At 26.7% G+C, this 72,089-nt stretch overlaps 1 protein-coding gene across 1 annotated transcript; it reads left to right on the top strand.

Moving 5' to 3' along the window:
- Positions 1 to 23,207: 23,207 nt before the first annotated feature.
- On the top strand, positions 23,208 to 44,117 carry LOC129961740 (uncharacterized). The gene is made up of 4 exons (XM_056075290.1): positions 23,208 to 23,317; positions 27,176 to 27,434; positions 32,381 to 32,568; positions 43,208 to 44,117. The coding sequence occupies exons 2-4, from the start codon at positions 27,184 to 27,186 to the stop codon at positions 44,101 to 44,103; spliced, it is 1,335 nt and encodes a 444-aa protein (XP_055931265.1). The 5' UTR covers positions 23,208 to 23,317; positions 27,176 to 27,183; the 3' UTR covers positions 44,104 to 44,117.
- Positions 44,118 to 72,089: the final 27,972 nt, after the last annotated feature.

Here is a 72,089-nt window from a genome sequence, read left to right as displayed (position 1 = left end):
AAAATTTATTAAATGTATTTGAAATATAGCATAAAAAGCGCGTTTGTGTGTGTGTGTGTGTGTGTGTGTGTGTGTGTGTGTGTGTGTGTGTGTGTGTGTGTGTGTGTGTGTGTGTGTGTGTGTGTGTGTGTGTGTGTGTGTGTGTGTGTGTGTGTGTGTGTGTGTGTGTGTGTGTGTGTGTGTGTGTGTGTTAGTACTGTACAAGCCAGATCATTTGATCTATAGCTATCAAATTTGGCACATGTATACCTTGGAAGTAGGGAATGTGAATCATGGAATGATTTATTTTTAAATTTTATTTAGAATTTTAATTAAATAAAAATCAAATCTGAACTTCCGGGATAACTTATAAAAATAAATTTTAAAAATTTGCAAAAATAAATTTACAGTTTTTTTTAATTGCTCTTTTAATGACATTCAATTAAAAGTCGTGTAAATTTTCGTTCATTTTTGGCAAAATTTTAAAAATAATTTTTACCTGATTTCCGACAGCAGATTGCAGTAAATTTTTAATCGTTTGATTGTTTTCTATTGGTGAAAACTAATGAAGGTTTCTGTTTAGTATCTGTGTAATTCATAAAAAGAATTTTTAAAAAGTTAAGTTACAATATCGCACAATTTAGAAGATAAATAAACCTGATATTTGTATTTTTAAAAGCATTATGATATTATAGAATTATCTCCATTAGAAAGGTTCATCTACTACACAATAAACAGAACCTAAACGAGACATATAAAATAATATGATTTTAATGATAGAGAATTTGGTGGAATCATGAGCATGAGGTTATACCTAGACAATTCATCTGAAATCAAATATAACCAATATTCACGTGGACCAACTGGTCGCCTGTGGGATTATTAATAAATATAATTATAAGCATAAAATTTGTAATTAAATTTTTCAAGGAACAATAAATACTATAACTAGAAAAAAATCTATTGACTAAAATAATATAAATTTAAAATTAAACATGGATTTTCGCCTAAATGTCAGCTGAAATCCTTGATATAAATTAAATGAAATGAAACTTCACAATAAGGAACTAACAATCAACTGATTGTAGGGATGACGAATATTTTACCAGCGGTTATTATATAACCAATATCAAAAGGTCCCAAATATCAGTGATCAATACTTTTCAAACAGGGGTGTGATTCAAATCTTTGATACGATCTTACTGGTTGATATTTCGATTATAGGTCTTGGATCACAATAGAAAGTAACAATCGATACGATCTGTCCAATGGAAGCTCACAAATAAGAGTTCAATCATGCATAGGGAAAGTCCCTTACGCATGGATGCACGTTCCTGAAACAGACCTCCCACAAATAGTTGTGGCGGCGGCAGAACCTATGGATCACATGCTTAGAGTTTCTCATTTCACAAAGAGTCAGGTCCCAACCCTCCCTATCCTATCACAAGATAATGACCATCGCGCGGCTTGTCTCATTGCATGAAAACAAGATTTCTTTAGAACTCAAGTCTCCACAGAAAAATATTTATTGGTTTTTTTTAAACAATTTTCTGAAGGATATTCACTACTCCAAACAAATTTCAAATGTGACATCCTTAAATGGATATAAACACCATAATTACTATTTTTCCATGATTGATACGATTTGATATTCGCATAATTAAATTTTTTGTGCCTGGTTAGCATGAGAATTCCCCTGCTCTGAATGATTGCCCAATTTTTTAAAAAACAGATTTATGGCTTTTTTTTCGATTTTTTTGAAAAAATAAAAGGGATATTTTAAATAAATTGCCAATGATAAATTTCTCTTCGTGGATTTTTAAAATCTCTTGGGTAATGCACAGAAATTCATCCAAATTTAAATATTTTTTTAAATGTATAATAAAAAAATCTAAATGCTGGCATTACATATACCAATACTTTTGTTTACGTGTCATCAATATTATGGTTGGCAATGTGGTAAAGAAAAATGCCTCGTTTATTAAAATTTCGTGGATTTCGGAATTTAACGGGAAAAATTATAATGTTCGCATTAAAAATACTTATTTATTCTTTTTGCAATAAACTGATTTTCTTTAGAATATTTTTAATTTTAATGAAGTTAAATAAATTACCAATTTAACATAAAATTTCTTCTGCTTTTTTTCCTCCTTCTACAAAATGTTCTAGAAGTATATAAAAGAGAACTGAAATCATTAGACTTGAAAATATAATCTCATAAATTTGCAAAAAAAAAAAAAAAAAAAATCATTTCAAGAAAGTACCAGTAATGTTTACTAAGTCTCAATCAAAGATTAAAAAAATCGAATTAAAATTTCTGAAAGTAAAGGAAGATAAATTGCTGAAAAAGAGCTGCAACTAGCCTTTCGATTGTCAGTCATGTGTATTCTAGATTATATTGTCTACACATTATTTTTACTGAAATTTTATTTTATTTTATCAGAGAAAGTTTTAAGAAAAGAAACGCACGTAAACTATATTAAAAAATTATAAAATATTAATTATAAATTATTTATTATCAAAACTATAATACCTTCATATTAACATTCTTATATATTAAAATAAATTTTACATTTTTTTAAAAAATGTTTATTGTAAAATGTTTAGCCATGTTTCATAGAAAACATTTAAAAAAGCGGTATCATATAGGACATAGCTAAATACGGTGTTTGTGTCTCGCAATACTATATACTTTTAGGAATTAAAAAAAAATAACAGTAAAACTAATACATTATTTAGCTAATATAAATATTATAATTGTAAAGGTTTAAAAGATAGCAATTTATAAAAGTCACCTCTTTTTTTGTGTGTGCATTTTAGCCTTTGACAGAGTAATCCAATTGAAAGTAATCCCCATGAATCTCAGGGTATCTACATAATTTTAAAAAAAAAGAAACAAAAAAACCTGTCTTTTGCAGGATTTTTTTCCCCGATTCAAACACAATTTTATAGCGGAATTCGTAAAAATTACACTATTTATGGTTTATATTTTTCATTAAGAGTGTAAAAAGCGAGCCGAGCCTGTAAGATACTCTTGTATGATTTGCATAGGACATAAAATTACCCTATTTTAATATATAAATTAAATAATATAAGAATTTCCCAGATTTGGTTCTTGTATAGTATTAAGAAAACTTTAAAAAATCCGATGAGTTAAATTCGCTAATATTGTCTATACTATTTGTTGTTCCTATGAGGATTACTAAACATTGAAAGCTATTCAAATAAAAATATTAAATATGTCAATAATGTAATTTAATTTAACAACAAAAAAAGTACCATCTAAAATATTCCTACCCCTCAAATATCCAATTTAGTCAGTGTCAATAAATGATTAATAAAAAAATTAAGAGGAAAAAAGGTTGGGGTTTTGTTGTTTTTTTTTTTATACAAAAAGCAATTTTTTTTAAATCTTAAGCACAAAATAAATTAAATCATTTTTGATGACTATCATAAAAAGCACAAAACATCGAGTTATTTTTTTTTTAATTCTTTTTACTGGCAAATGTTTTATCTGATCGGCTGAACGTTTTCCAACGAATTCAATCCTTCTGAGAAAATTAGTTAACGAAACGTCATATCAATGATTAATAACCAATTACTGTGAAAAGACTAGGAATCCAGCAGGGAACATCTGTTGAAAATCTGGAATCGTTTCAGACCAATGATATAAGTAAAGACACTATTGTTGCAATAAAATTTACGTGTTCTTTCATTTTTGGTTTCGCTTATAAATTTAAACGGAGATTTGAATTTTCAAGCATATGAATTATTTCTATTACTTCATACTGTTTATAAAGAAATTCGAAAGAAATCTGAAATGGAAAAAAAATTATTTTATACATTATTAAAAATTACATTAGGATTTTGCATATTAATTTATAAAAATTTTGAGAGGTTAAAAACAAAAACCGTGGCTTTGAAATTCTTCTATGATAAATCAGATTCATAAGACATTTGGAAATTATTTTGTGCAAATGGAATGCTTTGGAATGTTATATTCTAAACTTATAGCCGATAAAAATATTTTACAAATATTTCATAATGAAAATAAATTTATAATGTAATGATTTAAAATAAGACAATTCCGTACCGATTAAAAAAAACTGTATACCTAAAACATAATTACTGAGTCAAATATCAAATTTTCTGAAATTTTTTATTAAGAATTGAGTTTCTGAAAAGAAGAGAAGGGGAAAAAATTCGCCCGAAAATTGACAAATATCTTCTCAACATGAAATTAATATTAATGGACACAGCTACTTTTAAAAGAATAAAAGTAATCGATTTTCTTTGATCCCAAGTCAATTCTTTAACTATTATAGATTCTAGACTTTAACTGTTATCAATTCTTTAATTATCACAGATAAGGCTATTTCATTCTGAAAATTTATTATTCATTGAGAGCACTTGAAAAAGTTCAGATTAAGTGCAAAAATTTCATTTTTCTCGAATATTACAAAAGTGTATGTATATATATATTTTTAATATATATATATATATATATATATATATATATATATATATATATATATATATATATATATATATATATATATATATATATATATATATATGAATGAATGAATATACATATGAATCAAAAATACTAATTTAAATATGACAACCCTTTTGTTCGCGTACTAATGTATGCGTGTGTAATTCTTAGCTTCTTTATATGTACAAACATTTGCGCACTAAATTATTGTTTACACATAAGATTGTTTTGAAGAAAAATTGAAATTAATTTTTAAATAAAATGAATTTTATATTTGGAGAATCGATGCCTTCTTAAATAATATTAAAAAAAAACTTTTTTAAATGAAGTTTCTTCAAAACGTTAATTTTTCTATAAGAATTAAGATTTAAAATGTGAAATCAGTAGAAAAGTATTACTTCAAATGAAATTTCGTCCGGCTATTTTCCCCTCTTTTTTTCGAAGTGTGTTAAATATGAAGCAACGCAACGTTCAAAATGCCTGCTAATTGAAATCGGCGCGTGGATAGAAGGTTTACTGAAAGTCAGATGTTTTGAACTTGGGAGGTCCGTTATTTCCCTGAGTTCACTCTGCTCATTACCACCTTTTATGACTCGACTTCCGAGAAAAAACGCTGTCTGAAAAAGAGAATCAATATCTTTCGTTTAAATAGGCAATTACTGAACACACGTGGAGTTGTGTGGAATATGTTTTTTACACACAACTCTTCCTGATATTTGCAGTTTTATTTTGTTTTTGGCTTTTTACATCTTTTCAAGCTTTTGTTTTAAATAAAAAATTGTAACCAGAATAATTTTATTTTATTGTTCAACACATTTAAAATTGCTAATTTTTTAAGAATTTCTTTTTAAAACCGCTGGCGGATATATTTGATTCACTAATCTTGATTGTGATTATTGAAGATTTAAATTTAAAATGTTCTTAAAATATATCTTAGCTAACTTAATGTAAAAATATAAAGCCAAAATGCAAGATTCCTAGAGACTATATTATATATATTATCTATATTATAAAAATTGTCAAAAATATTTCTGATATAAATAGGAGCATAATCTGGATACAAGTGAATAATGAATAAATTTAATTAATTCATCTAGAGAACTGAATAATATTAAATGCTGAAAGAAATTCTTATTCTTTTCAACTTTTTTTGCTAATAAATAATAATGTAAGCAAGAGTGAAATGGAATGCAAAATTCGGTAGTTTTTTTTTTTTTTTCTTTTTTTTTTTTTTTTACAAATGTTCTAAATGAATTATATATATGTATATTTGTGTGTGTGTGTGTTATTATATATGTTACATTACATGTTAAACATGTTATTATATATACATGTTATTACTATATATATATATGTATATAGTATTAATTATATATATATAGTACATGTAGTTAGTATTAAGCATATTACATCTAATAGATCTTTAGATCTTTCACCCAATGCATCGTATTTAATAAAACATTCTTGAGACACTAACATTTTAAATAAAAAGGGAAGTCTGTTCTCTTGCGACTAAAACTGAGAGAATCATAAAAATTTACCACTGCCTTATGAAGAGCTCGATTTTAGCCTCCTCCATTGACCATCTCAAAAAAGATACGCCAATCAGTGTTTGAAGATTCTCCAAAACTGATTAGTTTAAAAATTGGAAATTATTGATTGCCATGAAATAATAATGTTCAAAGCTTCATAACCTGTTCAGATTTGATCAAAGAAGATTGAAACTTTTTCGATTTAAAAGTTAAGAATGTCAAGAACATTTTACTAAATATGATTTATAGAATAATATGACTACAAATTAAGACTTCATAGTTTTTTGGAAGTACTTTTATTAATGAAATAAAAAAAAATACTATTTATGTCATTTAAATCCATTTGAAAGCAAAACTGAATTTTATGATGAATCAGAGAATTTTCTATTGAATAATTCTTTGAGAAATTGTATAAATTCTATATAAAAAACAGTTTGTAGTGCAAGATAGACTTCAATACTGAATCACTCTGGTTACTATGCTCTTATTTCTTTTCACTGATGTTTAATTGCTTCCACTTTAAGAACTTCAGATTTAATTGGAACTGCCAGAAGATTAGGGAGATACGCAATGCAGTGCAAGGATCTTGTGATGGCATGAGCAGTATAACATTATTTTTTTTGTGTTTAAAAATATTTTGCTGCAGAAGCTATTAAGAAACCAAGTTACACAAAATATTTAACAGAAAATATTAGCGAATATTAATCCCGGCGAAACAGCTGGTCGCCAAAGACGGCTAGTCTAGTAATTTATATTTAACATCTTTTAAAATTATTGCATATTTTTTAGCTGTTTGGCAAATTTTTGTTTCATATTTTGGCATTTTTAAAATTTTAATGTAACTAGTTGACTGTCATATAACTTTTTTTCCCTGTTTCTTTTTTTCCGTTTGTACTCGTTGAATAACATTTTATTTCACTTGATAAATTTGACATTATTATATAATTTATCACATAATATCAAAATCATGATTTCTAATATGTACCAATGCACATTTTTGAAAATAACCATCTGGTCCAATCAGGGTGTATATCGGTTCTTAATGGACGGATCGTTAAAATTCTCGAAGTTTCCTGCATTATCTATTTTATCGCCACATTCGTCTCCAAGCTCTAGGATCACTTCCTCGGCAACCGAGCAGCATCCAATACAGATGATTGTAAATCAGTCTCTCCGGTGATCGAACTAACCGTGTTGGGAAGTAAATTTACAGGCTTGCAACAATATATATATATATATATATATATATATATATATATATATATATATATATATATATATTGTATATATATCCTTATATATATGTACCGATCCTTATATATATATATATAAGGATCGGAATCTGACTTATTTGATTTGTAACAACTAGACCCTTATTAAAGCAAAAATTATAAACATGTTTGTTTGTTTGTTTTTTTTTACTTAAGTTTTATGCAGTGCTATATGAACACACGATTGCCAGTTCATACTCAGATTTGCTGCGTTTTGAAACTATAAGGCGATTTCAATTTTTTCTCACAAACAGAAAAACAAATCTGTTCTCACAAAGCGAAAATTCTACATGATAAGCAAACAGTGTCCTGACACTGCTTTCGAGTAGCTGGGAATTAATTAGCATTCCTACTGAGTGGAAAATCTGAAGAAGGGGAAAGCTGCATCCTTGCTTAACTTGTGACACTTAAAAGTAGTAAACAGTGTAGCAAATGTTGAACAAAGCAGGAAATTGAGAAATTCTATTTTTAAAAAATCGCATTTCAGAGCAATGCGTAAGTATATTACGTCATCCATCCTTAAAAATTTGATTTAAAACAGACATTTTTTACTAAACAAATTATGCCTTTTCTAAATATTTTTTTAAGAATGCAAAAAGCCTTTAAAAAAGAATATAAAATTAGTTATGCTTAGAATAATCCGCTCATCTAATGATTCTTTCTAATTGTATAGAAGAAATGAATGGTTCCTTTTGCAGTGATTTATGAAATCACATCTATAAAAGTATGAGAAATATTTGCACGATAACCTTTTTTTTTCCTTATTTTCATAATATATTTAACAAAGGAAAATATAAGACCTCTTTGTTGTATAATACGTCGAAAATAATCAACTTTTTTTTTTAAAAAAGAAATTTTCTTTTCACTTTATTAATATAAAAGTGATAATTCTCAGGTAAATGTACCATGAAACCTCATGATAAATACTAGATAATGCTTCGTTATCAAAAACTGCAGAAATGAGATAGATTTATAAAAAACTGCAACTACAATCTCAAGTAAAATGTATCTCAAGTTTCCTCATAATTGATATTTTTACCTTGAAATACCGAAAAATGTATTGAAAAATAATAAAAATGGTAATTCATAATGCTTAAAAATTAATACATTATCGATCATTCTTAGGTGAATATGCCAAAAAGATATGGAAGGGATCAGTCGATTTCAATTTTATGTAAGATATTAACGTAAAATCTTAAAGTCTGTAATAGGCAAATATGTTGAAAGTCGAAAAAGAATAAAAAGAATCGTGGACTTCCTTCAACCTAAAACTGCAAAGGAACAATTTCCCGTATTGACATTAGAGGTACATGATCCACGATTTTTTGAATAACAAATAATATTGCTATTGTTATTTTTAAATATGCGTTCCAAATATCTGTTATTTCAATCATATTATTAATTAAAAATTATTACTTAATATTAAATATAAAATTTATATATTGTAATTAATACTTAATTTACTAATTTAATTAACGAGTGATTGAATTAATTTATCTGTTTCAGCTTACTTCTTAAATTTTTTTTTCTCAAAACTATTTATTTAATTTATTTATTAGAGTAAACCATTTTCTGGAAAAGATGAGTTAAAAATATATGTCATTTCTTTAAAATGTTTACTTTAGTCCTTTATTCTACTAATAGATGGCGCCAGCAGTAAACAGAGTACATGTAATCAAAGTCAATCATGTCACGAGCAATTAAAAATGATCTGTATGGAATAGCGCATCATCAAATACGAATATCGGTCACTCCCGTAAAGTGGAACAGTGACTTCGCACTTTCCAGTGAAGCCTCGCACTTTCCAGTGAAATCACCTCTCCGATAAATTTCAGTGATATGCAATTCAATGATACGATACGATAATTCCAATAATCGGTCCGTTCACTTTTCAATCCAATCACAGATTTCTTTCGAGAGCTTCCATTGGACAGATCGTATCGATTCTTACTTTCCAGTAAAGTCACCGCTCCGGCAAATTTCAGTGATATCGTATCGATTGTTACTTTATGTCGTGATCCAAAACCTGTAATCGAAATATCATCAGTAAGATCGTATCAAGGATTTGAATCACACCCCTCATTGAAAAGTATTGACACTTGTATTTGTGACTTTTTGATATTGGTTACGTAATAACCGCTCTGAAAATATTCGTCATCCCTACCGTATTATTGAATCGTATATCACTGAAATTGAAGTATTCACAAGAAAGTGCCCGTGAGTGTGAAGTTGTGGTGAATAGCATATAAGCCAGTAACAGCGCTTCTACCCTGACAGCTGTTTTGGTAAAATCGGTTAGTTACTGGACTGCTAACCAAAAGGTCCCAGGTTCTATCCGGCCTCGTCTCATACCTAGGGATGACGAATATTTTCAGAGCGGTTATTACGTAACCAATATCAAAAAGTCACAAATACAAGTGATCAATACTTTTCAAAGAGGGGTGTGATTCAAATCCTTCATACGATCTTACTGATAATATTTCGATTGCAAGTTTTGGATCACGATAGAAACTAATCGTGGAATCAAAAAATCGTGGATTATGCATCTCTACTCATACCTCTAAAAAGTCACCACTCCGTTTAATGATGCAGTGACTTGACAACGCTGTATCCCATAAAGATTATTTCTACTTGCGTGTGACATGACCTAATGGTATTCATTCTGCAGGCGCCATCTATTGGGTGAATATAGAACTAAAGTGACAATTTTAAAGAAATGACATTTTTCTTAAGTGCAGCTTTTTTCAGAAAATGCTTTACTCCAATAAATAAATAGATTTGAAAAAAAGTTAAAAAGTAAGCTGAAATAGATAAATTAAGTCAATCACACGTTACCTAAATGTGCAAATTAAGTATTAGTTACAATTAATACATTATATATTTAATACTAATTATAATTTTTTAATTAACAGTATGATTAAAAAAACTGATATTTGGAACAAATATTTAAAAATAACAATAGCAAAATTATTTGTGATTCAAAAAATCGTGTGCAAATTTTATACATTTTTCTTGAGTGGGTATTTAGAGTATCTCTAATTATAGTCTGCATAATTTAGCTGTTTTTTTAATCCATGATATTGAATCTAACTGATAATTATGGGAAAATCAGGTCTGAATGCATTTATTTTCACTATTATTTTTCACCTTCCTTTAACCCTCTGAGCGTTTTCATTCTACGTCTGAAACCTCTAAAAAGGGAACTAAACTTGACTAGTATTCTCTCTCACAATCGTTTCGGTTTTCCTAAAGAAATGTACAGCAAGCGCGAGCACTTTTTGCTTTCCCCTCTTCTTCTTCACGGGTGGTCTACAAACCCTGGGGTATGCGCAAATTACCGCTCATTCATGTCAGATTTTATAGCTTTCGTTTATGGCTAGAAAAGTCAGATGGTTTCTAGGAATAGTGTATGGGGATCCAGTTTTGTTGCTTTTTAACCCCGATAGTAGATAATATCGCTCTGTAAAAAGTTGTACAGAGCAAATATAAACAGAAGGGTTTTCTCTTAATTTTTGCTAGGTATTTTAAGCACAGAAACTCTCATCGGTCTCACTATATATATATATATATATATATATATATATATATATATATATATATATAATATAAAATAAGTAATTAATGAGGATTCAAATTCCATTCATATTCCTTTATTATTCTTTCAAATAAATCATTGTAATATTTTTTACTGAGTTATCAATATTTGAATAGCATTTGTCTAAAATTAGGACTAATCACAAATAGTTATGTCAATCAGATGTGTATAAATAACAATATATAACCGATTTATCATTAAAATAGCATTATCTTCTATTATAATAAAATATGCAAATCAGCAAATTGATTGAGTAGCTTAAAAAATATACAAATCTAGAGCCATATGATTTGCTACTTATGTATTAATGACCCAGGCTCTAAAATATATCACATCAATTTTTTTAAAGTTCAATACTTTTTTTAATCATTTTTTATTGAAAAATAATGGCATATTCGCTTTTAAATGTTTCAAAATAATGAAAATTTCAATTAAAACCTCATCAAATATACCAGGGTAAAGGCAGATTAAATGACCTTATTTAAAATTTATTTTTGAAATTATAGACTGTTCTATTGATTTTAAAATGTTTTAGAAATTTATTAAAATTATCGACTTTTTTTTGCTATTTTTTTCCCACCTTTTTTCACTATTTTGTGTGCATATTCAAAGAAATTGCTATCTTCAAAAATATTCAAAGGAACAAACAAATGATTCTTTTAAAATATTATACAGGAGTATTTCATTCCTCGTAAATTTCGATACATTTATGATGTTCTTTAAAAAAATACAATGTACGTAATAATTTTCTAATTTTCGTGCATTCTAAAAAAGAAAACATTATTTATTCATTGCTATTTCTGCTAGTTTTATCAAAAAAAAAATTAAATGACAAAAGTTTCACTTGTGCTTACATATTTTTATAAAATTTACTGTGGAAAAGTAATTGATGATTTAAATATGTAAAATTAAACTTGTAAAGCATATGTTGCATTAACGTATCTTTGCAACATTCCATTTTCTTTCTCTTTCTAATGATCGCTAGGAGTGAAGATAACAATCACCGAAAACATTTTTTTTAACAATAATTCATGACGATGGATTCAATAAAAGAATAAGCGTCTTGCTTTGGTAGGAACCGCAGCAATTCCACAATTGAATTAAGAAATTTTATGTCTTAGAACTGTATTTGAAACAAAGTTTGGAAGTTTTAATTGCTTACTAGAAAAGTTTTTACTTTTGTTGATTACCTCCATAGACATTGTAAAAATATCAAACTATATAAGTAAATGGATTTAGTGAAGAAATAGTGATATTCGTATTTCAGTGAAATTGGGATGTATAAATTTTACAAATATTTGACAGCATAGTGTGAAAACTCTCGAAAACCAGCGTAAGAGGTAACTGGTTCCTTATTTAGAAGTAATTACCGGTGTAAGCAATTACTTTCATTTATGAAAGTAGCCTTGTTGTATCCAGAATCATTGACATTAGCCTTGAATCGGTTTTGAAATACACAAAAATAAAGTTTTTTTCTTTTCTTTCTTTTTTTTAATTAGTAAAAAAAGGTTTAGTAGTTACGCGTAGGACGTAAACACTTCTTATTTTGATTATAACTTAATAAACCGTATTCTAAATTATATTACAACAATTAACATACCTGGAAATCATAAATAACATTTACATCTCCTGTTATTTCCTCTAAATAAATCAATATTATGATGTTTGTTTTGAAATCTGTTTTATGATGATTTATGTCATGAGTGCTATGGTGATTTATGATATGATTATTCAGAGCAATTCAAAATAAATCTGAAGATCGCATTTAGTAAATAAACACATTCAATATTAGAAGGAATATATTAATCGCATACCTTAGTTCATTAAGTATGAAGCTATCTTTTACCATAACTAAATAATCACTCTTTGTATTTCGTTATTGAAAAGAATAATTCACAGATTCTCGAAATTTGATACTTACAAAATATGCCCAGTCTTAGAACATCACGTCATATTATTATCAAAAGTTGATTTTAGTTTTTAATCATATTTTTTGTCGAAAATTAATAATAGTGTTTAAACGATTACATTTACTGACTTAATTTCACAAACTTATCAAATTAAATCTTGATTAAAAAAAAGCCTTTATAAAGCAGTTACTTTCTAATTTGTAAGCTATTCCATTGATTTATGGATCCCCCCCCCCTTTAAATCAGAAAGACCATCTCGCGATTAACCATCCGTGTGGCCCTAACGCTCGTCTCACACTATACGGATTCAAATGCCACCCGTGTCGCTATGAGTTTGGGCCGCCGTTTTTCTACAGACCGAACATTTTACTCAACTCAACATTTTACTCAACAGAACATTTTACTTACAGTACTTCTTGATAACTTCCAAAAGAACTAACCAAAAATTGAAATCTTTTTCACAGTTGTGTAGGATGTTGGATTTAATACAGGAAAACGCATTTTACTTTATAAAAACTTTATATAATTGAATAACAGCCATTTCAATAAAAAAAAGTTGATATACTTTTTAAATATTTTCAATGTGTTGCTTATTCTTGCGTTGTTTCTATATCCTCACAATAAGGACAATTATGAACAGAATTCAACAGCAAAATCCATTAAAAAAGTAATAGAATGAAAATATTTTAAAAGGAAATACTTCACGTGACAACAAGAATAATAAACGCATTACTAAAATACACAAATTCAGTAATTTTAATTTTTTTAAGAGGAAATACATATATAGAAACCAATACTAAAAAGGAGCCAAGCAAAAGGAACAAAAGTATAAATTCATGGCCGCAGTATAAGCTCATAGAGGAATCATGAAGAGAAATCCATTTCAACCTCAAAACTCAACTTCAAATTCCTGTCGCTTTCTTTTGTCACTTTATAATATATATTATATAAAGAACAGAAATTTTTTAATATATAAATTATTAGAATAATTAAAATATTATGCAGTATAGTTATACCGAATTATAATATTCATTTAACTAGTTTTAAGCATTACAATGCATATCTGCTTCAGTAAAATATTTATAAACTTCAAGTATCACAGAACTGATTTTCGTAAAATTTATTATACAAAGTTATTCGCATGTTTCGCAGAAATTCTGTATTCACGTTCCCCAGCGCGCAGAGAAACATGGTTACAAAAAAAAAAATGTTTGAAACAAATTGTACCCATCCACAACGCTTGATACTTTATTTTTATAATTTATCAAATATATCTCCAAGCGGTAGAAAAAATTAATAAACTTGATTGAATTGTTGATGAATCATGCAGCCAAATAGTGGAAAGAAAGAATTTATTTCAAAATGAAAATACATTAAAAAAAGGCGTTTTTTTCTTCTTTCGAAATTGAAAAATTATATAGAGCAGACGATCATTGATGATATATCTAATGGCCAATGGTTTTATTATGAAATATAAATTGACAGATTTGGTCGAATGACTGGGGCAAGTAGAATACCAAAAGCTTTTGGAAGTAATTCCGCCATAGACGTATCAACTGAATATACTGAGAAGATATTATATATATATATATATATATATATATATATATATATATATATATATATATATATATATATATATGTGTGTGTGTGTGTGTGTGTGTGATAGGTGATCATTGATGATATATCAATAGTCATTAGCCCTCATATAAAAGGAAAATTAATATATGATTGACAATATTATTTATATAATTGGTTTAAAAAATAAACAATTGTTTCTCAAATTTCAGTTTAATATAGCATACTGGATATGGCTTAATCCCTTTTTTCAACCCTTTAAAACCCTTTATTAACTTTTTTTTAACCTCCCCATTCAATAGCTTGGGTTAAAAAGGCTGAGCATTCACTAGGAATCATTCCAGTCAAAGAATTTGAGAAACGATTTCTTTCTTTATCGTAAATCAACTTATAGCAACCTTTCTATAATTAATTGTAATTAATTTATATGTAATCTTATCTTCAAATATTAGATAAACTGACTGATGAGAAATCTGTATTAAAAGTCATGTATGCATGTACATGAAATCCCAAAACGGAAGCATCGAGATAAATTAAATGTATCATGCAATTTTATCAAAATGTAGATTTGTATAAATTTTTTTAAATGTATTCTGACAAGGGATTTATTACACATGAGTGTTTAAATAATTATTTGAAATCACACGCACGCATACAAAATAGATAAATGAAGTTTGTGAGTTGGTTTGATATCGTTATTGCGAATGTGTAGAATTTTTGCTCCAGTCTGAAAGGGTAGGAAGACGCACCAAATTCATACTTGATTCTATTCAAAATGTGCTAAGAAATATGGATAGCGCTACACTGCATAAGCAGATGAATAGGAAAAAGTAAGAATGCTGATGCTACCATTGATCTTTACCTTGATTGTAAACCTTGGATTGCTTTTAATAATAATAATTGTTTTCCTGTTTGGGCCCAACAACCTTTAAGGTCGATCCTGCATTAGTGTGCAGTTTATGAAGTTTTCTTCCATAAGTAACACCAGCATCAGTGACAAAATCTGAATAAAGTAATGCAAAGTCATTTATTTGATAGGAGAAAATAGCAGGTTGTGATTTCAAGGCATAACTATGAATGCTAAGCTTTTGAATATTCAAAAATAATTTATTATCCATGCATCATTCAGGAATTTATCTGCACCATTTTGTATTAGAACATCCTTAAAAACGTATAGTTAAAACTCATTCTGTACTTAGAACAAGATTCACCAAAAGTTATCTCATTTATCCACTCAGATTTTATTCTATATTGAAGAATGCTCATTAACTTATCTACAAAAAAAAAAAAAAAAAAAAAAAAATACTGCTTCAAAGACTCATAAAATAAGAACAGAATTTTTGAACTACCTACTTATTTTTTTAGAAGTGTTTTAGAGATCTATAATTTTATCTAAGAAATATATCTTCTTTGATAAACTGTTGAAAAAATATCTTCAGATAGTTTACAATGTTAAGACTTTTACAATGCGATTCGTTTCTTAATATTCCTAACAAAATAAATCAAACCCTGAATTAAATTTATTTTACTATTTGTTTTCATCTACATCAAGGTATATTAAGACTAAATATTAATAATTTTCTGAATAGACATAATTCTTAAAAAAATGTTTTTGTTTCTTTTATGAATTTGAATGAAATTATTCTATTCAGTTCTTTAAAAAAAAACTTTGAAAAGGAGTCGCATTATAAAAAATGGCACATTATTCCAAATTTTTACAAGATAAGAGAAACAATATAATAATATATTTTATTATATTCTGTGAAATTTAGACTGCTTAAAAACGCAAAATTCATTTGCATCTGTTTACTTCGTGAAAAATAATTGGAGGTATAGATTAGCATAAAAATATAAATTTGAACCATAATAACAGTTGAACTAAGAATGAAAAATATATTTAATATTTTAACTATATATTGATGGCAATTTTTCAAATATATCCCTTTCGAGTTGCTAGTACTTCAATGTGATGTTTAATCACAAGTAAGCATAAAACTGCATTAAGAAAAAAATAACTCAATGGAACTTTGAGGCAACGCTTAGAACAAAGAAATCCTATCCCTATCGATATCAAACAAAAACTATTGAAACAAAATGCAATTTAAATTTAAGTCCACATAGAGCCATTATGGGAGACACAATTGGGGAAAAATTCCTGTTCCTCTTTTCTTGGGCGAGCCCTTTCCTTTTTCACCCCTCATTCCTCCATAACGCCGGCACCATCACAATGCCCTATGCCTAAAGGAATCTTCGGGCTCTCAGATCCTGTGACTTCCTTAAATGGCCGTAAAACTTCATTGTGTTGTCTCCCCTCCAATTCATCAAGATGTCGAAACTGGTAGGGGGAAAGAAATACGTTAAAATACGTAGACACCATCTGCAGTGCAGTAACACCCCTACGTGATTTTCAGTGCAAAACGAATTTGCATCGTTCGTTTCCCTACGTTAAAATCCGTGCAGTGCACTTACTTTAAAGACATCTATGGGGCTACGTCGAAATACGTGTGGAACCCTTAGAGGGTTAAAAGCTCTAGCATAACATAAATTCTATATATTCCATTCCTTGCTAATCAGGATAGAATCTGAAATCTGGCAACAAGTAATTCAGAAATTTTAATCAACAATCGGGAACGAAACACAATCTAGCGTGTCAACCTTTTCGAATCCAATCATATGCTCTCTTTCTCCGTCTGTGTAGTTTGGTGCTTCCTGGATTGTGATTGGTTAGAGGATTACGAGTTTATTTACATCACAGAGAAAGAGATCCTTCTCTGTGATTTACATTATAGATGGAAAGTAAAGAGGGGAATTTGTATTATTAAATTACTGTTTACCTATATAAGTTTGAGATGAGACATGAGAATGTTTTTTTCCCTCAAATTTTCACATTTTTAATGCCGTTAAAAATTATTTTCATATTGTCTATAAGAATTTTAGAAATCTTTTAATGAATATAAACAATAGTATGTTCAGAATAAGTTATGAATGCTACTGTATTCCTAGCTTTCAAAAAGGTTTTAAGGAAACAATTACAATTATTTATTAAGTAATAATTAATATTGTGTAGTAATTAAAAAAATTCCCATTAAATTTGTGTCAGTTTTTGTTTTAAAAATGTTATTTTTTACGAACAATTCACTCAAATTATCTTAACTTTCTTTTGACCAACACTCATGGTCTTATGTATTTTTTATTTTATTTCAATTAATGTTCCTTGAATTTTAGCATTGAATTAATATTAGTTTAATTTACATACAATACATAATTTTAACTAATGCTGATAAAAAGAAATATTAAATTTTTGTTTTTAATAATTTTTAAAGGATTTTTAATTTTAAAATTATTAAAACAGAAAAGAAATTCAGTGAACAAAAAGAGAAAATAATTGCTGTAACTTCTAAATATTCAAAATTCTCATGAAATAAATATTGGCCAGTAGAATATAGAAATAGTAGTTCCTGTTTCATTAACAGAATTAACTAAAATTTACATTAAAATTAACTAAAAAAACATCCTGCACTGTTTAACAGATTTACTACTTTTCAATTTTGCTTCATAATGGAATTATTGTGTGCACTATAGGACATAATTATTATCAAACTGAATTTTTAAAAAAGGGGATCTTTTTTCATAACATTCACTTGAGAGTGCATTCATATATTGAGTGTTTAGTTTTTCCTCAATATTTTGAAAATTTTCTTAACAATGATTTTCTGAGAGAAGAAATTCATTTCTGAATATTACATTTATTTTTAGTATTTTTATATAATAATATTTTATGAAAGCTACTGAAATATATCAGTTGTATTAAAAATAATGATTTTATAAGTTATCTTGTTAAATAATCCTTTGAAAAATTATCAAAGAAAAAATTACATACTATCCATAAAAGAAAATTACTACCTGTATATATATTTGAAAATAACATCATAATAATTATGGTTTGTGTAGAATACTGCTAGTAGTATTAAATCAAAATAGAAATAAATTTTGCACTTTCTTTTTGTTTCTTTTATTATTTCCTATATGTAGATTAATAAAATTAATGCATAAAATTTATTTTTTTATCAGCTCAAATGCAGTGTTTGTACTATACTAATTCATAGTATTCTATATAGATATCCTTTTCTTTCTATAGTGACTAATTTTCTATAGAATTCTTTCTTTTGGTGACTAATTTTTAAAATACTGTAGAATTCATTTTTTGTTTGTAGTTAAATTGGCTGATGATCTATATTGTCTTGAAACAAACATTCTATATTGATATAAATTTTTTATATTTATGTTCATTTTATAAATAATTAATATGTGTATGTGAAAAAAGATTTGTATTATAAATTACACTAATGAACTCACCTGGCCTTTTCAAATATCCAGATAATGTTCTGGGCAAATTTTAAACAAATAATATTTTCAAGTGAATTTCTTATAGAAATCCTTAACCATTCTATATTGGTATAATTTTAAACAGAATCATTGGTCCTCTTAATTGAAATAAAGCTCTTCCTTGAGGTTACAGCTTATGTATTAAAATCATTTTTAATAAAATTATAAATATATAATAACTTTTCCTTATATAAAATATATAATTTCAATAAATCACATCAAAGCCATTTCTCAAAAGAATCAGTGGTATTCCTAAATCAGATATTATAGTATTTTCACTTTGGTACTCAAGAAATAATCATATTATGACAAAGAAATCAATAACTTCTTTCAGAATATGTGGAATTCTAAAATATGATAGTGTTTGTGAAAATGATTGTCAATGATTTTGCAAAAGTGTTGATACAAAAATATTTTATACAAATGGGATTTTTTCCATCTTTTTTTTCTCATGGGTGTATATAAGAAGTTGTATATGGCAGTCTATAGTAAATTTTAGACTTATTATTTGATAGACTTAGTTTAGATCTGTAGTGGTGTGTTGTGGTTTTCTAAGGAACTGCCTGGTTTTAAATACACTATTTTTAATCTTCACAAACACAGCTACACTACAAAATTCACTAACACTTATTACTACAGACACATATTGAAAATTAGGTTAAAGAACAGTATGGTGGAGAGATTCCACGATTTCCAGCCTAAAGCATTCAGCGTTAGCGTAAGGATTGCACATTGGAAAAAATCGACCTCAGTGTGCAGGTCTGCCATTCAACAGATTGTCTTCTGCAAAATGCCATAAGGGGGGAAATAGGTACTATAGATCTATTTTATTGCATTCAAAAAGATGAGAAATTACATGACTAGGAAACATTTAACTGAGGGTAAAATTTCCAGTTCCCTAACTTTAAAAAGCTGTTGATATTTCAGTTTATCATTTTACATTATTCTTTTAAGGAGAATTGTAGAAAGCAAAACATTACATAGATATAACATGTATAATTGTTTTATAACTTTAAAAATCTTGATAAAAATATTTATGTATTTAAATGTTGAAACTTTTTTTTAAATATTTTTTATTATAGGAAATACTTTCTTTGAATAGTAATAAAATAACTGAAACTTATATGTTAATAATATAGCTTTATAAATACCCCCCCCCCCCTTCTTCTGTGCCAGGGAGTTTATAAAACAATGAAAATAGTTTGAACTTCAGGACAACAATGTAATCTATTGCTGGAAATTATACAAAATTTCAAAGCTTGGAGTCTAATAAATTTACAGATTTAGCCAAAATATTGTGCATACTTGAAATTTCTTAAATTAGTTTCTAAGAAATCAAATAATTGCATTAAGTCTTCTCTTGCAAATAAAATAGACTATATAGATAAAAATGTCAATAATTGATACTAAAAAAAAAAAAAAAAAAAAATTATTTGTGTGGAGGAGTATTAACAGCCTAAATTCAAAATCAAGAGCAATATTACACTAAGATGCATTTGAATAATTTACTGGCAGATCCATTCAAGAAGATCTATCACAACTATCTATCACAGATGAACAGATCATCTACTCTGCCACAGCTCTGGTTGGATTTTCTTTTGTCTTTATAACAACAAATCTTCTAGTTTCTTATCCAGTATTCCCAAGTTGAACAGTATTAAACATAAATACATGTATTCATTTTTGCAGAAAACACAAGATATTTAGAAAATATTTATACAATCTCAGGAAAAACACAAATAAAATGATATAATAATAGAAAACATGAAAATTAAATATGTGGCTTAAAATCTAAAGACAGTAAAAAAAATTTTAATATAATTATTATAAATCAAGTAATGATTATATATTATATTTTGTTGAATTCAAAAGAGTTTTGCATAGTAAATTTATTATAAAAGATTGAAGAAAAAAAACTATAAATATTGGTCTTTATAAATATTACACCATATTATATATAAATATCGCAGGGGAAAAAATGCATAAATACTGCTGAAGTAAATACAAATAGAAAATCAAAACATAACAATAGAATTTTTTTTTATTAAAATCAATAGAAAATAAGCTGATTACAATACATTATGCTTGATAAAGCAAGAGCAAATAATACATAGTAAAAATCTTTTTTCAAAAAGGGACTAAAATAAAAAGAAAAATGATAAATATTGTTTTTTACGTCTTGCAATGTTATGCAAAAGTAAAATTAGGATTTATTAAAAAGTAAGACATAATTACTATTTAAATTAATGTAGAAACAGAATATATTCATCAAAAGTTTTAATTGGAACTATTTGAAAGATTCATAGATAACTTAGTTAACAAATATAGTTGATTGGTAATACCGATTCTAAAATGTACTTATGTAAAATAAACAGCAGTAAACTAGATGTTTCCTATTGTGCTTACTTTGAGTTCCCAATAACTTACTTAGAAATTTATTCATTTCAGAAAATTTAGCAACAATTTGTTATAAAAAATCATGCCATGTACATTAAACAGAAAAAAAATGTTAAATAGTCATATTTAACATACATTTGTCATAAATCTTTCTTCTTGAAAACTGTTGCAAATTTTCATATACCTTACTTTGCTTTTATCCAATTCACAAGATATTACTTTATATACATTACAACTTTTACAATATGGAATATGGATACTTGCAATTTTCATTATATATGTGTTTGCTTCAATCATACTTCTTTCAGGCATTTTTCTGTGCGGCAGATAATGTTAACATGAACTCATGTTTAACAAAATAGTTTTTTTTTTTTCAAAATGAAATTTTTTAAGTTTTGCATTCACAATTTTTATTATAACACACAGACCTATATATGTCATAAACAATCTTTCTGATTGACTTACATTTATCATCAAAATATAAGATGTACTGGTTTTTTAAGTAAGTAACAAACAATTTTATGATGAAATATAATTACAGCATAAAACTGCATATTATATGAACATTTACCTATTATTGTGTAAACTTTACATATAATATACAGTATTTGCATATTAACTGGCAAATAAAATCGTTTTATTTAAGAAAGAACTTATTAGGTGTTCTTTGGTTAGCATGCAGTTGATACACAAATACCTAATATCTAATTAAAAACCAAATCTTTCTTGAGAAATTATTTTTTGAAATACCTACTTATTAATTAAATTAAAGAAGATGATAGATTTGTTTAGTTATCATTGCTAAGCACTGAGAAAATATCCATTTAGAATTGAGTAAGAAAATGTTCATGGCAATTATAGTTTGAAAATGACACTTGGTTCAATAGATTTTCAACATTACCTAAACATGGGGGATATACATGTTCGGGTTATTGAGTTGATTTAAAAAGTAAAATAAGTAGAACATAAAAAAATAAATAATAAAAAAAAACTTGAATATAATTTTTTTTGTATATCTTTTTGCATATACTTCATAACAAAGAATTACAATGATAGTAGATCTTGTCTTTCATTGCTTTTGAATCGTTATTACACTGACGTATGCATAACAATTTTATATTTTCAAAGTCCTTACCTGTTTAAAAAAAAAAAAAAAAAAAAAAAAATCAGTCTACTTATTTTGAGCTAAGTATGCAAATTGTTTTGTTAATTTAACAAAAAGTTGATTTGTCACATACCAATTATGTAAAATTAATAAATGACAAATGCAAATGGTTACTTTTTTCTAATGAAAGTAAGCATAAAAGCGAATTTAAAAGAATAAAGAATTTCAAGCTAAAGAAAGACAGTCACGATTAGCAAATCCGGATATCTGCACTGTCTGACTGAGTAAAAAAAAAGTAAATGAAACTATGAAATTTACACAATTAAAATGATTATTAAAGAAATATAGTGATTGATGAAAATGGCAAACATTTCTGAAGATAGAAGCTTGTAAGAGAACGTTCTTTGCAGCCTCTGAAAGTAAATTCGGTCCTGACTACAGATATATCAAGAGAATCTATCATTATTTAATAAAAAGATAAAATTTTCAATAAGTTTTAACTTTTCAAACAATAAGTTTTCACTTTAGAATAAAAAAGCAATATTTTGATAGTATTTAATATAAAGAATCTGTTATCATGAGTAAACAAGAAAATAAAATGCATGTAATAAATATTCGCCTAACATTTTTTTTTATATCCACTCATTATCCTGAATGTATAACCATTTATTCAAAAAGTATATCAAGAGTAATTATAAATTCACCCGAAAGTTTAGAATGGGATTAAAAAAAAAAATAACCGAATATATCGATATGTTAGAGGATTTATTTATTTTACGGAGTTGAAACTTGCGCTAAAAGCTGCGTTTATCATATGAATTTCGGAAGTGTAAATATAAGCAATAAGCGGACGAATCGCTAGGCTGTTGTCAACCTCTAGGAGTCCAATCACAGCGAAGCTCACATCAATCTGATGCTTTTATAAGCTGACCTGTGATTGTACTCATTTTGGTTGACATGGTCTGGCCAATCTCTAGAAAGTCTCAATTTCAACAATCGGGCTGGTATTTATTTTTTCCGTAAGAATTTAACCGGTGAAGTAAAACAACTGGAAGTTGAAATAAAAGTATTAATTAAATAGTTCTTTTATGTTCATCAAAATTATTTCATATTTCTAAGCGCCGTTGAAAATAATATATTAATTTTAGTTACTAGTGTTCTTTAACTTTTAAATTGATAGCGAAATTCCATGTAATTTTATTTCAAAATAGAAAAATTTAAGTTTTTGAATCTGTTTATGCATATATGTACAATAAAATAAATAGTATATATCTGATTTATTTATTCCTTCTATGTTCGCTATTCCTATTATTATTATTTTTTTTAGAATCAGTTTTTAAAAAAATCATACTTTTAAGTAAAATTTTTATGGAATCGATTATTTTTTAATATTTTGTTAAATAATAAAAACATATTTAAAATTATTATATAAGTCTTATAATTGGCTTTTAATCACGAATGTAGTGAGATGATAAACAGTGTCATATTTAATAAAAAGTCTGAGCTAATGTGCATTTTGATATTATAGAAATAAATTTGTTTTGATGCATGTTTTTACTGGTAATAATAATAATATATGTACATATACTATAATATATATATGTACATAAAGAATATATATACTTTACTGAAAAAATTTAAATAAGACATCCCCAAAGCATTTTTTTAAATGTTTTACTATTTTTAAATTATATTTTAGTCTTGCATTTTGAGATAGTTAGGCTTCTTAAAATTTCTTTCTTATTAAGTTGAAAATTTTAAATTTCCTTTTTTTATTATTATTACAAATTATTTATTTTCTGTTATTTGATGTAATAATTTATAAGCATAATATTATATTTTACATTTATATTAAGGCATTTAATTTAAGATTCACTTCTTAAATTCCATTTAACTGTTGTTTTCTTATAAATTGGTAATCCCCTATATCCTGTATGTATTTATCATTAATATATTAAGCCATTTTTTTTTAAAAAAAAAAGGTGGAATTCAGATTTACTACAATTAATTATCTTTCTTATAATCTCCATGTTCCTTTTTAATACACTATTTTGAATTCATTGTGAATGTTCTAAATCTTGTTTATTTATTTGTATTTATATTGAATTTTAATATATCATTTGTGAGAACATTTAATTATTTAATAATTATATTCATATCATTAGTTTTTTCCTTATATATGATATAAAGGAAACATATGGTAAGGTGTGGTTTATGGTTTTTTTTTTTTTTAAAGGCATATACATTTATTTAAAATGAATAGGGTAAAGTGGTGTAAAAATGACCATAAAATTAGCTGTTTTTGGACTTTGGCAAGTTGAAATTATGTCAAATATTTGTATATTTTTTAAAAGATATATTACATTGCAGAACATGAGATTGCAACATTTTTTAATTTGCTTCGTTTATAAGCAATAAAGTTGAATGTCTTTTTCTAATTTTGCTGCTATCGTTTTATGGCTTGTTGATCATTTTATTCCATGATATGGGATCAAATTAACTATTTGTGAAATAAGATAAATGATGGAAAAAATGAAATTAATCCAGAATAAATTTGAAAATAGTCAATTAACCTTTTATTAGGTATATTCATAAAGAAATTTTAATATCTGAATTTAATTATGAAACATTAAAAGGGCAATTTCCTGTTATAGCAAACATTGACTTATCTAGTATTTGGACGATTTATCCTCTTTCAATTCCATCTAAATTACTTTTTGAAAAGATGTATTTCTGTCTAGAAGAAGATTTCAAAACGTATTTGATTGTAAACAAACCAGTATGTGCTGACAAATTTGACTAACACATGCTTTCATTGACTTTTTGCCTTTGTGTTTTATCTTTACCCAAAACTATTTTGTCTGAAAGAGGTGCTGTGGTATTTTTACTTTTTATTCCCTATGACAATTTTGAGATGTAGCACTAGATTTCTGTATCATCATAGCTTATAGGGAACAGAAATGTTCCTTCATTTTATGCGCTTCATGAAGATGGGCTACAACCACGTCTGCTGTCGGAATTTTTATTTGTTGTTGCCCACATATACCTAAATTTTGGTTTCTAAACTTTCAATGCAAATTTTGTTTCACTCCTTGCTGGAAGTGACAATGTTGAAAACATAGTCTTAAAGTAAGTATAATTTTTTCTAAGGAGATACAAGAACTTTTCAAACATCAAAAATGGGATCTTTTTTTTTTTTTTTTGAAATCGAGATTTTCTGCTGACTGCTTTCACTTTCTTTGATGTTGAAGGAGGTATGTTATAAAACTTTTGCAGTGCTATTCATTTCTCTATTTCAACTTTATTGACTAAATAGAATGACAAAATATTTTCCTGTAATCAATTCCATTCTTGTTCTGAAATTACTTAAATATTTCCTTCCATTTTTTTTCTTTTTTCCCTTCAGAAATTCAAGCATTTCAAAATGCAAATTGCAATATATTTTAAAATTATGTCTGATGGATGAAAGTATAATATGTAAAGTCATAGAAGAATAGTGTGAAGAAATGTGCATACTCTGAGACAAATGCATTTTTTAAGTCTTTAGCTGTAGAGATAAAAAATGCATTTAGTACTTAAACAATTTAGAAAAAGTATTTAAATTTTTGAAATCTTGTTCTTTAAAAGTCTTAATAATAATTTTATATATATGTAGTTTAATTTTGATAGATACATGACTGTGATACCATTTTTGAAATTTAATTTCTATTTATTGCACCTTGAGAGCCGTAATTTGTACCAGGAAATGAAAAATTGAACATGTCTGTTTATTCCAAAATATACAAGTAAAGTGGCAGAAATGTTTCTCTTCAGTGTTTTTGCAATGAGATTCTGATAGATTTCTTTGACACATGGTGACTTAGAAAAGGGAGTCTTAAGTATTTGAAAAGAATGCTGTAGGAGATTTTTATTCCTTTACTTACAGCATAGAAAATTAAAAACTCATCAATTTTCTAGAGCATGTGTTTGGAAATAATTAAATAAAAAAAAGTGTGATTTGGATCAAGAAATACGAGACATTTTTAGAATGAAGGAACATGGGGTAATTTAGGATAAAAATTAGGAAATTAATTAGGATTTAAATTAATTAAAATTCAATTAATTAAATTGTATTAAGATATATAATGAAAGGAATGTAGTGCAGTTATTAGGGATTTTTATCCCTTTGCTTGAAGTGTGAGAAATTGCAATCATTATCATTTTTTTAGAGTGTGTGTTAGAAATAATGAAATAAGTGGAAATTGGATCAGGAAATAAGAGAAAATTTTAAAATAAAGTAACGATTGCTAATTTAAGGTAAAAGAATATGAAATTAATTAAGAAATATTATTACATATGTATAATAGCTCAAATTTTATTTCTATATAAACATGATAATAGGATGACTAGATATTGATTTATTATGAAAAAAGGAACTTAAATTTTATTAATATATATATGTTATGTATTTCACAAGAAATATGACATAAAAAGTTATACACATAAGCATGATGTAGATTTGTTCCAACAAGTAATTCTATCATTATGTTCAGTGTACATCACTTTACTTAAACTGTCCTAAAATGAAAATAACTGTGGAATGAATACAACTTCCGAAGTATAGAATAATATTCCTTAGAAATAAAAGTAGTCAATGTATATCTTCAAATTTTCAAGAATTTTGTATGATTAAATGATTGCATAAACAAAGTTAAATATAAAAGCAGAGGTATACCAATGTATACAAAATATGCCGAATGAAGGGGGAAAAAAATATATATCAGCATGCCCATGAAAATACTGTATTTGACATTTACTGTCTGTTTTTTGTGAACAGTGCAGTACAGTTTGTACTACTTGCTCACTTTACTCCACCTTACCTTTTCAGTGCAGTTTTTGTTATGTAATTAATAAGTTTCCAATGCTACTTAATCTTTTGTTTTAGGTAACATAATGACACATACCTTCAAGCCCTCGCCTGTACATGGAGCAGGTGCTACTCTTTTTATGAATGAACACTGTAGTGATATAACTATCATTATTACTGAAGATTGTACAGTTTGGAGATTTCCTGCTCACAGCACTGTTCTCGCTGCTCAAAGCATTGTTTTCCATCGGATGCTTGATAGTGACTTTATTGAAAAAAAGACTCAAGAAATTGTTTTGCAGGACGTGACTCCAGGCACACTAAAAAAGTTACTAAGGTAACAATTTCTGTACAAGTATAATATATTTTTTAAATGTATGTTTTAAAATATATAATATTTTACTTTCTGACTCCCAATTTAGTCAAAAAAAGCTGGTCATTCTGGCATCTGCTGAACAGTCGAGCGACTGAAATACCATATGCTTATTTCCACTACTTTCTAAAACAAGGTCCTAAAATGGCATGATGTGATATAATATTTTTAACAATGGTCACTTTTGATTGATGCCTTTTGAAAGTGTTTAAGGGTAGATACTTAGTTTACATTATGCTTTCTGCTTGCTAATTACTAAGTCTTGTTAAAATGCCAGGATATAATAAAATTATGTATTTTTTTGTAATGATGTTTAAATTTTGTGTTACCAGTAATTTTTGATTTGCAAAGGACATTTGAATGGGAAAAGCAAAGTTTTAACTTGATTATGTTTGGCAAAATACCTATAAAATTTGTAAAAATTACATGGTAGCTATTTCATGTTTACAGAATAATTCTGGAAATGGAATATAGAATTCTGTTTGGGTAAAAGTTATCTGTCCTGTATGGCATCTTGTGCTGTTCTGTCTTTTTAAATTATGAAATTTTTAATAAATTTTGTTGATTTACTTTGGAAATGAGGTGTTTTTTTAATGTCTCTACACATATCTTAATAAGTTTTCAGTTTTGGAACTTTATTTTTCTGAGATACTAATAAATTTAAGCAATTGCTTTGGAAATAAATTTGTTTGAGTTTAAATTAATTAAAATTATCTCCAATTTTAATAATATATTTTTACAATGAGTTATCTAGAATAATTATTCCTGAAATGAAAAGGAAAAAAATGAAAGTGGTAGCAAAAAATGAGAAATTTTGTATGATTAAATTTTATAATGATATTTAACTTCAATGGGCATGTGAGTACCATTTGAAAGTTATGTTTCTACATCAAATATGTCTTGTTATTTAACAAGTTACAATCCTATACAGCAGTAATAAAAGAAACTTCTAGAAAGTATTAAGTGTTATTATAATTAACATGCAACCCCTTATTACCCAACAATAATTTGGATGTTAGAAATATGACAATACAAGAACCTCTACTATGTAAACAAACACTTGATTTCGAGAAGTGGGTGGGAACTCGAGTGTTTAACTTCTATTAACCTTACTTTAAGCTGTTTTGCATTTCATAAGAATTTCATTTCAAAGAGTAAAAGAATTCAGTGGGTTAAAAAAGCAAGCATCTCATTACTATTGATCATTCATTCAGCGAAATGTGGATTAGCTTCAGATGTTTGTTATTGTTAATATTACTAAAAGATAGCTGTTGCTTGATTTTGTGTATATTAAGTAACCAAAAAAAATCTGTTGTTTTTTTGTTCAAAGAAAACAAACAGAAAAGTATATAGGAAATAGCACAATTTATTTATCAAAATAGCTACCATGAAATTCAGTAACCTTTTCTCAGCAAAGAAATAAGCTTATAAATTCCATTTTTTAAAAATCATGATCTTTAGAGTTGGAAAAGTTCTCCAACTTTGTTTACATGGCCTCTCTTTCTGAACTGTCGAATTTGCAGATGATTTTCTACACTTAAAAATAGGTGATAATCAAAGAGGTAATTTCAAGGGAATAAGGAGGTTGCAAAAGTGGTTTCCATTCAAATGTCTGAATTATGTCAGAAGTCACACATACGACATGTGACATGGCATTATTGTGTAGGACAAGAACACCTTTATGGTGCACTAAAGTTGCTATTTTTCAAAAGCGATTATTAAATTTGATAGAATTGGTCACTGCTGATGTTAGCAGTTATTCTGGCCAGATGTTAAAAGTATGTACTGGACAATTCTATTCGCTATCCATCATATGCAGAATAAAATCTACTGCTAATGGATATTGGGTTTGCTGGTGGCTCAGCATCAGTGGAAGGTTAACCAATGATGATATCTCTAGAAATTGCTGTAAAAGAGCTACTTCTCATCACTGATTAAAAAACTGTCAAGTAATGGTTCCATTTTATGGCAATGAAACAATCTCAAACAAATGCTTATGCATTCTATCTTTTTATAGCAGGTGTTAATCGATAAGGTATTTATTTTTTCAGCTTGTAAAATTTTCCAACACTATGCAATGAAAACAGACAGTTTTGTCACTTATGAAGAACCTTTGTGTTAAAATATAACTAGCTTGAGCAAAATTCTTTGATTGCAGCCAGTATTTTATCATTATTGACATGGGACTACCTTTCTCATGGTGCATCTTTTAAGCTACTCATTGCCAGAGGAAAATTTTCTGAGCCACCTTTGGCTGATGTGAGTGTTGACAGAACCTTCTTCGAAAGTCTGGCATATTTTTTTAGTGTTTTGCATAGCATTTGTTCCAAGTTTAAACTCGTACAACATACAAGCATATATTATAGAACTTTGAATATTCACCTTCAGATCAATTTTATATCAAGATATAACCTTTCCACATTTTTTAAAATGAAACTGCATTAAATCTTGATTAACATATTGTGGGAATTTTAATGCTATCCATTGGGCATTGCGTGTAATATTCTTTTTAAATTTGTGGTTTCACAGAAACAACAGAACTATTTCGGTTATCTGACATATATTAATGGTAAATGTAATGAACCGGTGATTACGTATTAATATTTGTGATTATTCATAATTACCAATAAATTTAGTGATGATTATAAATAATCATCAGTAATTATGCATAATCACATTTACCAAAACACACACACACACACACATCTTATTTTATTTTTAACGAGTAGCAAAATGTTAAAACATATTTTCTTAATTTTGCAAAAGATTTTATGTAATTTCCTTTCTCTTTTTCTAACTTTCAATATCAGTTAACAAAATTAGTGGTAAATTCAAAATAATTTTGAAATACAATGTTATAAAAGAAATAAACTTTTATTATTGATTAGCATTCATCAACCTACATATCTTATTTATTATATAATGAATGCTATGACTGATAATATATTTCATTTCCTTAAAACACAAATATTTTCTTCTGGTAATTATTTGTTGTTTCTTTTCAGGTAATTAATGTGAATAAGATTGTAATTTTTGTAGTTTCTAAAATATATTCATTTGTGCTTAAATCTGCTCTTCACTTTTTTGTAAAAATAAATATGATCTTAATAGAGAGAATAGTAAATACTTGTTGGTTGTAATAATAACCAAAAAACACCAAGTAAAAATTTCACCACTTTGGCGATTTCATTCATCAAACTATATAGCATGTGAATATATAATTTTATTCTTCAGAATATTTTTATAATTTGGTGAAATTTTTTCGGGCACATTTTGGTTGCTGTTAAAACTTACAAGTACTGAATAATATTGGATTATCTAAGATTCAATGTTAATTACCTTTCTTGGTTATTTTTATTTTATATAAAAAGGAATACAAAATTCTTGTTAAAGCAAAAGTGTAAGAAATGCTGTTTGAAGATTCCAGCTAGTGTTTTCAAGATTAAATCAAAACAATTTATTAGAAAGGGTATTTTACTTTTTTCAACATTTATGACAGTCAAATAAATGTAATTAAAAAGTACCATCATATTGAGGTATTTCTGCAGTTTTTTCATATTATATATACCTTAGAAAATTTATTAACCGATTCATTACTGAATAATAAAGGTAGATGAAAATATTCTGCTGTTGTAGTCATTATGAAATACTAAAGATATTTGCTGTTTTGAAGTCCAAAGAGTGAAAAAGATATTAGTTTATCTATTATATTATTTTTATATGTTTCAATAATATATTTGTATTATCCCATGCTCCCTCCCCATGATTTCTACCCCTAAATGGTATTTGTATTTAATGGCAACAAAAGGAAAATAAATTTCAGCATTATTTTTTTCGTCTTCTCTCAATTGCTTCCACAGTAGCTAAATTTGAATTCAATATTTTGTTGATTAAAATTAATAATAATATAAGTTTGGCTTTTCCATATTAATTGTATAGACTTCTCAATACATATTTTTTAAAAAATTATCATGTATGAAAATGATATAGAATTATTTTGCTTCACATTGATCAATAAAAGCTATTGAGTGATTTATCTATTTATTAGAAAGTAAATTTCAATTTTAATCTATAAAATTATTGTATTTTTTAAAGTAAATTATACAGTTTATTACAAATTATTTAACAGCTTCAAATTTTTAGATTCCTAAATTTTGCTTTATAAATTTCTATAGTTCTTTTATTTATAATATAAATGTAGCAAATTTGGGAAAAATGTTTAAATTTTATTTTAAACACAAAGCTCTTTCTTTATTACACTTTAGTTACAAAGGATGAGTGAGAAATAATCTTGAGTTATTTGTCTAGGAAAATGATCAAAGGATATTTTAATCTTTTTGTTTATTTGAATCTGATTTCTATATTTAGCATCTAAAAATCTTTCATAATGTTTAAAATACAGACAGTCTTGACGAAAAAGCTTAGTTTGATAGTTGCTGATAGTAATTTTATGTGTAAATGTATTGAATTTTTATAGAACATTTTGTTTTGTAAAAAAAAAAAAAAAAAAGGAAAAAAGAACATAAATAAGTTTTTGTAAAATCATTTGGAAGAATAAGAGCAAGTTGAAGAACTTTTTAATGGAAGTTCTTGACTGTATTTTTCAAACATAATTATTGATATTTTTATAGACCTTTTAATGAAACTAGTTTTTCAGTTAGCATAACTTAGGACAAAGAAATTATGTTAGTTAACCATTACAAATAATAGCAGATCTAGGCATTTAGGAATGCAGCCATTTTCTTATACGAAAAAATGACAAAACATTTGTTTGATTGGTTATATTGTTTTTGTCATAGAAACAGTTATTGTTTTCATAATAATTGATATTGGACATGCATTTGATCTTTCTTTGCTTTTCATTTATTTTTTGTATTTGTCTTATTATATTTTGATTAATATTTTTATAGATATATGTACTTGGGTGATGCCATTTTGGAAGACTGGAAAGAAGCAATTGAGTTGTTAAAAGCAGCTCACAAATATCAAATGGAATCACTTGTTCAAAAATGTGCTCAGTATCTTCAAGACCATATTGATCTCACAAATGTTTGTTACATTTACAGTAAAGCTGTTACCTATACTTTGAGTCCTTTAGGTAAGTTATTTTTATTATATTATTTTGTCTTGCTTATTCATTTAATTTCAGTGAATTTGTATTATACTTTTTTTCTCTGTATTTTCATTATTTATGCAATTTATTAACATTCCTAATTTTCAGTCTGTATGCAGATTTTTTTTTTTTTTTTTTTTGAGAAAATATCTTTTATATATTATATTCAAGAACACCATTATCAAAACTGCAGTTAATGTAGCATATAACATTTTTTAAAAATGTTAGCAATAAATTGTCTGCATAATTGGAATAGATTACGTAATTGTTTTTTCATGAGATTATCTTGGAATGTTTTCAATATATTCAATGTAATAAAAAAGAAATCAAATTTGTAAAAAATATAATAGTAGTGATAGTTTATCTATTCTGACTCAGTTTCCTAATGTTGTGATTGATCAGAAATTTTATCACTACTTGTAAAGAAATTAAAAGGGAGATTAGCAAATTTAAAATTAAGAATAAAGTTGAAAGAATTTTATAAAATTTGAATGAATGTATGCATAACCAGTGAGAGAGATAAAAAAAATAACATTAATTTTTTATAAACAGAACACTTTACTTCAAATATGTTATTTAACTGCATGATTAGATCATTATTCATAAAATGGTAAAAATGCCAAATAAATGCTTAACTTGTAATTTTAAGGTAAAATAATACATTTAATTAGAAATTATATTCATTTTAATGCAAGAAAGAGAAAAGAAACTCTGGGTATCCAATTCTGCACAAACTTTTATATTTTTCTTACATAATCTTAAAATAAGTTGAATTCTAAACATGCATTTTTATATTTAATTAATTTTTGAAATTTTCTGGGGAATAAATTCTGTCAGTAGAAATGATAAGAATAATTATAAACAAGACAAATGCTAATACATTTGAAGGAAAAAAGAAAATCATTTAAGCGAACTCGGAGATATTGACCAATGATGAATACACCGAATATAAAAATATACAGAATATACAAAACTTTCAAAGATGAAGACCAATGTAACTTGTTGATTCAAAAATGGCGGGTACAGTCTTAGAGATCAAACTGAATCTAGTTGTAAGTACAGTAAAAGTGTTGCAATATATCTTGCAATAATTTTTAAAAAATGGAAAGCATTATCTTTTAATAATGATTTATATCAAGGGATTCCAAGTAGGTGATTATATATATCTCAAGCAAACTAGATTGAACATTTGCAATTTGCCTGGAAGTACGATAACTAAGATTTTAATATTTAGAATAACATTTCATTCTGTAATAAAAAAAATATTTCAAATTTGTGGTAAATATATGCTATCAAAAAATGAATTTAGCATAAGAGTAGATTTTTTTTTTAAATCTGAGAATATATGGTGGCAGTAGGGGCCAGAAGTTTTGTATTTATGAAGTCTGCAATGTATAACAAAACAAGTTGGTTTTGAAAGAAAATGGTGCTTCTAATTTTATGTATTTTGGTTTTTTTTCTGATGTTAGAGTTTCCATATTGATAAGAATTTCAAACGTATATTCAAAGTTATGGAAGAATGATTAATCGACAGCTGAGACACTCATCATCATATGTAATTTCCAGACTTAAATCTATTGAACACTTATAGATATGTCTTGATAACTATGTATATTAAAAATCGTTGATATAGGGAAGAATTGAAAAACCTTTATGGAAGAATGAAATCGAATCTGGTTTTGAATTGACAAAAAATTTATGGTGTGTATGCTTGGAAAATTATGGGTTATAAAATTTATAGAAAAACACATGAAATATTAGTTGCTACTTTTTTTTTTTTACTGTTGTCATTGTTTTCTATTATATATATATATATATATATGTAATGATATTTTAACTCTAATTTCAATTTAATTAATTCTCATAGTAACTTCATCTTAATTTAGCCCGTAGTAACTTCATTCTAAAATATTCTCTTATTTCGTGATCCAATTCCACTTTTCTACTTAATTAATTCAAGAGAAGCTTCATAAAATTGCTTAGTCAGCTAAACACCGAGATACTTTCACACGCTCGGCGTGAAGGGGTAAAAATGTCCAGTAAGCACATTCTTTCTTAAAAGATCCCTGTGTTTCCCTTACATGTGATCGACATGCGTCAGAAATCCCTATCAGAATCTTATTAATATATTGGCACTGTGAAGAAATATTTTGTCTATCAAAATCTAAGGTTATATAAGGCGAGGGATAATTTATTTCGGCCCTTTTTTTCCCCACTCTGGCTTTTGTACTGCGCTGTGGCGGACGTCTTCTCCGCGTTTCTGCTTGTAAATAATTATGCTTTCCCGATGGATTAAAAAGAAGTTAAAAAGATAAAAAGTCTCTTCACTGCTGGTCACAACTGCATTCTGCTCACATAAAATAATATATTACATATTAAAAAGCCGACAGGATTCGAAAAGTGTTACATACATATATATATATATATATATATATATATATGTATGTAACACTGTATATGTATGTAACCTTTTTCTGAAATGAATTTCTAAATTTAATTATTTTCTATCAACATAATTTTTTAAAAATCTAAGATTAAAGTAAAACTTAAAAATTATAACAAATGACTTCATTTGAAGAATTATTCAGTTTTCAATAAATCAGAATTTATTATTTTTATAATGAACTATATACAATGAAAACCATTTTTTTATTTGTTTGGTGTTGATAATAATTTATCTGCTAATTCTAAAAAAAAAAAAGAAAAAAAAAATGGAACATTTTAAATGAACTGAAATAAGATGCTACATTTGTCAAAGGTATTGTAATTAAATCTTATTGAAAGCAGCATTTATGCCAATTTAAACATCAAATTTTACTTCTTCTTTCTTTTTTTTTTCCACGTATTTACAAAAGTAATTTGTTTTAAATCAAATTTCAGAATATACTGGATTAAAAAAAATATATTTAGTATGGAAAAACTTTTTAGAAAATAAAAGAAATATTATTGTAAATAAATGGAAAGAAACATTTAATTAATACAGGAAAGAAATATTAATTAAAAAAGGAAAACAATTAAATGTGAATTTGAAACTTTATTATGTTTTTCAGTGAAAGAATAAAATTAAGAAGATTCTTTTAAAACACAAATTCAAACTCTACTATTATCTGCAAATTTTTCTGTATTTCTCAATGGAACCATTTAAAAACTCTTGACACTATCTGACAAATCTGAAGGAAGATAATCAAATTGGTGACTTTCTAAATTAAATATTTAATACTGGCAATTAATGTATCTCATCCATTAAAAGTGAGAACTTCTATTAGTGTACTTAAAGACATTGAAAATTAAAAGAAAATCAGTCTTCAATATTAAAAATGATTATATTAAATGCTTTATGTTATTGATTTGTAAACAGTTATTCATTTTGAAAAAGAAATTATTGAAAGAGAGTTTTAAAAAATATGGAAGTAAATTAAATTTCCTGTTTATTGGTTTTTTAGATAATATTTAGAAATTTAAAAAAAAAAAAGAATTTTAATTCAATTAATACATATAGACAGGACATAATGCATATACATTAAACTGATGTATTTATAATTAAGGATGGCTTTATTCACAATTAAGATTTAACTAAACAAAAATGAAGAATTAAAATATATATATATATCAGCTTGTAAAATGTCAGAGATAATGGGAAAAAAAAAATATGGGATTACATCAAAATCTTGACTTTTGAGTACTGATATACTTTTAACTGTTCATAGAACATAAGATAGATGTATATTATGATTTTATTATAAAGTAAAATCAAAGAAACATAAATATGGCAAAAATTATGATATTGTAAAAAAAAAAAAAAAAATCAAATGCCTTAAAAAGATGAAGTAACAACATTAAAAAATTATAAGTATTTCACAAGACAACCATTTGCTCTTTATGCAGATTTTGATAGCTTATTGAAAAGAATTTCTTACCTGTCAGCCTGATAATACTCTATCTTATACAAGGAAATATCAAAAGCATGCTGTAAAGTGACTTTTTTTTTATGTTCAATAATTTTATAAGCACTTCAAAGCATTAGTTTATTACAGAGGTGAAGAAGCAGTTTAAAAAATTTATAAGGATAGTAATGGAAGAAACAAATGAAAAAAAAAAAAAAATTTAAAAGAGAAAAAAAGTATATAAAGTTTTCTATTCAAGATTAAATTTCATAGAAACTTTAATGAATTAACTAATATTTGTCATATATGTGAGAAAAAAATTTATATAACAAATTTTCATTGTTATTTAACTTGCAGCTATAGAGAACCAGTTTATAATGAATACAATTAAAATTATAATAATTCCAAATTTTATTCCAGTTTATTTACATAGTTTATTAGTATATGATACTGTTTGTTTATGAAGCAGCTTAAAATTGATTAATCTAATTTTGATATGTTTACAAATATGACAGAAAAAAAATATCTTTTTGTGAAAATGATTGAGAATTATTTAAAACTAAGATTTTAACATTTGTTTAAATTCAAGTCTTGCAATACAGACAATTTATCCAAAAATTCATATAAATTCATGGTTATAAAAACTGCAAATTTCGTAGTTAAATTTGAATGAACATCAATAACAAAAAAAATGTTTCTCCTGATGATGCTATATGGATACCGGAAAATATATACATAAACCTGACTAATAAAAAATGGATATACAGGTAGATTACTTAACAGTCAGGTTTAAAATCGTAGAGTAACATATAATCAGTTAGAATTGTGAAATAATTACATTGCAATTTTAATTTGGGGTATAGATATAAGAAGTAGCCTTTCTCAATTTTGTGATATTAAAGGGGAGATACTATACTAGGAAAGCTTTCAATACTTGGAAAAATTTGATCAAAACACAGAATCATATTATTTTATGTATTTAGATACATATAATCTTTGAGGTAAGCAAGAAATCCATATTCATCTCACAAAAAATTTCAGTTTGAGGAACTGGAAGAAGATAATTTAATCTTAACTAAGCAACTAATCATACAGAAATGTGATTGTATATTAAATTGAATTTGACAAATATAAAACAATTTACCTGCATATCTACTATGGATTTTTTTTTTGTGTGTGTGTATTTTAATGGATTGTATGCTATCATTCAGATTTACTTGTAGTTCTAGGAAAAATATAAAATGAAAACAATTGATCTTAACAAACTTATGTGATAATTGCTATTATTAAGAATTTTATATTAATTGTTATTAGTTATATATTAATTATTTGTTATGAGAATTTGAAATAATGCTGAGAAATGTGTTTAAAAGTAACAAACATTCATAGAATATTAGAATTTAAATAGACTGATTAGTTGAACAAATATATTGATTTCAGTTCAAATACTAATCAAATAAGGATATGGTTATAAGAAAACAATATTATGAATTATTCTGCTTTGAAGAAAAACTTTAGAAAACATAAGAAAAAGAGAAAATATTTTTATGTTGTTAATCTAATCAAATTAAATAATTGATTGCCAGTCTATTGTTTTAGCCCCCCCCCCCTTTCCAAATGAAAAATTAATTGCTATTTACATGAAGAAACCAGAACAAAATTTGTTTAGCCCTCCAGTATTGGAAATGAGCATTTTGAATTTACCAAAGCTTTTAATGTTTGATTTTTTTATATATATATTGTGATGAAGCAGAATTATGCTATATTAATGTTTGTGTTATAGGTAGTTTTTTTTTTTTTTTCTTAATTTTAAAACTGATTGTTTCTATGAAGACATGTAAGAAATTATTATTTATTTTGAACTTCAAATTATCCTGAAAATAATAAATACAAAGTACCATATTCCATAATTTTTTTTGGATGAAATTAAAAATGGAAATCATTGAAATTTATTGTATGAATTTATTGGATTAAAATCTAAAATGTAGGCTTGGGAAATTGAAGTTAAAATAAGCATTACAGTAAAATGTATTAAAAATGGAATTTCATTTAAAGATCATAAACATTGTTTATTGCATAATGATGAACATTATTGCACAAGCAATTATATTAATTCAGGCATCTGAGGAGGAAATTATATTTTATTAAAATAGATTTTTAAAAAAGCTTTATTACCTTCAGCTGATAAATATTTTATAAATAAAAAAACCCATATTGAATATGAAAAGTAAGAAATTAGTGGAAATTAAAAAATATTTAAGATACAAAGAAATGAAATAATTTATTTTGGCTGAAGACTTTAGGTAATGTTATCTTCAGGCTGCAATTCAAATCAGATATTTCTTTCTGTAATGGATCTGACATTCATACAATGATTAACTCCTCATGATTTGAAAATCTCATGTAATTGGGATGTACAAGGAGATCAAGAATTATAAGACATAATATACAGATAATAAAAATAAAGACATGCAAATATAGTAACATATATTCAGAATCTAGAATCTAAAAAGGAAACAAATTAAAATCTGAATAAAAAAATGAAATCATCAAATAATGATTTATATAGAACATCAAACTGAAAAGGACATAGTTTACCCCTAACTATAGAAAACTTATTGGAATTCTAATATGTGAAAATGGCTGCATATCAAGTAGAACCATTCACAACACAGATCAAAATGAATTCTCTGATAGAACTCGTGTTGGAAATCCACAGCTGGTTGAGGGAAAATAAATCCAGAGGAGAAACAGAAAGTAATTTAGTGAAAGTAAAGCTCACTAGAGGGATATGCACTTTTAGCAATCGGATGGGGAAAACCCTTAAAATATAGACAAACATTTGTCAACCTTTTTAAATTACAAGAATTTCTTAGGTACTTTGTGATATATAAATTTTTGTAGAACTTGGAATTGAGTTTTTGAAAATTTTAGAATTTAACTTATTTAATTTATTAACCCTCAATTCAAACCTCCTTTTTATCATAAATGCATGCTAAAATTTCCCCATTAGAACCTTTATTTTGATTTATAAAAAGACTCTCACCTTCTGTCTTTTATTAATTTTATTTAGTTTTAATCCATCTGGATAGCTATTAATTATAAAATTATAATTATCTAGGTTTTACAAAATTAAATTGTTATATTTAAGTTGGTGTATTAAATTATATTTCATTATTTTATTCTTATCAGTAGAAAAAAAAAAAGTCACTACCGCATAAAGCAAAGCTGTTTCCAATAAAATTCCTTTTCCTGTTTATAAAAATTCTGTTAAAAAATATTTTTTCAAAATATTGAATTTACAGAGCTCAATCCAGTGAATTTTTTTCAATAATACTCATCTCCAAACACCCATCATACTTCACAGTATAAATTTCTTTTAAGTTTTTTAAATTTTTTAAATTGATAGAATATATATATATATATTACTGTTGTTTAAAATTTCCAAAATTTGTCTGTTGCTATTAATTATTTATAAAGTTAGTTTATATTTAAAAAAAAAACGTTTATAAAAGTATTTACCTAAGTAGTAATTGTAACTAGTGCTGCATGTCACAAGTTTGAACTTTAAGGGATTTTTGTGGAATTTTGTGATCAAATTTGGATAATTTAAGGAGTTTGTCTTTATGTTAAACTTTTTCATGTGAAAGTCAATATTTTCTTGCCCAATTACTTTTTTCCCAACTTTTATTTAAAATAAGCATTGCATTGAAATTATATTTTTTTAAAATAAGAATTCTTTATATTTACAAATTAGTATATATACCGAAATTATTTGTTGCTTGATCTAAAACAGTAATAATGAACTTCTTTTTTAAATTTTTTTTCATTAATCTTGTATTAATAAAAAAATACCATTTTCCTTAAATCGCTTATTACAATTAATCATATTTTTATTATCCTCCGTAATTCATGGCTTTCACTATCCAAAACTTATTAATTGCAATTAGATTTTCTAACCATTTTTTAAATAAAAATAAGAAAATATCTATAACCTGACCTATAGAAATCAGGAACATTTTTAAAAATTAACTTTGCCATGAACCTAAATTTTGTTTTTCCAATAAATTCTCTTAAAATATATAATAGATAGTAATTCAGCTATTTGTATGAAATCATCTAAATTGGATTGTCCTTGATATTATAGAATTTCTTGAGATATAAAATAACATATGTTACCATATAAAGTAACTTAATATATGTTACTTTATATACACAAAGCAATTTCTAGACAAGTTAACTTTTATACAAATTTGCTGGATACTGTAGTGGAAAGTTTTAAGAATATGATCCTTATTAGTTATCTTTATAATTTATTGCTTTATGTTTTTTTTCCCCAAACATTAGCATAAAAGATTTGCTAGAATTGTTTAAAGCATGAAGAAACAATAGTTACAACAACTATGTACAAAATATATTATTCTTCCTTTATGTTCATGTGTAGTTTGATCGATGTTCATTGTTTCTGTTCATGTGTAGTGCGATTTTTTTTTTTTTTTATCCTCAAAATTGTCTTTTGAAAGGCACCAAATGCTTGGTCCGTTAGATGAAGATAAACAGTATTGCTATAATTATATATACGTGAATGAATTCAGTATTTAGATATTTTGAATTTATTTCAATCCCCTGCTCCTCCTGTTTCACACCTTTTTGTTTTTTTTTTCCTTCTCGCCCCTTATTTTGTTGGTAACTTGAAGATCTCTAAAGTGTACAGTTTTCTATTGATAGCCAGAATAAGGCTTTCAGAATTTCAATATTTCTCACCTGGAAATTCTTTATAAAATTGTTTTTGCTTGTTAGAATGATTAGAAATGTCTCTCCTTAATAAAATGCTATAATACATATGTCTCGTCTTATATTGTTGTAAAACATTTTTTCACTGTTTAATACCTGATCTAGATATATGAGTGAAATTTATAATGAGTTTATTAGTGATCCTAAAAAGTCCATGAAATTTAGAATTTAATCTTTTTTTCTTATTATGTACCTGATTGTGCATAGATCTTACAAATTACTTTTTCTTAATTCATCTGTTAAGTTTGCATAAAATGGGCTTCAAAAGTTTATTTAACTCATCTATGTTTCAATGATTGATTATTTTTGTAGGAAGGGAAGAGGGGGCATACTAATAAAATAAGTAATTCCAGTAATAATAAAAAAGGTGTGATCCTAAATTGTGTATCCACTGCTTTTCTTTAACAATTGTGTATCAAAAATTCAATAGTTAGTATACAGGGTTCCAAAAATAGTGGAACAAGCATTTATTTCCTTAATTATTGCAATTAAACATATACTTCCAATTTATTCTTCCAGGTTTCATCAAATCAAAAGTTTCAAAATCATTTTCTATGAGGACTGTGTAAAAATTGTAATTTTTGTATGTTTTTTTTTGTTTTTTTTTTTGTTTTGTTTTTATTATTATTATTACTGTTATTCTCATTTTCAACAGAAGTCAGAATGTTTTTGTATGATTATACACCTTATTTAATGAAACAGTGTCATTGAAATTATGTAATGAAACTTTATTACTGGGAGCATATGCCAAGTGCAATATTTAAGGAAATAAAAGTTTTTCCACTTTGCTGTGGCATCCTGTATAATTTGCTCATCATTTCAATTACATTATTTTCAGTTTATTTATTTTTTTAGTTTTTGGTTCAAAACTTTTATATTATTCTAATAATTTATTTTTCCATTGCATTTTAAAATTTATCTCTTTTAGTTACTATAAATATTTTTTTCGAAATATTGACAACAGATAAACTTAAGAAAGTTTTGTATCTCCTGCTGAAACATGTTGGGTTAGGATTTACTTATCTTATTTCAGTCTTAGAGTGAGAAAGATTGTAAGAAATATTGGTTCTATTCCTTTTATAGTATTAAATTTAGAATACTAAATTTATGGTTGCTTCTTTTATTTCCTTTTAATGCTGTTAGAAACTCTAATATTTGTTGAGAATTATTAATTTCTTTAGAGTCCTACTGCTTTATTTATTGCCATGGAGTATTTAAACCTTAATTTTAATATCAAATACGTTGTTAGTTGATGAAAATATTGAATTATAAGAAATTGACATACATTAACTAAGGACTTTTCTTGCTTTTAAAACAGTGTGAATAAATGCTTGTTTTTGTACCATAACCCTGTTATTTGATAATTGATGAAACAACATTTGTATCACTCTCTAAATTGTGACTAAGATTTTTTCATTCTTAATGAAAAATTGAAATTTAAAAGAACATGTTTAAAAGATACTTTTTTTTTTTTTTTTTCATTTTTCTTTTCTGCTTTATAGCAAGGAATGTTAACTGTAAAATGTGTTTAATTAATAATCCACATATAGATATATCAAAATTTGCTAAATTTAAATGATCATGGATTTATCAAGCTGTTATAAACCTGTCTCATAAATTATAACATAAATTTATTTCCCAAACTTAAGAGCTTTATACTGTCCATGAGATGCTAATTAACATTATAGAGGTTTTTCTATTATAAAAACATAATCAAAACATTCAGTAACAGATTAAATATTTACCTTATGGTTTTTTGAGTTATATAAGCTCTGCTTAGTTAAATTTTTAGCCAACTGATTCATGAAATTTTATACTGTGTATTGCAATTTTTCAAAGATTTTTCATTGATATAAAATACATAAAATATGTTTTGCTGTTAAATTGTCGGCTTCATTTATGTTATTTTTATGAAATAATAAATTAAAGTGCATTTTTCTTTTCAGGTAATATTTGTTTAGAAATTATCTTGGGGACTGGTTGCATTGTTTTAAGAAGCCAAGGATTTGAGTATTTAAATAAGGAATCAGTTATGGCTGTAATCTCCAGTTACAGTCTTAATGTAGATGGAGAAATGTGCGTGGTTAATGCTTTACTACGTTGGGCTGTAATGGAGTGCTGCCGTCAAAATAAACCTCTTACTGAGGAAAGTATTGTAGAAATAATGGTACCATTCCGAAAATATCTTTGCACTAGAAGTATTAACAGTGATGAATTACATACCTTACCTCAATTTTTGCATGCTGAAATCAATAGCTACCACTCAAGGCAAAGTTTTTGTGTAACATCTCATCTTCTTGATTATGCCAAAAGAGTGACTTTGCAATTAATTGATTTAGATTGCTTAGCTGATAATGTTACTAATTTTACTTGTTTCAGATTTCTTGCTGATCATTCTATGTTTTTAATTAGTGTTCATTTAGTAACTGTAACATCTTTCTTAACTTCAAATAATTATGTAGTTCTTGTAAGTGAAGCTGGGAATTCAAACACCACCGTGTTTGAATTGAACCTAGCTGAAGTCACTGAAATCACTACAAGCCTTCCTGGTGCAAGTTCTAAGCCTATGTTTGAGACTGAAGTAATGCTCAAAAAGCCTGTTCTCCTTCAGCCGCAAACTGTCTACAGACTTAGTCTTCGAAGCAACAGTCGCTCATTGAAACCTAGTCAATGTCATATCCAGTTTCCTAAGACTGGATTAATACCTAGCAAGGCAGGATCTCGTTCTGATGTAGTACCATTTACAATACTTACTGATTCAATTTGGGGTGTGACAAAGTTAGTGTATCTTACTGCACCTGTTCCAGAAAAGGAAATTTTCAAATTTCGTTTACAAAAGTAACTTTTTGTTTTCAATTATAGTTATCAGGGCCAAATATATGCATATATCTAGTCAAATGATATTTAGGTGTGCCTGTGTACAGTGCTTTCATTTTAGTTTTAAATTTGTACTTTTTTATGTCAAATTGTGTTTATATTATATTTCACTATTTGTCTTTCATTTTCTAATGTCTTTTCATCAAATATTTTATTTTCTGTATCTATTTTTTAAATCTTTGTCTATTATTAACAAGCATATTGTCTTGCTTTTTTTATTATGTATATATGCAAATGAATTATGTGCATATATTAAATTTTTGTTATGCAGATTTTTAATTAATGTTACAATTTTCAGTAATTATAATTATTTCTAAGGTAATTTTGAAATCGTCTTTTATTATCATGTTACTATTTATTTAAAACTGTGCTTATTGTTATTTATGTTAATTAGAATATAGGTGAGTAATCACTTATCCTCCAAACCACTAAAGCTCATAATCCTTGAAAAATGCATGAATAAATGACCATGTTTGTAGAGTTGTTATATGTTACATTCTAAAATAATATGTAGTGTTTCAAAATCATTAACAGTAAATTATCTTTATTGTTATAGTTAGAATAAGTGTTACATGGTAGTATCAGATTAGTCTTACTAGAATAAGTTCATTATTTTCATGTCAGCAGTAAGTTAATGATTCAGGGTATCATCAGATGTGACTTAGTATAATCAAATATAATTTTTATGAAATCAAATATTTAATAAATTTTTATTTCAGAACTACCCCCCCCCCCCTTGAAATAAAATGAAAAACTATCTGGAAATTTTTTTAAAAAAATCCAGTTTACTTTTTTTTTTTTTTTTTTTCATTTCTTTTTAGAAATTTTAAAAAAGATTCCATTGGAATACGTTTAATAGAAACATGTGGAAATATCTTTTCTTCCCTTTTCATTTCTTGTTTGGTCTTCATGTTTGCAATTTTATTATATCTTTCTAGATCTTTGAACATGTCTTTAATGAACATTAATTTCATATTTAAAGAATTATATTCAGGCATTTTAACTGCTGTCTGTAGTGTAAAATGTTATATATATCTTCATAAAGCATGATATTGTAAATGAATGCAATTGTGTATGTATTGTAATGAAATAAACTAAATAATGAATTTTGTACTTAAGAATTTCAGATATGCAACTTATATTAGCCAACTCAGTGCTTTTTAAAAATTTACTTCTTAAAATCTTAGAAATCTTTTTAAAAAGTATGAAATATAACAATTTAAGCATGTTCCCTTTAAAAAGTACTATTAAATACATTATAAAATCATTCTCATATAGAAATAAAAATTTGTGTGTGTATATATATATATATTCAAATAACTAGTGATAAAAATTTATAAAAAAGTTATTTTAAGATACATTTTTATTTCATGCTTGAATAAATAATGAACAGAATATGAGAATTACATGTACAAACATTCATTCATTCATTGTTTTTGTATAAAGGGGATAAAGATTAATATATATATATATATATATATATATCAGCTGATTGGAAACTTAATATCTTGATATTTAGCATCAGTATTTCTTTATGGCATATTTTCATTAATTTTTTATTTCACAAAAATGCAACAAAATATTCATAAAAATATTCCAAAACTAAACGTAAAATTTGTAATGTATATGTATTCTTATTGTGATATTCATATATATATAGAAAATGTATAATTCTCTCTATATATATATATGTGAATAGAATAAATAGAATAAAATATTATATATATTAATAATTTGAGTATTCATAAAATTTTCGATAAAGATTGTTATGTTCATGAGATAGTTCAAAACCTTTCTGTAAATTTCATAAAGTGATTGTAATTTTAATAATTTGTTTAGTATTGCTTATCAGGACAAATGCTACAGTTTTAAATTTCAAATGTTAATTAATTATTTTGGAAATTCTAGATTATTAAAGTAATCTCTCATATTCATACTTTGGCAGAGGTAATCTGTTTCAAAAGAATGATCTAGTGAAATATTTTGTATAATATAAGTGTTAGCCTCTTGATTTCTAGATAAAATAATCTTTGCTCTTTAAAGTTTTTAGTGAAAACTACAATTAAAATTTGCATATTTAATTGAATTGTAATAGATAACTGAAGTTTATTAGGCTTTACAAAAAAAATGTTACTATAGAAATTAATTTTATTGCAATAGTTCTGTTTAGTTGAATTTAGAGAGGAAGGTCCTCCTGTTACAAATTATTATTATTATTAATATACAATTGTTGATTTTATTTAAAATGCATGAAAATTTGTTGCAAGTTGTAATATATATATATATATATATATATAGCTAAATTTTTAAGTTTTTTTTTTTTTTTTTTTTTTTAAATATAAGATTTAACTTGTTTTGAAATTTTATTCTTCACTGAACACTTTTTAATGAATCTTCTTCAGTGAATAATTTTAAAGTAACTTTTACTAAAATGAGTGTTTGGATGGAATAATGCTTTTCTTATATTGTTAAATTAAGTATTATATCAATTATTTTAAAAATCCAATTAGTGTCTCTTAATTGTTTTTGAATTACTGTGAAAAATCTTCATATGTGAGATTACCTAGTTAAAGGCAGTGTTGGTAAATTGCTATTTTTTTTTTTCTGAAATTATAACAATAATTAGATGTTAAAGTTCTAGTGTATAAATGAATAGAAGAATTCATTTATTTATAGAAATTTCCTAATTCAAAATTTCTCTTGTAAATAAAAAAGGGCATTTCAAAAATTTCAGATAGATTAAAAAACCCTCCTATTTAACTAATTTATCACTAAAAATTTGGCAATTATATTGCAATAATTAATAATATTGTCTTGCAGAATAGTCTTTTGATAATTTCTGAAATTCTTATAGCTCTGAATTGAATTCATATAGTTAATCTGGTGAGGAATTACTTCTTCACACTGCTGCTTTTTTTAACATAATCCTAGTGTCTTGTTTTATATAATATTTTTCATTTTAGTTCCATTGGTACTAATTCATTAATTAACAATTGAATTTTGAATTAATTTAAGTTTTGATGAATTTCAGTTTATTACTCATGTAATTTTCTCATCTTCACTTTTGAATTTAATTATATCTGGATTTTTAAAAACTTTATAACTTTTTATTTTTATATTGATTAAAACATTTGTTTATTTTAGACATCTTTACAGGGCATCTAAAAATCACATTATATATAAAAAAAAAAAATATTCATAAAAAAAATGAAAATATTTTGCATTTTTTTTTTTTTTTTTTTTTTTTTTTTTGTGCTTGTGTGTGTGTGTTTGTGCTTAATAGAAAAATAAATAAATTTCAAAATATAATTTTAAATATAAAAGTTTCTTTTAGCAATATTTAAAACATTTCCTTCGGGCACCATTAATTGCACACAGCACATCATCTGCAATTGAACTGCATCTGTATTACAAATGAAAATGTGATAAAACATGCAACTTCTGTCTTTTCTTACTGAATTGCTGTATTTAATCAAAAATGAGAATATTAATGACTCTGTTTCCATTCAGTGTTTCTTCGCTTAAAGAAAACATTGGTACTATATTAAATTAATATAAGAACAAATTGTGTATCTATTAGTTAGTATGTTAAAAATGTAAATAAATTTTTCACATACCTCAGTATAAATACATGTTTGTGTTGTATTCATACTGTTCCATCTGAAGTGGATTGATATTGTCAGAGGAGTTAATAGTTAATGTTCACAGTTAAAATTCTAATACTCTTTCTTATCAGAATTGCATTGTCTTTTAATTTTTCATTTTTTGAAAATAAACCAAAACAAGTTTTAAATTATCTGTTTCTTGTCTTCATATTTTAAAATTATTTTTATTAAAAACAAAATTTTATTTTAAATGTCTAAAAGACTAATATATGCTAATATAGTTATTTGCAGAAGAAATGCAATTGATAATATATTTCCCAAAGCACAATTATATATTTTATTTCAGTGATTAATTACCTTCAATTTTAATGACAAAGCATAGTATAAATTTTATGTTTGTATAAGTATATTTAAAATATGTAGCAAATAATCTGAGAAAAAATGCCAGACTTTACTCTTATGATATTTTTGTTTTGTGTATGTGATGTTCATAATATGTCTTTTATTTTTGACATATCAACTATGCATAATGTATTTTTTATGTGCATTATAGTATTTATTGCTTTACTGATTTCTTAAACTGAATTCTACTTAATGCTGTGAAAACATGTTACTATTTTTTTGTTTGTTTGAATAGAATGTTATTGAATTTTCCTTATTCTGTTTATCAAGTTTTTTTTTCAAGACAATTAATTAATATTGATCGTATTTCTGCTTTATAAACAAACATATTATAAAAGAGTTTTATACTTTATGTAGAAGTAGTAATCTTATTTAAGAATATTAAGAATAATAATCATTTAAAAGGTTTTTGATTGCATAAAAAGTATTAAAAGAAAAGGTTTTATTATATTTATTATGGAAATCTGTTCAAAGGTAGCATTAATTCTTTGCTTATTTAAAAAATAGAATAGAACTTGTAATTCTGGAAGAATGGAGCCTTTCCTTGTTCATGTGTGTTACGTATTTTATTGTGCTTCTGCAGTTAAAACTGGGAATTCATTTTACATCAGAAATTTGTTCTGTGAACAAACAATCTTTCTTTTTGTTTGAAATGAGTAATTGTATTTTACCTTTATTGTGACTGGGAATTGAATTTCATTTCTGTTGGAACTTTCATTAACTTTATCCGATTTGTTTGATTTTGTTTATTATTTACTCTAGCTTTATAGAAATAAATTTAATCTAAATTTTATCGATGCACTTTTATGCATAATATATTTAATGGATTATATTTAAATAAATTATTGGGTTTCTTTTTAATAATAAATAAATGTTTTCACTAATGTGTTAGAAATGTCTTCACTATTGTAGTATCTAATATGATATAGGTTTACAACTTCTTTTTTAATTTCACACTCTATAATATAATTCTTCTCTATATTCGGGAATTTTCACTTCAAAGATTTCAAAAGATTTTTTTTTTTGTCATTAATCTTTCTTTTTTATATTATAGTAGTCAAAAACTGTATTTTATATATACATATAAAATATGAACACAATATCTTAACAAAGCATGAAATATTAGACCATAGGTGCTAAGGGTAATCTATCATACTGTGTCATGATTAGCTATTTGTAGGATGAAAGGTTCAATGATATTTGCTATTTGATTAGGAGTTCACAGGAATTGGCTTCATTATATTAATTGAAAATTTTAAATAATTCAGTCTAAGAAACTTTATAAGCATTGACTCTTATTATAATCTGCCAAAAACTTCCTGTTAATGTGAGATGTATTTTATAGTATTTGCAGATAAATAATTGTATTTCATATAAGGATTAAGTCTTTTCTTTTACATTGAATATTATAAAGAATGGATGATATTCAAAAATTTTTTTGTTACTTAAGATTGAAGAGATTATGATTTGTATAATTTTAAGTATGTATGTTAGACGAGTCATATATGATTTTCATATATTTGCTACAATTAAAATAATTAGGTGAACATTTATTTATCTGCCAATTTTTAATTTGTACCATGTTGTATAGTGATTAGAATTAAGAAGCATCTCTTAACAGTGTAATAATAAACTTTACTTATAAATACTTTATAAGTATAATACTTTAATAAATTAATTAATTTTATTAAATAAATACTTTATACTTTATAAATAGTATAAAATTTCTTATCTATGTAATGAGAGGAATTTATTTATATTTACTTAATTTCTTTTTTAAAAACTTATTTTGAGGGGGGAAATATATAGTTTTATATTTCATGATAAAATAATATATTTCCTTTACGCATATTTTTATATTTTTTTGTTTATATTGTAAGGTTAATATTTTAAATTGTTTTATGTTATATGTTTCATTAATTCTCAAAATGTTTTCTATTTTCTGAGGATAAATTTAAAAAAAAATCATTTTTTAAACAATACAGAACATTTTGATTGCCTTCATGTTTATGCCATAATATTGTGATGCGAAAATCACTGTTACTTCAATTATTTCACTAGTGATAGCTCATTATAATATTTTTTTTGTTGTTGTTGACACTCTCCCTTATATTATATTGAGTTAATAGATTTTGTTTAGTAATAAATTCTGTTGTTCTAATTATGATTCCTTAATTGGAATTGTACTGACTGTTATAATTATTCAAGTTTACATTATACTTTAAGTACATGAAATATTGCTATGTCTTCTATTTCTTGTTATTCTATGTCTTCCAATACCTTACTGTTTAAAAAAAATTTTTCAAATGCTATTAAATTTTTTTTATTGTAAACTTATAAAATGTTAAATTGAGATGCTTTGTTAAGTTTAGATAATTATCTCAGTGATTTTCATGATTTTGAATTTCATGTAAGTTGAAAAGTACATTATTGTTCATCATTCATTTATATTGATCATTACTTTGAAGAATTCAGTATTATCTTTTTGTTTTCTGTTTTATGATATTTCATTTAAATAGCCAAATTAATATGTTATTTATTTATGTATAACCTTAATTTATCATTTGATAGTTCCCACCCCTATAATATTCTCTACTAAACCTAATTGTTAGAAGGTTAGTTTTTCCCAATAATATAATTTTTCTTATATGAAAATATAAATTCAATAGAATCTGTGATATTGTGCTCACTGCCACCATTTGCATTTGCTTTTTTCAATAATGACATTTTTACATAACTACTTATTTACAAAAGTTTATGCATCTAATATTTGAAATTTCTTAATAATTATAATTTAAGTTTTGCTCAATTTGTACATACAAAAATATATGTTGCTTTGTTTCTTATATATGTAAGTTTATTCAGAATATATATAAATCAATAAGTTTGTAGATAGAACAAAGTTAAGTTGTATATTACTAGGCAAGCATATTAATATTAATTAGTACACAGAAAAAAAAATATTAAACTTACATGGCATTCCAGTAAATTCTTTGTGTAATTGATACATCTAAACTAAATTGATTCTTTTATCATTTATATTGTGTAGTAAATATGTTAAAAGGTATACTGAAAGGATCTTTATGAATACTGCTATGAAAAATGAATTGTATGAAAATACTTTTAGTGCAACATGAACTATGATGGTATATTAATAGTGTACTTTGGGAGTTCTTTTTCTTTATATGTTTTGTTAGTAGTGGAAAATTTGATGCTTTAAAATTTACTTATATTTTAAGACTAACAAACTACTTTCATTGCTTATAAAATAAGCATCTAAATAATTGTACTCAAATATGTTAGAATTAAAAATACATGTAAAAGTTGCTGAATTTCAAAACATGAATTTGAGCTTGCTTTAATATCATATGGCTATGTTAATTGTAAATTGATACATTATTTGTAAGTAATAACAAAATGTTCTTTTTGCCTTTAAAAATTTTCTGAATGTCTTCTTATCATAATTTTTAAATGTACAAGTGCTGTCATGTAGTTTTTGTTTGTTGCTCTGTATTTGTAGTGTGTGTACTTTATTAATGTTTCTACATTATCCAATTTTTCTAAAATGTCTAAACTGTCCTGATTATATTTTTTGAAATTATGCTCCCTCTGCCTTACAAGCTAATATTTTTTGCCTTTGAAAACCTGTGATTTATTAATTATTTCCTATGAAATTCTATAAAATGCATTTGAATGTATTAATTGATATTTGTAGACTGAGAATATCTAAATGGCTGATTGATAATGATTTGATTGTGTGTTAAAGGAATAAAAATGGGCATTCAATTCGTTGTTTGCTTATAAAAATGTAGTATAAGGTGAATGTGATGTATCTAGTTTGTTAGAAAGAATTATCAAAAGTTTTGTGAGCTTCTATGCTTGTATAATGCTCTTTTATAAGTGCTTTGCAATGCTGAATCCTAATAACTAACAGAAAGATAAAAATTGTTATGAATCTAATATCTTTTACACTTTCATACATCTTGTGATATAATATAAAACATAATGTAAGAGTTTGAACTTTAATTTTCTTGAAACAAAAACCTTCACTAATATGCTTTTTTAGATTTATATACTAGATAAATGCATTTAAATGTTCATGAAATATAAGAAACATATTAAGATATTTATTTCTTTGGAATGGCTATTAAAAATCAGTAGTTTTGAATATGTGTTCTGTTACAATTTTTTGAATATTATAGGTTTTTGTTTCTCTATTGTCGTTTATTCTTTAAATTAAAATTGTATTTATATACAGGAAAGTATTATATGCTTTATTATGAATCAGATGTAAGTGCCAAGCTTCATAATTTACATTAGTTAATATTTTATTTATTTTAATAATAATAATAATAAATTTAAAAATTTTATATTGCTTAATTTACTGTAAATTTATTTAGTACTTAATGAACAATGATAAAGTGCAATTTTCCAACTGTTTATCTTTGTTGTACTTGTTTCCAACTGTTTATCTTAGTATACAGAAGAAAGGTTTTTTTTTTTTGTCTTTAATTATTTTTGATATTTTTTTCAAAGATTTCAATGTATATAAATTTGATTGTTTATCCATTAATGTATTTAACCTTATAATTTCACATGAACTATTTTTGTGAATAATGATTTAGTTAGAAAGTATTCTATTAGAAAATAGAGGAAGAATAATATATAGGATGGGTATGGTATGAATATATAGATTGTAGAAGTGCTTTGAAATCAGGGTAATAATTCCCATGCTTATCAATATAATTATATCATGATCACAATGTTTTTCCTACTTTTTTTGTATCTTTACTTGAAACTGTGATATTTTTTTATGTCAATGGGAACAATGTCTTACTGTGTTATGATAATTTTATATTTTCATGGTATTTGTATCTTAATTTTTGAACAAATGATTTTTTTCTGTTGTGCATATTTCACTCTCCAGTATTATTTTAACTAAAATTTATACTTGTGGCTGCATGATTTCTGTAACAACTACTTGAATGTTGTTCGCTTGTATGTTTCCTACATTAATCAGTGGTCACTGAAAATTTTTCAATTTGTAAACATTTTAGTTTTTCTTAAATATATTATTTGCATTAATAAAAGTCATTATTAAAAACTAAATTTGTATTCTGAGAATTTCTTTGAGTAAATTTGAATTTTCTAAAAAATTTTTGTCCTGTGAATCCTGTTTTTTTGCATATGAATATTTCTAGTAATCAAATTTTTCTTCTTTTTTTGCTTATTCTTTTTGCAATGTGGTCGTATTTCTTCTATCAATATCCTGATATCAACTAAATATACTATCTGATCTCAGTTTAATTTAATCGTAATAAAATACTACAGACTAATTTTATTGATTTTTAAAAATTATATTAATTTAATTTCATATTTGGCATTACATTTTTTAAAGCAAATATGTTAAATATTTTTTAAAGTTATCTAAATTTAAGATAATTGTCATGCCAAACAGTCATTGCTTTATTCACCAGATATTTTTTATTGAATGGCATTGATTGTTATCATAGAACGATTATATGCAGAAATAGAATTTCTTTATTTACATCTTTCTGTAATTCACAATCAGTGCATTTTAATACTATTAGACACTTTTATGTCAAAAGAGTAATGTAGAAGAACATTTATGATTTTTTTCTCTTTTAATTTTTTTAGGTTTTTCTTATGCAATAAAATCCTAATATGTAAAGCTGTTTTTTTTTTTTTTTTTTTTTTTTATTTATTTAGTCAATATAAAGATAATGTTATCAAATGCCTTTCATTGAGTATATCCTAATAAATTAATAGGATGATAGTAAACAAAATAAGATCATTGAGTTTCTTTTTTCAACTTTATTTATTAGTGTTCTGTTTTGATGATTTGAATTTATGTATCAATGAAACAGTTGTAACGATTTTTCTCAAACTGCCTTACTAAAATATTTTGATATTATAGGGGGAAACTATATGTAAGAAATATGATTGCACGAAAAACAGTGTATTTTATACTAAACTCATTTAATCCTTATGGCATCCATAAATAGAACAGGGTGGGCAAATTCATAGGTATTCTAAACCCCTGGACCTTGTAATTATGCAAAATATGGCTTAAGCAAAATAAAACTACAATAATATATGGATATTACATAATTTTTAAGGTGTCTAATGACATTACTATAAAACTGGTTGTTCATAAGGAATAAGAGGCGAAAAATTAGTTTAAAATTTTAAACCATTACAATTCTTATCTACTTAACTTATTAGGAAAATCAAGTTTACATAGAGCTTGTCTAGAAAGCTAGGTGACAAGATTAAAAAAAGTATGGTAAATTTTAATGTATATATACTACATAGCTTTGTATAAGGACATGAATTAAAATTAAGAGTTTATCCTCAAGTTCTGCACTTTTATTTTCCTTAAGTTAAGTGTTTGGCAAATATTAGTACTAACAAAATGCTTCTTAATTTCTCTTAACATATCAAGTATATCTAAGATGTTTTCTTCTCCAGAAGGGGAGATGTCTTGAAGTTTACTCTTTGTTATTTGTTTCTTCTTCCATGCCAGTTGAACCACTGTCGATTTTTTTTAAAGATTTTACTGGATTTTTTTTTTTTCTTTCCTTTTCATTAGATTTTGAACGTTGGAATTTTCGAATCACTTAAGTTAGAGTACTTCACAGAGAAGTTTTCCTTATTTTTGTGTTCATATGCATACCCTGAACATCTTCAGAAACAGCATTCTTTACTTGTAATTTAAAAATTTTGGAGATATGCTGGATTAATCAGTATTATAACATTAATGATAAACTGTCTTTATAAATTTTTCAACTTTTTTAATCACAAAGAGCATCTAGTTCACAGAACTCTTTCAGAAGAAAATAGATAACACTTGAAAAATGAGCTTAGAAACTTTGTTTTTCCATTGCTTAAGCTGATTCATTGTATCAAATTAAAAGATTTTTATAGTCTAGGTGGGTTTTTTTTTTCACTTGTTCGGCGACATGGAGTCTAATAATAATTTTCTGGTTTAATTACTGCGTCAGCGTATTAGGGGGAACGCAATGGTTCGTTGTCGTTTCTTCTTGTAAAAAGATTTAAATGGTTTCTGTTGGAATGGAAGCAAGGAGGGTCTTAATGCCAGAATTTGCAATCATTTGGTATACTTTTTCTTTCTTGAATTGTTATAAATCTCTAAATTTTTTCACATCATCTGAAAAATTGGTGCGTATCTAATTATATCTTATCTCACAAAAATATTCTCAATATTGTTGCTGGAAAGTAATTCGTTATTATATTAAAAAGTAACATCAGAATTGTCAATTTTCTAATTATTGTCTTTGGCATTTGGGTTACTGCAATTTTTTTTTTTTTTTAAGTCATTTGATACACTTTCATTGGTAATCTTTATAGTGGAGCTAGCTTCTTCTTTATTAGAAATTATACCTTTCAAAACTAGGTTACTTGTCTTTATATTTTTGATTAATTTAGACATTACTGAATTAGAAAACCCGGCTAAATTGGCTCATTTCTTAAAGAATATAATTTTCAACGTGATTATAATTTCCAAAACTATTGAGCCCAATAAGAGTTTCTTGATAGACCCAGTAAAAATTTTTCTAAATTGAAATAATGTAAAATTTCATAACGGCATTGCCAACGAATATGGAAAAAAATAAGAATCATTATTCTTTAATTTCTAATAATGGAAGAAAAACGCGATTAAATATCTTATTAAATATTATAAATGGTTTGAATTTCATCTTAACAATAAAAATATTTGTCGTATCTAATGCATAAATTTTTTTTAAAAATGTCAAAATTAAAGAATAGGGCATTTAAAACATATTGGAATGCCTGAAATGATCGGAATAATTAACTTTTAATGATTAAAATTTTTAAAAAGTAATAATTTTGAGTTGCACGGTTGTAATTTTTTAAGGAATGTTATTTCTTTTGGTTGGTCCATGTCCAGTGGTCTGTCTTAAAGTACATGCCCTGATGGTTACACCTCTGTTTCGAGGCAGAAAAGTTCTAAGCTCGAATCCCGGTATCTTCGAAAAGTCGCCGTGTAAGCCGTTCTGCTGCGCATTAAATCCATCGAAGCCAGCTGTCCTCTCATTGATATGATCCAGAAACTTGAAGATGTATCCGCTTAGGTGTCATCCTCGTCATCTGTATGCAGTTCAAAATTATGCGATAATATTACTTCTAAATAGGGATGACGAATATTTTACGAGCGGTTATTAGAGATGCATAATCCACGATTTTTTTGAATAAGAAATAATTTTGAAATTTTTATTTTTAAATATTTGTTCCAAATATCTGTTATTTCAATCATATCATTAATTAAAAATTATTAATTAGTATTAAATATAAATTTTATTAATTGTAATTATTACTTAATTTATGAATTTAAGTAACGTGTGATAGAATTTATTTATCTATTTTAGCTTACTTCTTAAATTTGATTTTTATTCAAAACTATTTATTTAATTTCTTTATTGGAGTAAACTATTTTCTGAAAAATTTCAATTAAAAATATATGCCATTTCTTTAAAATGCTTACTTAAGTTCTATATTCTACCAATAGATGGCGCCAGCAGTAAACAGAAAATATGCAGTCATGTCACAAGCAATTAAAAATGATCTTTATGGAATAGTGCATCGTCAAATGCGAATATCGGAGAATCAAAGTCACTCCCATGAATTGGAGTGGTGACTTCACACTTTCCAGTGAAGTCACAGCACCTATAAATTTCAGCGATATGCAATTCAATGATACGGTAATTCCAAGAATAACCGGTTCGTTCACTTTTCAACCCATTCACAGATCGTATCGATTGTACTTAATATCGTGATCCAAGACCTGTAATCGAAATATTACCAGTAAGATCGTACCAAGGATTTGAATCACACATCTCTTTGAAACGTATTGATCACTGGTATATGTGACTTTTTGATATTGGTTACGTAATAACCGCTCGTAAAATATTCGTAATCTCTAGTGGTTATTACGTAACCAATATCATAAAGTCAGAAATACCAGTGATCAATACGTTTCAAAGAGGGGTGTGATTCAAACCTTTGATACGATCTTACTGGTGATATTTCGATTACAGGTTTTGGATCACGATAGAAAGTAACAATCGATACGATCTGTCCAATGGAAGCTCTCAAACAAAACAGAAAAAGAGAAATCTGTAAATAGGTTGAAAAGTGAACGGACCGGTTATTCTTGGAATTATCGTATCATTGAATTGCATATCACTGAAATTTTTCGGAGCAGTGACTTCACTGGAAAATGTGAAGTCGCCGCTCTACTTCATGAGAGTGACCTTGACTTTCCGATATTCGCATTTGATGATGCGCTATTCCATACAAATCATTTTCAATTGCTTGTGACATGACTTTGCATATATTCTGTTTACTGCTGGCGCCATCTATTAGTAGAATATAGAACTAAAGTAAACATTTTTAAAAAATGACATATGTATTTAATTCAAATTTTTCAGAAAATGGTTTACTCCAATAAAGAAATTAAATAAATAGTTTTGAAAAAAAATTTAAGAAGTAAACTGAAATAGATAAATTAAATTCAGTCACACGTTACTTAAATTAGTAAATTAAGTATTAATTACAATGAACAAATTTTATATTTAATACTAAGTAGTAATTTTAATTAATATTTGAAATAACAGATATTTGGAATAAATATTGAAAATAACAATAGCAAAATTATTTGTTATTCAAAAATTCGTGGATTATGCATCTCTACTTCTAAACGGATTGATGTATCTAAACTGTCTCGCAGATTACCGATTGATACAGACAAATCGCTTTTACTTTTAATAGAATGTTGCTGGATTTATCGTTGAAAAACAAAGACCGAAATCGATAACGGTATAGAAAAAAATAATTTATTAATCGAAATCGGTGATAGGAGCGACTAATTTTTGCCAGTAAATTTCCAAAGTAATATTACAGAAAAAATGGAAAACTTAAATGAATGAAGTGTTTTAAAACTTTGAATTTCTTTGATATATTTTCAGACAAAAGAATATACTCAGAAAACTGTTTGGACCTCTTGAGAATGTGTATCTAAAATTGCTTTATCATGGAGCAGAACCAAACCCTTCGTGAATAGCCTCGTCTTTTGTCTTGATGGACATGTGTAGTCTTCGGAGTGTCTCACAGTACACATCGGAGTAAATTGTCCTTCTGTGCTTGCGGATTTCAACAAACAGCAGACCTTGGACGTCGAAAAAGATGGTGAGCAACACCTTGCCTGCCGACAAATGGCTTTGAACATTTTAGGGGGAGGTGATGATGTATGCTTCCACTGCTGTCCCGCTTTGTCTCTGGCTCGTAGTGATGGTAGCAGTTCTCATCATTTGTGACAATTTGCTTCAGGAAAGCGGGGTCTTCATGATACCGAAACAGATGTTGAAGCAATCGCAATGTGACACGCCGGTCACTTCTCACTAGGTCGTCCACCTTGTCGATGAAATAGGTCGTGAGTATTGTGTTTGCCTGGTCTGGACTCGTATCATCAACCAAACTTTCACGGCCTGCACGAAAACGGGCACTCCATTTTCTCACTGACTTGTCTGACACACAGCCTTCCTCGTATATGGTGACATGCGGCCGGTGTGACACTTTCCGCCGTCAGAAATCGGATAACGCCGCACTGCTCCTCAATCCTCGAATTTTGCAATGCGAACACCATCCTGTCTTCACATGCATTGCCATGGAAAAAGGACACAAGGAAAAAGGTTTGGGGCACCATCCCCGATTGACGAAAACTTTGAGTTCAGATATACATGGTTTGGATAGAAGTGAGACAGGTCTTGAAATGAGGTTGGGGGAGAACATTGGTTTAAATACTATTAAGAGCTGTAGTGGCTGGTCCAACGAGGAGGCTTGGTTTTGTCGGTAGGCGAGTCTATGAATTGGAGAGTAGGACGTCGATAATTAGCAATTTTTCTTGTCTGTTTTTTGCATTTTTATTAAGTTGGATGGTTTGTAGTAAATTGAGGAATTCTTGGAGGAGTGTTTTGATTTCTTTTAAGCTTTCCAAAGATTCCTTAAGGTCTTGCAGGTTCAGTAGGACGGCGCTCTTTATAAGAGGCTCTACTCTCTCCTGCGCGTGCTCCGATCTACGCGGGAGACACCAATCACATGTCTCGCTACGTTCACCCATAGCGACACAGGAAAATATGTTAACGGTTACGTTGTTACGACGTTTCGTACCTTTTCATTTGAACACCCGTTGTGTGTATATATATATATATATATATATATATATATATATATATATATATATATATATATATATATATATATATATATATATATATATATATATATATATATATATATATATATATATATAACTGATTATAAATTTAATAACTAAACAATGATTATATAATTATTAATATTAAATTATTATATAAATATAATAATTGTCATTGAATAAACTCGTCATAACGCAAAATGTTGTACTTTTTCCATGACGAGTATACTCGCCAAAACTGTTAACTGGTTAATTATCAACTGTATTGCTATTTCGGAATTTGTTTAGAAATAACTTCCATTATTTTCAACGGGTTATATTATGAGTGAAAAATTTCCATTAACTGTTATTACTGAAATTTAACAGTTTTAAATCTATTGTTTCGTCAAAAATAATAAAAAAATTTTTTAAAAAAAGCAAAGGAAACTTGTAATAATCTTTTTATTTAAAACTGTTCGTGTATGATGAAAATCCTTCACTAGAATTAAATTCCTCTTCATAGACATTTAATTTCAACTTCTCAGATTCTATGCAATTAGAATTTATGTTAAGTTGTTGACTGTTCATTGAAATTGTTATTATCATTTTGAGTTTCTTCTGTTTTCATCAAATAACACAAAAATTATTTTCATACAAAGGAACACTGATATTATTAATAAATAAATTTAAATTTGTGTGTTTACATTTCTAATTTTGGTGCTAACATTTTTGCAAAAAGGTTTTTGACTCCAAAAATAATTTTGGTTTTTCCACTTTTGAAAAATATTTAAATTAAAGCATGACGGCCTGATATTAAAAAAAATGAAATGTTCAGCTATAAAATGATAAACACGCAAATTCGATTTCATATCCGTGATTCTTTTAATATATATATATATATTAATTCTTGCTGCCTTATTCCAAACTTAAAGAAATGAATAAAGAAGATAAATAAGGAATACTTGTTTTAGATTGTATTTATTTTTTTACTTGCTTATAAATTTTTCAGCAATTTGTAAACAAATAATTTCAATTTTCAGGTGTTCAATTTGTTTGCCAGGAGACATAATATATCTTTGAAGATAAATGTAAAATGAAAGTTAAAAGTAGGACATTAATTAAATTTGGTATTTTCTATTCAAAAAGAAAACAATTCTTTTGATTGTTATTTTAGTTTAATGTATAATAATAATATTTTTTTTCAACAGACCGCTGTGATATTTTTAACATGCTTTTTGGCGTGTTTTATTTAAAAAATAGTATTCCGAAGAAACTATTGAAATAGTTTTATTAGTTCTTCTCCCCCCCCTCGCCCTTCCCCAACATTTTAAATTGAATTTTTGAAACATTTGGCAGTATGTCTCAGAAATACTTAAACTTGTAGAAGGAAAAAAAAAATAATAATAGAATATTTTCTTTTACAAACATGTTTGCTGATGCCATAAAAAATTTAAATCTGTGTAATATATTTCTGCACCCCTGCATTATTTTTTTGTAAATTAATAAAATTTCTTGGAAAATATTTATGAATAGAACATAATTTTTAGAGAAACATTAGCATGCAAAGATGGAAACCTATTGATAGGATAAAATTTTGCATATAGATAGCGTAAAATATTTTTCCGAGAAAATTAGAATAATTTATTTCTTTGGTTCCTTCAACTATTGTTGGCAGCCTTTTACATAAACATGTGTCCGCCTTCAATTATTATTCACAATTATATGAAGGTTTAAACGAAATTTTTTGTATGGAAGGTTTATAAACATAAAATCAAATTAAGCTATTTTCACTGAAAATTATTAGCATCAAATTCAATAATGCAATGAATGGCGTAGGAACATTTAATATTTGAAGCATTTTAAAGTGGAAAACTGTTATTATCTTCTATTAAAACTGAATTCTTTGAAGAAAACTTTAAAAGAATTTTGTTTTATTTTTTCGAAACAAAGAAGGAAACAGAGTATCTGCTCCGAGATACTCAGCCCGCCTTCAATTAAATAGCTTAATTTTTTGAAATTTATTTTAAATCGGAAATGCATAATTTAATTTCAGTTTTGAAATCACATTTGGTAAATTTTGGAACAGAGATTATTCTTTTACTCAAGTAGGGTGATAACTACAGCGTGATCGCTTCAGAAATTAACATTTCTAGACGCCGAAATTTTTATTTTAGAAGCTATAGACACAAGGATTCTTTATCTACATTTGTGATCGACGTCTGTGAAACAAAAATTTGTTCGTAATTTCCTTTCTCATAAAGATGTTTTTGTAACTTATTATTGTCGTTTTGAGATTTAAAATTTAAAAAGAACTCAAGATATATAATGAGTTTAAACGTAATTTCAATTTAAATATAGAAATTAATGAATGAGAATGTAGAATCCGACGACGTTTCTTTGAGTTGTAGAATTCTTTTTTTTTTTTTTTTTTTTTTAAATACTTCGTCGCTTCTAGCGACTACCTAGTTCATCGGGAATATTGCTTACAGTTAAATTCAGATGTTTAGATCATAATTTCGTCAAATTGTCAGATATTGAAGCCTTGTGATTTTAATTACCTTACTTAAGTTCTGTTAATTGTGTGCATGATATTTTTTTAATGAAGACTACTCCCAGATCATCATAGCGCTATTAAAAATGCAATTGTCCAATTCATCTATTTTCTAAATACTACAATACATACTAATACATACAATACATTCTAAATACTGCACTACAATATTCTTTTTTTTTCTCGTGTTGTTAACTACACAGGTATTAAACAGAAACCATCTTCTTTAGTTTTCAACATGAAAGAAGAGATACAGAGATTCAGTGTTTCAGTTTCTGAAACACTGCAAGCGGTTTGAATTCCAGGTCAACAATGTAATTTATTGTTTTAAATTAGGCAAAAAAAATATGTTTAAGAAATAGGAAAAAAATATATTTCAGAAATAGCCAAAACACATTTTAAACCAGCTAAAAATTTTTTTAAATTGATTAAAATTTGAAAAGAGGTAAAAACCAGTTTTGATACACGCTAAAAGTCAGCTTAATTTTTAAATAATTAAAATTTAATTTTAATTAATTAAAAAACCTAAAATTTAGCTAAATAAAATTCTAAAAAAATCGATAAGGTGATAATTTTTCCCTCAAAGATATGTACCAAGTTTGGTAGCTGTAGGTCAAACGGTTACGCCAATAGATCACCAACACACATACAAACACGTGTACATTATCTTTATTATTCATTGAGATAAAGATTTAAAAATTCCTTTATTCTTAAAATTAGCAAAGAATTATTATTATTTTTTTGACATTAATAATTTATTTTAAGTTTCTGTCAGGAAAGAAATATAATAGCCTTGATTTGCATGAATTTTTACTGAATTGCGATAGAGTGGAGATATGCGGAAGGGAATTTCATCCTCACTATCACCCTGATTTTTAAACCCTATTCAAAATTACTAGGTCTCTTATTGTTTGAAATGGAACGTTGTCGTAATAAATTTAATTAATTCATAAACTTTTAACTATTACATAAAGAAGAGTATTGTTTAATGTATAAAATATGCATTCAGGTATCAAATAATTAGTAGGAAAAATGACGTCTCTTGTGGTAAGGATTAGAAAATTGAAATTACTTTTAAAATTGCTTAGCAAAGAGCAAGACGTTAATTTTTGCATGGGTTTATATAATGACATAAGAAAAGTAGAGTCTACTTGTATTGTAAGGAAATATATATACATATACTAGCTGTATCTGGTATGTTTTGTAATGCCTCTTTTTCTTTCTAAGCAAATACACATAAACAAAGTAAACATTTACATATACAAAATGAATAAAACTCTATGGTTTTTTAGCATTAAATTAAACTTGAAAAGGATTTTCAAGTCCTTTGGGATACACAATGTTATTGGTCTTCTGCAATAAATAAATAAATGCATTTTTTTTTTGGCTGTTCTGCTCATGAGCACGTAACATACAATTGGCGATGTGAAAACCATGGAAATTTTAGGTTTAATCCATATATTTGAAGCTGTTGGCCTTTTGTGCTGTTGGTGATCATTAGTGCAGGGTGAACGAGGAGCGTAGTCATTTGAATCAAATTGCATGTTGGTGGGAATGATGGGAATAAGTAGAAGTAGCACATTTTCTCTTTTTGATTTTCCATCCAGAAATGTCGCTTCGATTATGTTTGGAATTATTTTTTTTTCTTTACAGCAAGATTGTATCCACTACACAATCGTGGTGATTAAAGTTACATAAAAAAATTAATGGTTTGTCGATTTTGTGTGACAATCTGTGCGGCATCACACCAGAAAGATTATGAATTGAAAGATAATGAACTGAATTTTTAAAGTCACCAACTTTAAAAATTCAGTTGATTCAGTTCAATTTAAATTTCCACATTATGACACAGTCAATCGATTTGTGACAGACTCCCCCACAATTTGTTTGTGGTTAATTTGCACTGCTGCCAAAATAGCCATTAGTGAATTTTGTAATTAGCCATTTGTGGAAAATTACCTGTCCTAAACTAATTGTTCGATCTATGGAACAGTGATACAAAGGCTCAATGGAAACGAAATATACTTTGTGTAGGTATCAACTGGTTCCGCCAAAAAAACTCCACCAAAAGAATTTACCTCAGCTCGCAAATCTTAAATAGTTCGATAAAGCGTTTTAAGCAATTTCTTATGCGCCAAGGTACATTCATTCCAGATAAGCAGTTGCAAGTTCAAATCACTTTTGTCATGCCCGAACTCTAGGAAATATATATATTTCAACATGTAATAATTTAAACATGTAATATTACATGTTTGAACTTTCGACAAATTATGTATTCAATGACGATTTCAACTTCGAATATGTCATTCGTCTTATGATTTCATATATCCAATTATAATTGCAGGAATGCGAAGAAATGTTTTTAAAAGTGTGAACTTTTTCCATCATTGCTTGTTTCCAATGTAATTTTAAAAAAAAAAATATTTTAATTAAAATCTTGGTTAATTAGAAACTACTCGATACAGAAATACGAGCCCGATCTTCATATCTTGCCCATCAACAATGGGAAAAAATATGCCAGATGTAAAATCTGTTGGAACAATTAAAAGAGTTTGAATGCTGTTACAAAAATAAAATATATTATCACAAAATCTACTTAAAATAATTTAAAAAAATGAATTTTAATTTGACAAAAACCGTATTGCAATTAAATTATTATCAATAAAATTTTATTTTTTGAATTTTAAGATAGTGTAAAAAATTTTCGTGCTATAATATTTTCATAAATAATTGGAGAGCAGCTTTAAAATTTCGATTAGTTTTTAATTAATTAAAACCTTAATAAAAATTATTTTAAAAATCACTTCCGTTTGCTCTTTTTTACACTCAAAAATTGATTACAAAACAACATATTTGGTAATTTTTTCTTTTGGACGATCACTTACAAATTTATTCATAGTTGAATCAATATTTTAAAAGTCTCTCCATGAGCTAGAATTCAGGTCATGATCGATATTACACTTATCGTCTACGGTTGTTATTCTACTTTCGTTACTCTACTACTCTTCTTAAATTGAAACCATAGAGATGAATTATTATTGTATTCATATTGCATATAGCATCTACAATAATAATTTTCCTGTATTTAAAAAAAAATCGCTATGCATATTGTACCTAAGACAATAACCAGTTGAAGTTGAAGTGATCTTATATTATCTTGGAGAAGAGTTGTTAATTGAAATGTGTATACACGCTTTCTTCACTTGGAAGTGGAATTTCATTTGCTAATTGCTGCCAACTATTTTCATACGCACAGATTTCTTGGTGGCACTCTATTAGCGCTAGATATCGTACCATATCACAATGATGTTATTCGATATTTTGAATGTCGTTCAATATCGTGCAGATTTCGTAACGATATTATCTGCATTTTGTGTTAATAGTGCATGCCTCTAAATTTTGTTTACTTCAATTCTGTACGTTAGTGTGATTTTGCATTCATTAAAGGCTCTGTTTAAAAATTCTGCTAAGTAAAGAATATTTTTTTTCGAATTTTCTATTTAATAAAAAAATTTACTTTATAATTGCAAAGAGCATTTCTTAAAATCGATTTTAATGAAAATATGAAAAGACATTTATGACATATTATTCTTTCTCAATTGAAAATAATCTTGTCATCCTCTAACTTCAACATACGTTTGAAAAAGGTACTTAATTTATCTATTTAGGTTCAATTACTTTTGGCTGAATAACTTTCTTTCATATTGAAAGACTTTAATAAAAGAAAATGACGCATTGAATAAAATGAAACGTTCTATAAGTATAAAGAAAGCATCTTGAAATAAGGCTCTTTCTCGAGGAATTTATCAATACTTTCTACGCTATTAATAATACATACATAGGTTGAAAAAATTAAAGTAAAGAACGAACAATGAAAATGCAAATTACTCGAAAGTAAGTCTTTTAAAAGGAAAATGTATTAGAATTTAAAACTGAAGCTGAGTATGAATGATTGCGAATGGAAAATAATAAGGCACCGACATTTAATTAAATTCTTTTTAATCAAGTAAAGATCGCATGGAGCGAAAGATTAATTAATTGTTTCTCAACAGGGAAGATTGCCTCAGAACTAAGTCGCCTTGCGTGTTTAAATGTTAAAAAAACGTTTTCTATTTTTAAGAATTAAGTCAAATTCAATCAATAAATTCTGTCAAAATTTATCTTTATATTCTTAAATGGAAGTTATTTTAAAAATAATTTCATTTTTTTTTTCATTCATGATTTGTCCGGCGACACTTAAGATTTTGGGAATGAATTTTGTAAAATAAAGGAAGAATCATATTTTTGTTCTATATGCATTCGTTTGCAAATATTTTTTGCACAAATCATTTGTTATACTTATAGTATGAAATAAGAAGGGAGCATTGAAAACGTCTAATTTATCCTTTTATCTCTGTCTATATTAATAATAATTGTTTTTGTCTGTGATCAAATGCGTTGGCCTCTAGAATCAGTCTTGATACATATATATTGCAAAGAAGAAACTGTGTACTTTCAAACGAATTTTTTAAAATTAATTAAAAAGAACTAATTAAAATTTCAAAAATATTATATGAAGCGAAAATTTTGTTCTTTACTTTTTCGAGTATAAAGAAAGTATTGTAATCGTCAAAAAATTCGAATTCGAGATCCATGTTTCAGATCTGCCTGAAAAAAAAAAGGCCTTTTTGTTATAAAGTCGGTCTATTTGACCATTTATTTGTGAACTTGATCTAAACGGACGAAATTTGATATGTATGTGGTTTAAACCATATTAGAAGATTTCTTTCAAATTTCAAAGGAAATTCATTCAAAAAACGTTTATCTGTCCGGCTGTTCGAGTAAAAGTAAACTTAATGACTCAAAATGCAATGAGCTAGAAGGAAAATATTTGTTCACAAGTCTAAAATAAAGCACATAAAACAAATCTGAAATGAAGATCCTTATCAAATTTTTGAACCAAATCTTTCAAAGGTTTGACTGCCTGTTTATCTGTGCTGCAATTATATGCAAGCAAAGGCAAATACTTGAATAAATATTCGGTTCGAGATCTTGTGACTACTGTTGTAGTTTATGTCAAATTATGGTTTCAATTAAGGTTACGGTCGGAAACATAGATATCCAAAATATATTTTCTCACAATCGATTTAGTTAAATTGCTAGATTCGTTCCAAAGATCTATATTTCGTAATTATTGTTCTGCGATATCAGAGAAGGTATTAGTGGCCTTACTTAAGATTAATTAAAGATACTTCTATAAGGGGAGGGGCATAAGATCCTTATTGGAGTGTATCGGAAAAGCTTCAGGGAGATTACTTCCGCTGATTTTGCGATAACATTAGAAAATATTGAAGCATTTTTTTTAATGTTTTCTTAAAATTCCAGAAATTATTTCTTGAATTATATAATTTTTTTCTTGTACCTTTATTTCTATTTTTAATTAATTAAAAAAATATTTTAAATGCATCTTACAAATAATATACTTCACTGTGGAAGTGAAATCGTTTTCATTGTCGCTATTAATATTTCATCCTGTCTTTTCTTTTCATTATTGTTCCATTTTTTTCATGTTGAGTGAGTCTCAGTATAAGCCCATTCTATTAATAAAATTTCTGAAATTTTGTTATACGAGTTTCTTATTTACAAATAATATTTAATTTCAAAATTGTTAAAAAGAGAGAAAAATGTTAAAATTACTCGTACTTTTAAATACTTCTTCTCTTTCTTTTGATATAATTAGATATAGCAAAACAGAAAGAAAATTATATAAATGTCCATCAAAATGTGAAGTAAAAAAATATATTGTTGAAGAAGCCAGCAAGACCAAGTTACATAAAATATTTAATTTAAATTTTCAGCAATTTAGTGTTTAACGCACCAACTGGTCACTAAAGGTTGTTGGTTTGTTGGGATAAATAGTAATTTAGGGAAGGTATTTCTGAACTCCAAGTGGACATTTGGATGGGAAGTAAAAAACATTAATAGAAATCAGAATCACATAGAAAATTAGGGGGCCAAATGCCGCCATCAAGTGGCAAACACATATCAAGACAAAGCATGGACACATTACAGAATGCAGTATTAAATATTTTATCATACATAAGAAATAGTTCAATATTTAGAAACATCAAATTAGGTATTCGAAATTATGTCTATTGGTATTCTTGCACGATTGACATCTACGCTTAATGGATTGGCAAAAATTTCCAAAAATACTGAACGTTTTGCGGATCGTCGCAGAAGCGATAAATCAGGTGATCTTCAGAACCCTGCGATGGGACCAAAACTCCCAGTACATTTACCTCTAAATGTCTTGCTCAGATAGTCACGTACTGAAATCCCATAAAGAGACCCACCGTTTGAAACCCCATTCGTCATTGAACAGGTGCAGAGACATGGGTCACCAATTCTGGAAGGACCTCTTCAAGGAAGATGAGATAAGTATGTGTGTTTATTAAAGGTCGTAAAATGTATGAGCCAAACAAGAGTTCAGCAATGATATTCGAGTGCGCATTAACATTAAAACTGTATAATGCGGCACTTGGTCTGGTTCCGTGTGAATTATCAACCACCTGCATGTGCGTATTGCTAGTACCAAATATCTCTTTACATGAAAAGGATACTTCATCAGCGAATGGAACAGAACATGGGAAGTACCGGTAGGATAAAATGATTTTGAAGAAATCACTGCAAACGCAACACGTAGTGCAGCGATTCTCAACCTGTGGGACGCGCCCCCCTAGAAGGGGAGCGCGAGAATATCCAAGAGACAATATTATTTAAAAGAGAAAATATTATGACTGAAAGGAAAGCACACATACACATAGAAAACAAAATGCATTTCGACTGCAATATTTAATAACTTATTGCAGTAAAACAACTTACGTAATCAAAACATACTAAATTAAAAACAAATTTAATAATTATTAGTGACTTCCTTGGGCCTGTCTTTCAGAGCAAAGTTTTTCGAAGGAAGGTTTAATATTAGAAATAGCCAGTCTCATTTCTCGAATATGTCGACCAAGTACCTCAATTTCATCACAAATAAACTATTGCAAAAATTCTAGGCATCCTGTCTGTTTGCTTTTTCTAGGAAATGGCGATTTCTTCTCTTAATTCATAAACACGTTGCAAAAATTTCCCACGTGATGACCATCTTGCCTCGCAATAAAATAGTAACGCTGAATATACTGAACCCATGTCTTCACAAAGTGCGGAAAAGATTCTCGATTTCAGGGGTCTCATTTTTATATAATTTACTACAGTTACAACTATAGTTAACACAATATTCAAACCAGGACTCATTTCTTTCGAAGCCAAAGTTTCTCTGTGGATCATGCAATGTGTGCACTGAGGCGATTTTTGTTTTAAAAGTGCTTGTATATCTTGGAATCTTTCGGACATTGAACGAGCACCATCGGTGCATATTCCGACGCAATTTTTCCATTCTATGTTTGCCTCGTTCATAAAATCATTTAAAATAGCAAGTAATGCGAGTGCTGATGTTTTGAGTTATATCGGTTTGAAGAAAAGTAGTTCTACTACTGACATATTACCACAAATTCGAACATGGCAATTAAATGAGCATCTTTATTACTATCTGTTGCTTCGTCAAGCTGTATTGTAAACAATTTGTCAAGCAAAATGTTATGATTGTTATTGCTTGTTATATGATTTTAATTTTAATTCGAAGAATTCTCTGGGTTTGTTGACGTACTCACTATGAAGCGTTTCCGAATGTCGTTTAAGTTTATTAGGTTTCATGCTGTCTGCGGCCAACAATTTTTAGCAAATGATACACAGGGGCCTTTTTTCTTCATTTACTTTAGTACTGGTAAACCCAAAATTTAAGCATTCTTGAGAATATTTCCTTGATTTTATTTCTCGTCTGTGTACTTGTTCATGCTTGACTATCGTCTAATGCCTGCTTACTTCCGCTTAAAAATTTATTCATGAGTCTGCATAAATATGCTGCCGTGAATATTTTATATGGTGAATTGCAATTAACACGAAAACATATATAACATACAAATTCACAATTGATTCGATAGCTATAAAAGGATGGACTCGACTGAGACTGGCTGGAATTGAAACTTACGTATCGAATATTTTCCTTCTTCTTATGAAAAAACATTTACTCTGCGCATGCTCGAGACGGCCTCGGTCGTGTGGATTCCCTTGCACAAGCATTCCTATTTTTTTCACTTTCGTTTTGTCATGCTTCTGTTTTATTTCTTTTATTATTCTAAAAAATGTATTCCCCGTTTCTAAATTTAGCTCACCCCGTCTAGAATAACTTTCATTGATGAATTTTTCTACTTTCATATTCTTTTAATGTTATCTCCCTATTTGGCTTTCATTTCAAATATAATATTTAAATTTTCTCCGCTTTCATTCGCTTTATCTGTTCATTGTCCGCTTGTCCAAAAATGCAAGATGGGGTTTCTCGCCAACGTTGGCTCGCTTTTACTCTTGTTTTGGCAGTTAATTAAAAATAATTTAAAAGCAGAATCCAAAATACTCAATATACATTATTGTTGTATACATTTTATTGTAAGGGGGGGGGCACGATGAAAGTTATGATTGAAAACTAGGCCACGAATACTGAAAGGTTGAGAAACGCTGACGTAGTGGATAAGCTTTGAAGATGAAAATTATGTAAGTCTTCGCTGCGCAGAACTCTCCACATAGTTGATAGGGATGCAGTTGTTGTAGCGGTAAAACACACGTACACTGCTGTCGGACTCGTATACATGACGTATATTCTACGGAATAGGGTTTCGAATCTTCGAGATGCCAAAAGACCAATGCGTCCCTTATATATTATTTCTAACTAATAATTGTATCCTCAAATCCATCTGCTTTTTTTTATTTACGTATAAATAAAATCGCTTTAATTAAAATCCTTTTTAATATCACATTTCTATGAGTGTTCTAAAATTAGTAATCTTGATTTTATTTATTTAAATTTTTTAATATTTAATTTATAATACTTTATTATAAATATTAAGATTTGAAATAAATTTTTTGTAAAAAAAAATCATTTTCATCATCCCAAATATGAAATTAAAATTTTATTATATTAATTTCTTGACTGATGATTGAATTTTTAAAAATATTAAAATAGTATATTATCACCGAGGAAATAAACATATGCACCTTTTAAAACTCTCACCATCAAGAAATGAGAAAAAATGAATACAAAATTCCGTCTTACAAACATGGAACAAAGTTAAATAAAATTTGTATAAAACAAAATTCACATATTTGTATCTTTTATTGATTAAAAAATCATATCAAATACAAGATAAATTAAAATGCCAAAGTGTGTTCAGCAAGAAAACTTATTAAAAGTGCACAGTGTTCTTTGTTTACTTCCCTCTATGGGCAATATTATTTGATACTTTACCATATTGTGATAGTTTGATTCTCAGAATCAATCTGACAAAGGACGTAAGACTATTTTGTTGCAATATATTGTGGTTTATTAGCACAGACTCCAGACAAGGCTAGACTTTGTTAAGTTCATGGTAAAAAAATTGCGCGTAGTATTGTTTAGAAAGTAAAAGTTTGTGGAGAAAAGGTTAAAATGCAAAAATGTGAATCCATATAATGAAAACTGGTATAAGTAATTTCCAACTCACAGAAAGTGTTAAATAAATATTTTAAAAATAGTGGCGTAAAGTATTAAGACAGAAGTATCAAAAGGAATTAAATTTTATATGCAAACTGAAATAATTTTAAAAAAAAAAGACTAAAAAAGATTCGAGTGGGGATTTTCGTTCACTAAATCCTTAAGTGGTAAAATAGAATTTTTTTTTAATGCCATTGATGTTAAACATTGAACAGCCAATTAAAGTATTCATGCTAATTAAACATATTGTATGATGAACAGATATGAAATCTATCACAAAGGTATATAAGGCTTATGGATATAATGAATATATGTAATATGAAGACGAGTTAAAATAATTTCAGCTTGCCATTAACATTTTAGAAGCGTTGTAATACTCGCTAATTAGTTCAATCAGCCAAATTGAGACACTATTGTTCAGGAAGATAATGATGCAAACGTTTCGTTGCAAGTTGCGGCATTTAAGAAAATTGACATACTTTTATGATGTCATTCATGGCAGTTCGGAAAAGACAAAATGCAT

The sequence above is a fragment of the Argiope bruennichi genome, chromosome 2 (genome assembly GCF_947563725.1).
Source record: "Argiope bruennichi chromosome 2, qqArgBrue1.1, whole genome shotgun sequence".
Lineage (NCBI taxonomy): Eukaryota > Metazoa > Arthropoda > Arachnida > Araneae > Araneidae > Argiope > Argiope bruennichi.
The sequence above is the reverse complement of the archived record's forward strand: the minus strand, read 5'-3'. Positions and strand labels throughout refer to the sequence as shown.

What these genes read in the sequence shown, in the direction of transcription:
- LOC129961740 (XM_056075290.1), top strand. Translation starts at nt 27,184, where the DNA reads ATGACACATACCTTCAAGCCCTCGCCTGTACATGGAGCAGGTGCTACT. An exon ending in ACACTAAAAAAGTTACTAAG is followed by an intron (nt 27,435 to 32,380) that starts GTAACAATTTCT and finishes ATATTTTTATAG; the next exon opens with ATATATGTACTTGGGTGATG. An exon ending in CTATACTTTGAGTCCTTTAG is followed by an intron (nt 32,569 to 43,207) that starts GTAAGTTATTTT and finishes TTTTCTTTTCAG; the next exon opens with GTAATATTTGTTTAGAAATT.